At 42.4% G+C, this 72,089-nt stretch overlaps 3 protein-coding genes across 3 annotated transcripts; 1 reads left to right on the top strand and 2 right to left on the bottom strand.

The window, feature by feature from the left end:
- Positions 1–17,488: 17,488 nt before the first annotated feature.
- On the top strand, positions 17,489–23,297 carry LOC311133735 (netrin-4-like; the record flags this gene model as incomplete). Its single annotated transcript, XM_084167284.1, has 10 exons — positions 17,489–17,540; positions 19,826–20,295; positions 20,396–20,731; positions 20,835–20,961; positions 21,260–21,448; positions 21,725–21,941; positions 22,063–22,190; positions 22,311–22,379; positions 22,815–22,985; positions 23,161–23,297. 10 exons carry the CDS (start codon positions 17,489–17,491, stop codon positions 23,295–23,297), a joined length of 1,896 nt encoding a protein of 631 aa, XP_084023410.1.
- Positions 23,298–37,171: 13,874 nt separating this feature from the next.
- On the bottom strand, positions 37,172–46,110 carry LOC311133748 (mitochondrial intermembrane space import and assembly protein 40-like). The gene is made up of 3 exons (XM_084167300.1): positions 45,953–46,110; positions 41,169–41,267; positions 37,172–39,506 (listed from the first exon to the last, which is right to left on the bottom strand). Exons 1-3 carry the CDS (start codon positions 46,014–46,016, stop codon positions 39,130–39,132), a joined length of 540 nt encoding a protein of 179 aa, XP_084023426.1. The 5' UTR covers positions 46,017–46,110; the 3' UTR covers positions 37,172–39,129.
- A 363-nt stretch (positions 46,111–46,473) lies between these two features.
- Positions 46,474–58,431, bottom strand: LOC311133738 (protein transport protein Sec61 subunit alpha). The gene is made up of 12 exons (XM_084167287.1): positions 58,297–58,431; positions 57,226–57,293; positions 57,071–57,136; positions 56,782–56,860; positions 54,609–54,740; positions 54,248–54,357; positions 53,938–54,091; positions 52,458–52,618; positions 52,021–52,218; positions 47,901–48,092; positions 47,728–47,804; positions 46,474–47,624 (listed from the first exon to the last, which is right to left on the bottom strand). Exons 1-12 carry the CDS (start codon positions 58,301–58,303, stop codon positions 47,438–47,440), a joined length of 1,431 nt encoding a protein of 476 aa, XP_084023413.1. The 5' UTR covers positions 58,304–58,431; the 3' UTR covers positions 46,474–47,437.
- Positions 58,432–72,089: the final 13,658 nt, after the last annotated feature.

The following is a 72,089-nucleotide window of genomic DNA, read 5'->3' as shown; positions in this document are numbered from 1 at the left end:
CACATCAGCCTGCGGTTGTGTAACAGAGCACAAATGAGTTGTTTCATGTTTCTGATCTCTCACATGTCACATATAGATGACACACTGCAGACTAAGACAGTCAGGATGAAATGGGGTATAGGGAGGATGTGTAAGAGGGTAGAGGGGTGGGAGAGATGATCTGTTCAGCATCCGTGTGAAAATTAAAAGTGAGGCCATGTGAGGTCCTCTGACTTGCTGTGGCCATGGAGCCACATCACCTCTAATGAACATATGGGGCCAGTGGGGCTGGTTATATCATCCTCTTGCTTACATTTCCGATAACAAAGACTCAAACATATAGTGCCTAATATAGTGTGTAAGAGGTCATACAATACGTTTTGTAGTGATTCCTATGTTGTTGATGTAAATAATATTTGTTGGTCTGTGGTGTGTAATGAGGAGCAACCAGACGATGCATTTGACACATTTATACAATTGCTTATTCCAGTTACTAATAAGCATGCACCCATTAAGAAAATGACTGTAAAAATGGTTCAATCCCCGTGGGTTGATGAGGAATTGAAAAATGGTATGGTTAAGAGGGATGAGGCAAAAGGAATGGCAAATAAGTCTGGCTGCACAACCAATTGGCAAACGTACTGCAAATTGAGAAATTATGTGACTAAACTGAATAAAAAGAAGAAGAAACTATACTATGTGATATTACGCCTTTTATACAGTATTAGTTAACGTTTGGAATATTGAGAGCTGTATAAGGATTTGGAGGATGAGGACATTCCATGTAATTATTTCTGTCACTGGTGGGTGCCAGAAGGTATGCGGGCCAAGGAGGTCTAGGGGGCCCACTTGTGTTCATCTTAGAATGAGTACGAGATGGAATATCCTTATTAGGGTGCAAGCTGACTGGGTTGCAAGATTATACTATTGTTGTTGGGAGTGACACTCAATAATGGTTGGCAACTGTTGGATGGAATTAGCTTGCAAAGCCATATATAAACTGAGAGATTTTGTATGCCTATCATTCAGATAACGAGGGGCAACCTCATTATGCTGAATCTGGTACTGTAATATTAAATACTTTGAAACAACTCTCCATCTAAGTGTTTAACTATTCTCTTGTATACTGAATTACTTGATGCCAGAGAAACTCGTTATAACAGATTGGCGTCTAAACAAACAGGATGCAGTTTACAGCCAAACTAACAGGTAAGCAGACTTTCATTTTTTGATTAGGTTAAATCCTGCTTATCTGTGGTAAAGCTGAGCTGTAACAAACATTTAAAATGCAATATTTTTTTAGGGGAATAGATTAGTGGTTTTCAAGTATGTAAACATATGTAAGGAGAAATATCAAATTAGATAATGACATGGTGCTATGATTCAAAACAGGTTGTGTTCAGAGTAATGAGTAAAAAAGCAACAGAGGATAAATGAGTGGGCGCAGGACTTCCCTTAATGTGTAATGGCATTATAAAGAGAGTGGGTGTTAGTCCCTTAAAAGAGAATGGGCGCAGGAATTCCCTTAATGTTTAAAGTACATTATAAAGAGTGAGTGGGTTTTATTCCATTAATGTTTAAAGTACATTATAAAAAGATTGGGCACAGGTATCCCTTAGTGTATTGAGACATTATAAAGAGATAGGTTACAGGCCTTTGGTGTGGTAAATCATCATAAAAAGAAGTACACAATTAGTCCTTTGTGAATTACTCAAAAGGAGCATGTTGAATCATGGCACCAATGACAAAACAGGCAAACTAAATTTTGATAAGATCAAGTTGGGGATTTGATTCAAGTATTTGATTACTAATATGGCATGAACTAATAAAAGCAATGGATAGCCAACTTAGTAGACCGGTATCTGGCAAGACAGTCACCATTAAGAATAAATCAGAGCTTCATTTACCTCGAAGAGAGAGAAAGGAAATGACGAAATTATTACAGACAAATCAGCATTTTAAACAAGTCTCTACTAAAAGTATTGAAAATCAGAGAATGCGCGAATGGATGTTAAGTAAATTAGGATTTGTCTATGAGGAACCACATCTCAGTGATGTATCAGCATGGACAGATAATGAGTATCCTCAAGAAGGCATTTTTAAAAGGGATCAATTACAGATAGCGTGAAAATATATCATTGACAATATCGCCGTAAGCAACACTAAATGGGATTTAGATTATATGAAAGAGGTGTATAAAGCATGCGACTTAATGAGTGCATGATGGCCTAGAAATATAATTAATAAGGAGAAAAAGATAGCTAACGAAGTTAAGTAATTGAATGGAACAACATAGGTTATCTTATGAACAAAGAGCAGAAAGTAATTTTAATCTGAAAGGGTGCATAATAAGTTACATAAATGTGTATGATAATTAGATATAAGTTTGGATAAGAAGTTTCGATATATAACAGAATAAGGTCATAGAATATCAAGGAGTGGTATGGAGAGCGTGATGTTATTTTAGAGAGTAGTGTAAAAGTCTATATTTAGGGGAGGCTTGACTTTGACGTGGTTTCCTGAATTTAGAGAACCGATGAGGATCCCATGACAGGAAGGTCAGTGTCCGGGAAACTACAGTCTGTTTTTTTTGGTTCCGCTGGGAGTATGTTTGAAGAAGTTGATTTGTGTCGATTGAGAATCGTTAAAAAACACGAAGGGATTGTTTGATGTGAGTACCTAGGAGTTTCTAACGTTCTATATGGATTATGTGAAGATATGAAAATAGGATGAATTTTATGTGTGTGTAATTGATTACTGGAGAGGTGATGAAGTAATAATTAGAATAATATTTATATATTAACTCACTCACCCAAACGTAGACGTACGTAAGGGATGGGAAACAATACATTAACATTTTCTAAGTTGGTGCCGTTGATGGATCATTTGATAGAGATAAGGTTTAAGAAATAAACTGCCCATAAGGAGTGGAATTTATAAACATAATTTATAATATAGTACAAAGCCAATTTAGGGTTTACATTAAACTAATTATCATTGCGGAGCTAAGGTGAGGAAGTGAAATAATTTAATTATGGATCAGATGTTAAGATGACCAACCATTGTAATTGGGCTATTTGCGGGATTTCTTTGTCATTTAAATAGCATTGGGTCAATGGCATAGAGTAAAATCTGGGTTTCTGAGTGTAAATCAACTGTTGGTATGTGTTGCTTAGAGAGATACTGCAGACAGTGTTTGGTTTGGTGATGTAGAATGGACGATTTAGCAGCGTGCTTGGTTCATATTGACAGACTCACTTATGCCATCGGAATAGCGAGACAATTTCGAGGTAGTAATTTTTTTAGTTACTAGTTTAAACTACTGTGTATGGGGGCGTAATGTCAATCAATAGATTGAATATTAATAATATGGATATAAATTGAATGTATGATCATTTAAAAAAAACTGTAGATGTTTGTTTTACTACCTGTAGCCAAATCAGAAAGGACAGTTACCTAGATATGCTGACTTCTAATAATGGCGGATTGGTGGTTTCATAAGAGCTGTGGCTATGATCAAAGTTGATAACATTAACTGAGGAATATAGAAACTTTTAGCTGAGATCACTACAGAAATTTTACTGACCCAATATCGTAACAGAGACACTGAACCAAACAGGAAGCTACAACAGCAATCTAGGATTGTGAAAGTTGTCAAGTTAGTTTTTAATTTCAAACAAACGATTAATGAGTTAAGGGAAGACAGTGGAATTATCGTCACCATGCTTGTTGATGATTATGAGTAAATGTTAACAATTTGTAAACTTTATTTAGATGTTCCCGTGTATGTGGTCTTGTGAAGAGGTGTTAGTTACATTCGGCAGTTTGATAAGTATGAAGATATCGGGATTAGGTTGTAAGAGGGAGCTACCAAATTAAATAAGGCCTGGCCATTTTTGTTTGTTGTTTTCCAATATGGTTTTTCAAATAACCACACACAACCCACCTATTATAATGGTTATATATGGTTTTTATTTTTATTTTAGGGGGGTTTAACGGGTTAGAGATTATAAATCTTAAAGGGGCACACACAGAATTTTCTGAAGTTTTTGTTTTATGAGTGAGTTTTGGGTAAATACGTGATTTCTTTTGAGAAGAAATGTAATGAGGACTTACTGTAAATATATGAAATGTTTTGACTGTTGTTAATTATTAGTCTACTATAGAATGAAACACTTCTTTGAAGGGTTTGAATGACCTCTGACCTCTGTCCTGACTTTCTAGTGTGATTTGATCACCCACACTGGAAAGTGACATAGGATGATGAATTTAAGGTAATTTATTATACCGAGTTAAGGGTCATTTGTAATACTGATAATTATGAAGAAGTTTATAATTTGGCAATAGACCTATATATGATTCGGACCATAACAAGGACAGAGTGAGAGAGCTAGTCCTGAATGAGGGACACCTGTCACTAGTCAATTTTACTATTCCTTGAATTACCTTATGGGATACAATTAAGTTAAGATATTATCAAAGGTTGTCATTCTAATTTAATTTATTATTTTGATTTAACAGGCAATGTTGTTGTTTTATTGTTTTGAATGCATGAATCACATTGTGAGTCATGTGTCCAAAGGGGGGTAGTACTGGTCGCATGGGGCTTTTTGGTAAATATGCAAATTGTATTAAGAATATGAGCAGAAGTAATTCATGTGTTATGGGTTAGATTAAATGTTTTATGTGCAAGTGTATTTGTGGTAGGAGACAGGGTGTAGAGGAGGCCTGTCTCTGAAACTAGTGACCTATAAGCTGCAAGAATGAGCACTTCCTAATCTCAAGGCTTCTCCTGACTGATAAGAAGACAGGGTATAGTAGCATACGGTTTCTCACCTAACAATGTTCTTAAGACTTTCTTCCCACGGGTGAAGGGTTCTCTGCCAAACCTAGCAGGGGAATATGAGCATTGTCTGCGCCCTGGAGACTGGCGGTAAAGGATTACAAAAGTAAGAGATGGACAAACCCTAGGTGGGGAGGTCAGTACTAGGTGTTGCTGGCTATATCGATGGAGGGGAAAGTAGCAGAGAGAGATACCTGCATCCATGTGTCCCACTGTAGGAGTGTTCAAACCCAGAGGAGGAAGATGGCACCGCCAAGGCGGAGCATTGTTTTATTTTGTGTCTGTCTGTGTCTGTGTGTCTTTGCAGCAGTGACTCTCAACTTCCCTATTGGTACGCTGCCAGAAGGACACACTCCACAGAACGATGTTGATAAATGGAGAAGGACTCTGCATGATCCGAGACTCTAGTGACGGAGGAAGGTTCAGAGCTAAAGGGACCATACATCGTCAACCAGGCTACACCAACGGCTGTATGGATAAAGGGGAGATCGACCTGGTATCATCTAAACCACTGTAACAGAGCTGAGGACGCTGGAGCTGACCAGAATCAGGTGATGGGAGACGATGGCAGGGGAATGCTACTAATGAGCTACGTGCTCTGGCTGATTCCCTTGGCGGAGGGACAGACCTCCAAGAACATCCAGGAACTTCAGGATCTTCCAGAAGATCAAGTATCACCTGACTTTCACACCATTCATTTCTCTGTCTGTGGAGGCTTTCCCTAACAGAAATTGAGGTCTAACTTCTCAATCCTGTGAATCTGCGGTGTAGTTGATAGGGTGATAAGGGGATTATATTAGAAATTGGTATTAAGAATAATTGGTAAAACATAATAATTTCTCATATAGTCAATGCTTATATGGATTTCTTGGATTAGAAATGAACTCAATTTAACTGTTATGTTCTGTCTTCTCTTGAGGTAAATACAGATGGTGTCTTCATGCATAGCAGGGATAATTCGGCCTACAAAGTTGTAAACCAAAAAAAAAAACTCTAAACCGGCTGAAGATGAACATCAGAGGCGTTGAAGACGTTCCTGTACAGCACCACTTCTACCTGCAACAGGTGTACAACAGCCAATCGAAGCTATCAACTGCTTTTCTCTCATGCTTTTCTCACGGGAGTGTGACAGGAGTCCATGAGGAGTGAGGATGGAGAGAGATCTGTTAAAATACAACATTTCTCATGTTGTTGGTATACTGGTTGGCAAATGGACAAGACATAATGGGGTTGTAGAGATGGTGGTGACTAGGATGAGACATTGAAGTTGGGACATTGTCATGGCCAATTCATTTTGAACTATGAAGCTGTCTGAAGAACATAATGAAGAGACACCAGAAGATTTACGTGCCGGGGAAGGAAGGGGTTGGTCAGCTGTGTCCATAATTCATTTGGATTTATCTAAATTTATAGTAATTGGGATTAAGAATGCATTGAGATAATGATCTGTAGTTATTCTCATAATGAGGAAGGTGATACTAGAATTCTGGATTGTTATACTGTATGTAATATAAGTATACATTCTGAGAGTGGTGATATGTGCTAAGTTGAGGGTTAACTTTGATTGATAAGGCCCATGTGAATCACTAAGCATTGTCATTCTAAATTTGTATATGTTGATGATTTTTCAGTAGACTATAGTTACATTTATTCAGACTCAGTGAACTATAACATCAACATAGTTAATCAGTGAACACTAAGATAGGGTTACATCTATGTTGATATGCAATAACTTAATTGGTTCCTATTATGGGGTTTGGTGTGTGTGACATAGGAATGTTTATGCTATTTTCATCTGATCTGACATTTGGTTGAATTCCTCAATCCTAACTAATCCAAGGCTGTACTGATTTATCAGTGAATGAAACCAGAGTGTTATCCTTTGTATCTCTCCTCAGGCATATTATGGGAACAGAGTCAGGGTTGAACAGAGTTGAACATGGTACCTATTAACAGTCATGGGTTTTCAAGCAATTGGGTCTGAAATGTCACTCATTGAACAATATGCAATTGATAATCACATAGCATTGGATGCTATTACAGTAGATAAAGGGGGAATGTATGCGATTATAGGGGGAGATGCATGTTGTACATAATTGCCATCAGAATGGGAAGGGTTTGGGAATTTAACTAAAGCTATGGGAAATATTAGAGAACTACAGGATGGGATTAGTGATTACAGCTAGAGATGTAACTTAGAAACTGTCATGAATCAAGGTATTTTCTGGGATGATGTCATGAGGTTAGGAATGAATTTGTATGTTTTGTTTATTTGGTTTAAGTAATGTTATATATGTGGAATTTTACTTACAACAGAAAAATAATGAAAATGGGGGATTGATATTACATATTTTATACAGTATTAGTTAATGTTTGGAATATTGAGAGCTGTATAAGGATTTGGAGGATGAGGACATTCCATGTAATTATTTCTGTCACTGGTGGGTGCCAGAAGGTATGCGGGCCAAGGAGGTCTAGGGGGCCCACTTGTGTTCATCTTAGAATGAGTACGAGATGGAATATCCTTATTAGGGTGCAAGCTGACTGGGTTGCAAGATTATACTATTGTTGTTGGGAGTGACACTCAATAATGTTTGGCAACTGTTGGATGGAATTAGCTTGCAAAGCCATATATAAACTGAGAGATTTTGTATGCTTATCATTCAGATAACGAGGGGCAACCTACGTGCTGTTCGTTATGCTGAATCCGGTACTGTAATATTAAACACTTTGAACCAACTCGCCATCTAAGTGTTTAACTATTCTCTTGGATACTGAATTACTTGATGCCAGAGAAACTCATTATAACACTATGAAACAAATATTAATTATATAAAGAGTGATAGTAAAAAGCTTTGGAGCACCTTAAATTAAATGTTGGGCAAAAAGACAAACTCAGCTCCATCATTCATTGAATCAGATGGCCCATTCATCACAAAACCCACTGATATTGCCAATTAGTTTAATGTTTTTTTCATTGGCAAGATTAGCAAACTTAGGCATGACATGCCAGCAACAAACGCTGACACTACACATCCAAGTATAACTGATCAAATTATGAAAGACAAGCATTGTAGTTTTGAATTCGGTAAAGTGAGTGCGGAAGAGGTGAAAAAGTATTGTTGTCTATCAACAATGACAAGCCACCGGGGTCTGACAACTTGAATGGAAAATTACTGAGGATAATAGTGAACGATATTGCCACTCCTATTTGCCATATCTTCAATCTAAGCCTACTAGAAAGTGTGTGCCCTCAGGCCTGGATGGAAGCAAAAGTAATTCCGCTACCCAAGAATAGTAAAGCCCCCTTTACTGGCTCAAATAGCCGACCAATCAGCCTGTTACCAACCCTTAGTAAACTTTTGGAAAAAATTGTGTTTGACCAGGTACAATGCTATTTTACTGTAAACAAATTGACAACAGACTTTCAGCACGCTTATAGGGAAGGACATTCAACAAGCACTTACACAAATGACTGATGATTGGCTGAGAGAAATTGATGATACAAATATTGTTGGAGCTGTTTTGTTAGACTTCAGTGCAGCTTTTGACATTATCGATCATAGTCTGCTGATGGAAAAACGTATGTGTTATGGCTTTACACCCCCTGCTATATTGTGGATAAAGAGTTACCTGTCTAACAGAACACAGATGGTGTTCTTTAGTGGAAGCCTCTCCAACATAATCCAGGTAGAATCTGGAATTCCCCAGGGCAGCTGTCCAGGCCCCTTACTTTTTTCAATCTTTACTAATGACATGCCACTGGCTTTGAGTAAAGCCAGTGTGTCTATGTATGCGGATGACTCAACACTATACACGTCAGCTACTACAGCGAGTGAAGTCACTGCAACACTTAACAAAGAGCTGCAGTCTGTTTCAGAATGGGTGGCAAGGAATAAGTTAGTCTTAAATATTTCAAAAACTAAAAGCATTGTATTTGGGACAAATAATTCACTAAACCCTAAACCTCAACTAAATCTTTGAATAAATTATGTGGAAATTGAGCAAGTTGAGGTGACTAAACTGCTTGGAGTAACCCTGGATTGTAAACTGTCGTGGTCAAAACATCTTGATAGAACAGTAGCTAAGATGAGGAGAAGTCTGTCCATTCTAAAGTGCTGCTCAGCCTTTTTAACAACAAGGCAGGTCCTACAGGCCCTAGTTTTGTCACACATGTGAATGATCTCAATGAGGGAATAACCCACATCTGATGACATTAACAGAGCCCTCAGCTGTTTGATGCTGACAACCTTTCATTAGCAGGTGCTGATCATGTTGAGGAGATCAATGAGAAGGATTATCCAGAGGGGTCCAAAGAAAACCATATTAGCCCCAGAGTCTCTGATGGGGTGGTGGTCCTCAAACATGGCTGCCTGCCAGGGTTGGCGGTGGCTCTGTGGTCAAAGCTGAAGCTAGAATCCACCACTGTGTCGGCTTTGTCTGACAGATGTGTGGTTAACAGCACTCGGTGTGTGGAGCTGATTAAAATCTAACAAGCTTGTCATGGCTTTGATCCACCCAGCGGCCCTTCTCCCAGTCCCTCTCTCCCTGCAGTCCAGCGCCGTAGCAGCCATCCCCATATTAACCAGCTGGCATACCATCAACCACGATGCCCCCTTCTCTTGCATCTCTCACCCAGGCTCTCTCCTTGGCTTCCACCCGCTCTGCTTTATTCCCCTTCTATCCTGCTTTTACAGCACTAGGCTGTAGTGGGGGTCATTCCTGCATGAATGTGACTCCCATTTTACAGTAATGAGAGCAGCATGTGCTGCTGCTAACTTAGCTCCTCCTGATGACCAGATGTTGGCTGGTGTGATCAAACACTGCCGACTCCCCCCTCAGCAGTGTCACATTGTTGGGGAACCATAAGAACTGAGTGGTTTCAGTCACACACATACCCACACCTTCTTTTCCTTATAAAACCTACATGCCAAGTACAACTGTGGACACACCCTAGTGTGTGTAAATGCACATTATACTAGCATGCATGTGTGTGTAGCAGGACATTTAAAAAACGAGGCATTTGTTTTTGCGTTTCCCAATTCTAAGTTTAGTTCCTCTTGTAATCTTATAACATAGTATGCATGTTGTTTTAATGCATGCTGTTTTAAATTCAGACCTAAACGATGCTGTTTGTATTTCCAATCAAGGGAACATTGTGGATAGTTTGTAGGCACCATTTGCATATAAAACCCTTCCACACTTACAGACTGAAGCTGAGGTGTGCTTTAGTACTAATCATAGAGGGACTGACGGGAATAAGTGTGCGCATACCACACCTGGACACACTTTAGAAAATGGTCACACCTTGAATTTTACGACCACTTAACTATTGCAACACATCATTTTCAAAGTATTTCTCGTCTTTATGAGGCGTGCACTCACAACAACACCAATGCACTAGATGAATGTCATATATGCTACTTAATAGATCAAATTGATACACCGTTAGGGCAGCAAATGTCACATTAACACTGCATTGTTTTATGGCTGTGGGTTTTAAGAAAGGATGTCCTATGGAGTGTTGGTACTGACGATGGGCAGGTTGGTGAGGGGGGATTAAATGTGACCTCCGTGCCTCCTGGGGGCATGAAGTGGCTGCCTTGGGTTGGGGCAAGTCGCAGGTGGACGATTGGCATGCTCGTAACTAGAGCATTTAATGGGTGGCAACAGGGCTTCTCCCAAACCTTGCATCTCCCAAACCTTGTACCTAGTTCTAGAACAGTTGCGTTTGGTTTCTCCTCTTCATTTGCCCCATTTCTCATTGTGACTTTTAGGAGGAACCAAAGTCATGTTAAAGCGCAAAGATCAGAAGCATTCAGCGGAGGGGGCTGAGTCACTGGCTTGCTCACGCTCCCACTCTGCAATGCCGCCCCTAGGGCGCATCACGTCTTGCCAGGCTTTCTTCGCTATACTCAACTTGAGTGGGTTGAGCCACTGACGTGATCTTCCTGTCTGGTTTTGCACCCCTTTGGGCTCGTGCGGTGGGGAAGATCTTCGTGGGCTACACTCGGCCTTGTCTCAGGGTAGTAAGTTAGTGGTATATTGATTTCCCTTTGTTGGTGTGGGGGTTATGCTTTGGCGAAGTGGGTGGGGTTATATCCTGCCCGGTTGGCCCCATCCAACTTGTCCTCTGACCCCCCCACCCCCATCTCAGTCCGCAGTATCTATGCTGCAATACCCTATGTGCCGAGGGGCTATGTTCAGTCTGTCCTATCAGGTTACTGTGTGATCTCAAATTCTCCTGTCCTATCTGGCGTCCTGTGCGATCTTAGGTATGCTACCTATAATTCTCCTTAGTCGCTCTCTCTCTCTTCCTCACTATGTCTCCCCTCCCAGAGGACCTGAACCCTAGGACCATGCCACACGACTACCTGGCCTGATGACTCCTGGCTGTCCCTGTCTCCAGTCTGCCCATCCAGTTCTGCTGTTCTGCCTGCAGCTATGGAACTACCTTGTCCCAGACCTGCTGTTTCGACCCTCTTTCTTTCTTTCTCTCTCTCTCTCTCTCTCTCTCTCTCTCTCTCTCTCTCTCTCTCTCTCTCTCTCTCTCTCTCTCTCTCTCTCTCTCTCTCTCTGTTTGGACGTACTGCCAAATTCTCTAAAATTACGTTGGAAGCGGCTTATGATAGAGAAATGAACATTCAATTCTCTAGCAAAAGCTCTGGTGGACATTCCTGCAGTCAGCATGCCAATTGCACACTCCCTAAAAACTTGAGATATCGGTGGCATTGTGTTCTGCACATTTTAGCGTGGCCTTTTATTGTCCCTAGCACAAGGTGCATCTGTGTAATGATCCAGCTATTTAATCAGCTTCTTGATATGCCACACCTGTCAGGGGGATGGATTATCTTGGGAAATGAGAAATGCTCACTAATAGGAATGTAAACAAATGTGTGCACAACATTTGAGAGAAATAAGCTTTTTGTGCATATGGAACATTTCTGGGATCTTTTATTTCAGCTCATGAAACATGGGACCAACACTTTATATGTTGCATTTATATTTTTGTTCAGTATAGAAGCACTGTGGTATATCAACACTTTGAAAGCCATGTGTTTAATATTGAGCATCACTATCTTGTATTAGAAAGGATTCTGAGGCTAATACAAAGTCAGAGAGGCATGTGGTAAAGTGGATAGAGGATATATTCAACCATGCATAAAGTCCAGAGAAGTTATTTTAGTAGGCTATCCAGTTCATCAGTCATATGTACAGGATACATATGGTACACATATGTCTCCTGAGTGGCGCAGTGGTCTAAGGCACTGCTTCGCAGTGCTAACTGTACCACTAGAGATCCTGGTTCGAATCCAGGCTCTGTCGCAGCCGGCCGCAACCGGGAGACTCATGGGCGGTGCACAATTGGCCCAGCGTCGTCGTCCAGGGTAGATCAAATCAAATCAAATCAATTTTTATTGGTCACATGCGCCGAATTCAACAGGTGCAGACATTACAGTGAAATGCTTACTTACAGCCCTTAACCAACAGTGCCTTTATTTTAAACAAAAAAAGTAAAAATAAAACAACAACAAAAAAAGTGTTGAGAAAAAAAAGAGCAGAAGTAAAATAAAGTGACAGTAGGGAGGCTATATATACAGGGGGGTACCGTTGCAGAGTCAATGTGCGGGGGCACCGGCTAGTTGAGGTAGTTGAGGTAATATGTACATGTGGGTAGAGTTAAAGTGACTATGCATACATACTTAACAGAGTAGCAGCAGCATAAAAAGGATGGGGTGGGGGGGGGCAGTGCAAATAGTCCGGGTAGCCATGATTAGCTGTTCAGGAGTCTTATGGCTTGGGGGTAGAAGCTGTTGAGAAGTCTTTTGGACCTAGACTTGGCACTCCGGTACCGCTTGCCGTGTGGCTGGAGTCTTTGACAATTTTGAGGGCCTTCCTCTGACACCGCCTGGTATAGAGGTCCTGGATGGCAGGAAGCTTTGCCCCAGTGATGTACTGGGCCGTACGCACTACCCTCTGTAGTGCCTTGCGGTCGGAGTAGATGTCTTATGTTTTGAGGGAGCGTGTAATTGGCATGCTGATAGCAGGAATATCCACCAGAGCTGTTGCCAGAGAATTGAATTTTACTTTTTCTACCATAAGCCGCCTCAACGTCGTTTTAGAGAATTTGGCAGTATGCCGGCAGGGATGTAGCTCAGTTGATAGAGCATGGCGTTTGCAACGCCAGGGTTGTGGGTTCGATTCCCACGGGGGGCCAGTATAAAAAAAATATATATGTATTCACTAACTGTAAGTCGCTCTGGATAAGAGCGTCTGCTAAATGACTAAAATGTAAAATGTAATGTAAATGTACACATCGTCTAACAAAATGCTTAAGAAATAATAAAAGATTGAATATGAACATAAAGTAAATGGCTCAGTGGAATAGAATAAATATAATATAATACAGAATGGGACAATTTATAGTCCAATATTTACAAGTGTTTTGGAGAAGGGGGATTGGGGGGTGGGGGTGTTTAAATTGTGCAATATTTATCAATAATAATAAGAGTCTGGTAGCAGCAGTTGTGATGTGTGTGTAGCATGAATGTATATACTGTATGTGTGTGTGTGGATGATTGGATGTCTGTGTGGGTGTGTATGTGAGTGAGTGCATGTGTGCGGAGAGTCAGAGCAGGTGGTCAGTCCAGTTCAAGTGTTCAGCAGTCTAATGGCTTGTTCATAGAAACTGTCCCTGAGCCTATTGGTATCAGACCTCATGCTCCGATACCATCTGTCCAACGGTAAGGGAGTGAACTGCTCGTGGCTGGGGTGTGTGGGGTCCTTGATGATGCTGCGGGCCTTCCTCAGGCACTGTTTCGAGTAGATTTCCTGGCTGGGTGGGTGCATGATCCTAGTGATGTACTGGGCTTTCTTCACCACCCGCTGGAGGGCGGAGCAATCCCCGTACCAGGCTGTGATCGTCCGGTCTGGACGCTCTCGATGGTGCAGTGGTAGTATTTGGAGAGGACCCCAGGGTGGCATGCCGAATTTCTTCAGCCACCTTAGGAAGTAGAGATGCTGTTGCGCTCTCTTGACAAGAGTGGTGGTGTTGTTGGTCCATGTCAATTCCTCTGTGATGTGGACGCAGAGGAACTTAAACCTGCTGACTCTCTCTACTGCAGTTCCATTGATATGGATCAGGGCATGTTCCCTCCTCTGCTTCCTGAAGTCAACAATCAACTCCTTTGTTTTGCTGAAGTTGAGGGAGAGGTTGTTGTCCTGGCACCACAATGCCAGTTCACTTATCTCCTCCCTATAGGCTGACTCGTCTTTGTTGGTTACCAGGCCTACAACTTTGGTGTTGTCAGCAAACTTGATGATGGAGTTGGTGTTGTGCAAAGCCACAGTCGTGGGTGAATAGGGAGTACAGCAGAGGACTGAGGACACAGCCCTGGGAGGCCCCTGTGTTAAGAGTCAGTGTGGAGGTGGTGTTGTTGCCAATCCTCAGAGCCTGTGGTCTGCCCATCAGGAAGTCGATCCAGTTGCTGAGCTTAGTGTCAAGCTTGGAGGGAACAATAGTGTTGAATGCTGAGCTGTAGTCAATGAACAGCATTCTCATATAGGTGTTCCTTTTGTCCAGATGTGTTATGGCTGTGTGAGTAGCGATGGAAATTGCATCTTCCGTGGATTTGTTGGAGCGGTAGGAAAATTGGAGTGGGTCCAATGTGCCTGGCATGCTGGCCTTAATGTGGGCCATGACCAGCCTCTTGAAGCCCTTCATGATGACCGGTGTGAGTGCGACGGGGCAATAGTCATTTGGGCATGTCACCTTGTTTTCTTGGGCACTGGGATGATGGTGGGCTCCTTGAAGCAAGTGGGGACAAACCCTGGGACAGGGACAGGTTGAAGATGTCCGAAAAGACGCCTGCTAGCTGGTCAGCATACGCTCTGAGGACGCGGACAGGGATGCCATCTGGGCCGGCAGCTTTGTGAGTATTCACTCTTTTAAGAGTTTTCCTCACTTCAGCCTCAGAGAGCGAAAGCACCTGGTCGTCCGGAGTAGCAAGAGACTTCCTGGATGACTCGGTATTGTCTGCCTCGAAGCAAGCATAGAATATGTTAAGCTCGTCTGGGAGGGAGGCTTTGGTGGCCATCACAGAGCTGGATTTGCCTTTGTAGTCTGTGATAGTCTGTAGTCCTTTCCACATGCGTCGCGAGTCTGAGTTGTCGAATCCTAATGTTTTGCGGAGTTTGTACCTGCTTGCCTTGTACGCGTTGCGTGCCACCGAGTCATCTGGGTTCGTTCTGCTCACATTGAATGGTGCAGTATATCATAGTGTGACAATGAGCTATCAAGCCATAAGAATTGAGTGCCCTTGGGTTATTTTCGTCAGTGGTTCAGGTTCCTTCAAACTGGGCATCAAAGAGAACTGTAATAAGGAATTACTGTGGCTGAAAAAAACAGGAGGAAAAAGTAGATAAACGAATTTCCTACCCTGCCATTAAGGAGGCCCTGGTTTGTGTGCTGTAATGGAGCTAGCTGGTATGTGCTATGCGGCTGGTTCACATTAACCATGTTCATGAGCCCTTGCAAATAAGACTACCTCACACACTCTACTCACGCTCATTTACGGAATCCTCGTGGATGAGTCTGGGATTCAGTCTGTGTGCTGCCAGGCTGAAAAAAAGCCTATCCCATGCAGGGTAATTTTGGTCATTTTAAAATGTTATTGCACAGCCTGGTCTCATAGACTAGACGTAACATTTTAAATCTAAATTTGAGATACTAATTAGTATGATATGGTATGTTTGGTATAGTTACATGAGACAGAAGGTTACTTAAAGCAAAAACAAAAGTAGGGTGGATGGTCAAGGTGGATGGGTGGGCGTATAACACAAATGTCTAGCAACCCAAAGGTTGTGTATTCGAATCTCATCAGACAATTTTAGCAACTTTACAACTACTTACTACTTTTTAGCTACTTTGCAACTACTTAGGATGTTAGCTAACCTTTCCCCTAACTAACCCTAACCCTAACCCCTAGCCTAGCTAACGCTAGCCACCTAGCTAACATTAGCCACAACAAATGGGAATTCATAATATATCATAAGCTTTGCAAATTCGTAACATATTGTAGGAATTGCAATTCATAACATATCATACGAAATGGATGATGGACATCCACAAATTAATACATACTATACAGAACGTAACATATCATACTAAGTGGAGGGAAACAGATTTACATTTACTGTGTTACATCTACCCCTGAATCCAGGTTGCCATGTTCTCTTGGATGAAGAGAACAGGGTCTCTACATGTGTGTAAAAGGGGTTGGGTAAATTACTATTATTCTGCCAGCAGCACAAATGATGATGTCACGTTTGTATGGTAATGACGAAACCTTCAAAATAAATGCCACACTGGAGTGTGTCCTTGCTTATTTGGATTATTGTCTGTTTATCTACATCATCCTCAGGATCATTAGACTCAAGTGTTTCCTTGCTTATCAATGGTTCTACATTTGTGTTTTGGAGTCATCTTCACAATAATTTAGTGTGTACATATTCCTTATCGGTTAAACTACTACCTGACATGTATTGCATTGGGGGCTATGGAGTAGGTGGATATGTACTACACAGACCCCTCCAAAACGAAACATATTTGGTTAGTAGAGAACCTATTGAGTATGACCCACCCCACTTTAGCCGAGACAGGTAAAAACGTTCCCTCTGCAAGCCAATATGTATCCCATGTACAGTGAATTGCATTGCAGTGAATGGAGTGGGTGGAGTAAGGGCTCACCAGCACTTTGTATTAAAACCATTACCCAGCACAAGAGACCAATTTATGTTTTGCAGACTCTATTGAGTTATTCCAATAACATATATTTGTATTTGACCTACACAATAGCTTTCAACATATCAGTGTTTGTGTAAACTTTCAAAAGAAATGGTATGAATAATACAATATTAAAAATGTCAAATTTTTTATTTTTAAAAGTTGTTAGCAATGCTGTGAAAAATATTCCCAAACTTTAGCATGTCTTTGCAGGGGGAATCTTATTCTGAAATAAACAAAAACAATCCGCGATCGTGCTGCCAGCATAATATCCTGCTGCTAGGAGAACGGTCATGGGTAAATGCCTACCAATCTCAGGGCGGGTGTGAGCCCATTTAAACTCTCACTCAAGACAACACTTGACCGTAGGCGGCTTCGGCATAGGCTACACACATAGGGTCCTGCATGGAGTGTAGAGCTGTAGCAATAACATGAGCTGGTATCGTTGTTGACATGAGGGCATCCACGCTGGAATGGAAATTATTGTAATAGCTCATGACTGGGCATGCCTGTCTATGTCCCTAGATGAGATCTGTGCGACAAGGACCAACCGCGCACAGAACACTTTGTCATTGATTAATGCTAATTGTTAATGCTAAACGTCTGAATGCGAATACAATCATTTCCCCCATCATTATTAATGACAAGATGTCAGACAAAACATTTGGCTGACTCAAACTGCGGCTCGATAGGATTTCATCTCATTGGAATGCGCTCATTGTTATAAACAAAAACGTGATGCTGAGGCGCATCTGCACTACTGGCGAGAATAATTAGACTATTTGACTGTGGGCAGTTTTGTTGTCATTGGATTGGTAATAATTCATCCAGCGGGATTCTGAACGCCTGTGAAACCACTTACAGGTCGTCTTCGATTTGAGATGCTGGTGATTAACTGCGCTTTAATTTTAGCGCTCATGCAAAGTGGGACAGGTGAGTGGCCATCATCTTGAAATTAATTTGATATGACAATATGCGACAATAGGCTATCGACCTACTTGCCAGAATATAGGCTATATCTGGAATTCAAGATCACCATGCATAGGCTATTTTATGACTCTTATGAATAATAGCCTAATAGGCCTATGTTATTTCCCCATTTTTCGATTTGACTTTTTCCCATAATATAGGCCTAATACTTACGTTGGCTACGCCTATATTCGGCGGTATTATGGCGACGACGCAGTGGATAGGAATGTATCATAATAAATTCCATTGTGGGATGAATTGGGCACACAGTGCGTGCCACCAGCTGACGGTTCCGTTATCTGCCTTGTTCTCTTTACAGTTATGAATGGCAAAGGTTAAAACTAGTTATCGATAACTGATAGCGCAGTAGCTTATCACCCAGGCCCGATCCTGACCGATATGCTACTCTAGGCGAGATTTTTTTGGGGTCTGATTTCTGATTGTCTTAACTCACAACCACTAATAAGCTGAGCTTCTCAGTCATTTTTTCTTCACCTCACACTGTAACCTAAGTCAACAAAGTCATTTTTTTAAATATCCATTGCGAATAATAGTTCCTCAAATTTGACAAATCTTTCCAACACTCTCCCCCTGAATAATCAACAAGCCTCGGTGTGAAAGAGCAAAAAAGTACCTGTACAGTTTTCCCTCAAGCAAAAAACAGCTGTGTCTGTCTAGAGCTCACGTGCACAGTAAACTCTGAGGCCCCGGGAGTAGGCTAGTTGATACAATGTTGCAAGTTTGTTATAGCTATAGCTTCCGGCCTGACCCAGTTGATTGATTTGGTACAATGTTGCAATTCAATAGATAGTTCAAGACAAATAAAAAGGAAGGCAGAGAGGCGAAGTAGAGAGATAAATGCGATTGCAAGAACCTGCATTTTCATCATGATATTTTCTAATGTTTTTATTTGTCGGCTTTATGTATTTTTACTTAGTTGACAATGGAAGTTATAGGCCTGCTGCATTGGCCTATAGGCCTAAACTATCTCTGAGTTCCATGCGCTCATTTCTTTAGCCACCAATGGCTCACAGTTTATCAGTGTCCATATGGCAGAGAGCACTATATCAATGTGTCTATATGGCAGAGAGCACTATATCAATGTGTCTATATGGCAGAGGCTGGTGCTCTTGCATTAGTTTATTTTTAACTTGATATATTTGTATCATTTTAATTCAGATTTGTATTAATAACCACGTGACAATGATTTTGATTAACGAAAACGTTATTATTTAAATTAATAATTTCCACGAAAACTGGCATGCAGATCGGTAGAAATGGTAGGATCAATTGTAAGCTTCCCCAAACTTGAAACTCATTATGTCAGATACCCAAGTTTTCAGGCATGGCATTATCTTGTAAAATGCAGTTCATATTTTCTTCTTAGCAATCATCAGCTCAGAAATTGATGAATATGCCTAAAAACTTGAAATTGCTCATTAGCATGACAATTTAGCCCACTGAGTGAAACTCCCTGACAGTAGTCTTGAGTAGCCTAATTCCATTCAATAGGCTATTGTCCATTTTACTTTGACCTGTCCTGTTTTTAGGATATGGTGTGTTTGTTAACATGTTAATTAATATTCACATCCAAGCGCATTTTTATTTAATAGTGCGCCATTTAGGCTATTTGTTGGGAAACATGCATTATGTAAAAAGTATGTTTCATGACATTGTCATAAATTTGGTCGCCCACAGAGGCTATATACTGTTTATACTGTATAGGCTACATGACTTATGTTCGATGACTTTGACAGAGCATTGGTGGAGCGCTACAGTGCTGCGTCTCTCCAACAGCACCGCGTCTCTCCAACAGCACCATGGAGAGGCACGCTGGGCAAGGACAAGCTATATATTGTGTGCCCGAGTTTGGCAAAGTGGGCACTGCTTATCATGGGGCAGCATCAGCGCTCTCCTCAATAGCCTATATGCCACTGGGTGAGAGAAGTTTTCATTGTTTTGGGGCAGAATTATGTGAGGTGCTATGTGTTGTTGGAGGTGTAGGTCGGAAAATGCTGCCCTCATCAATCTGCCACCGCCTAAATCTGATTTACCTGATTTACTCTAATATTATTGGGTTACCGTGGATGATGCAACCTGAGATGCATCTGCTGCACATTGCTTCCTTTCCTGCTGGACACAGTGCATTGACACCCTCCCCATGGGAAAATAGCCTTCAATATGCAGTTACGAGATCTCTTATTTTATATTTATTCTGCATTAACTCTCTCCATCCACCCCATCTTCAGCCTCCAGGTGTGTAGACCATGCCTGCAGTCCTCCCATTAGCAACCTGGCCAGTGGCAGGACCCTCACAACCCTCTCAGGCTGCTGTGGGAATGGGTCCCACCACTCCACATGCCCCACTCCCCTCCACCCCTGTCCAGTTGACCTCCACCCGCCTGCCCACATGGTGGATGATCCCTTCCTGCACCCAGCCACCTGGTGGGCTTCAGGCGTGGGCACTGACCAGGAGGAGGAGGTCCGTCTGGACCTGGAGACCCGTTTCTGTCTGACCCACGTGGTGCTGCAGTTCCACTCACCCAGGCCCGCTGCCATGGCCATGGAGCGCTCGCAGGACTTTGGTCAGACGTGGGAGACGCTCAAGCTGTTTGCACAGAACTGTAGTCTGGCGTTTGGTCTTCCTGATGACACCGGTCAGCCTGGCTCGCTGTGTACGTCCCGGTACTCCAGCGCTAAGCCGTGCAGCAGGGGAGAGGTAAGGGGACAGAATGTCTCATTTACTCTGTGGGGTAAGACACCATTTTAAAAGCACAGTAGACAAACAGTATACAGTAGACCCTTATGTTTCTCAAAAGGTAATATTCCGGATTCTGGGCCCTGGTGGATTAGTTGACCCCTACAGTCCGGAGGGCCTTTCCCAGCTGACCCTCACCAACCTCCGCCTCAGACTTCTCAAGGCCCAGACCTGCCCATTATCTGTGGCACCTTCCACCTCTTCTTCCTCCATTGGACTCTCCAACCCTCCTGCGGACCTGAATCTTCCCCCCCTCACTTCCCCCCAGCCCAGCACAGAGCCTCCTGCCTCAGCTCCCTTTTCCATTTACACTCTCCTGGCTCGAGGGACGTGTCTCTGTCATGGCCATTCAGAACACTGTTTACACAGTGGCGGACAGGACACACTGAAGGACATGGTGAGTGTGGCCTGCTCAGCCTGTGTGTGTGTGTGCGTGCTTTAAAAATGCTTAATTATCTAAGCTTGTCCTTTATTGTGTTAAATAGCCGTGTTTATTGCAGGTGCCTGGCAGGTGTGTATGCACTCACCACACAGTAGGAGAACACTGTGAGAGGTGTGCCCTGCTATACAATGACCGTCCCTGGAGGGCAGCCAATGGCAGCAGTGGGGAGCCACACCCGTGCCACAGTGAGTGCCCTACTAAGAGGGGTCACTGGCCAGACAGTGTTGGGTTGCCAACTTAAATCAAGCTCATGTTGAGAGATTATAGTAATACTTCAACACTGTTTACATTTCAGTTATTACGTTTCATTCAAACATTAATAAAATCTCCTGGAAAAGTTTTGCTTGCAGGGAGGTCAAGACTCCAAGCCAAACCAGGAGTGTTGGCAAACCTACCATTGGGTGTCATCTCATAATCTATCCTTCCAGCTTACTAACCCCTCCATCCTTTCTCCCATCCCATCGTTGTCTCCCTGTGCTCCAGAGTGTGAGTGTCACGGCCATGCGCAGAGTTGTCACTTCTCCCAGAGGGAGTGGCTGTCCTCAGGGGCCACCAGTGGGGGCGTCTGTGACGAATGCCAACACAATACAGCAGGGCGCAGGTGCCAACGCTGTCGCCATGGTTACCACCGCCACCCGGCCATGCCCCTTGGCTCCTCCCACATCTGCACACGTAAGTCAGGACAACCTATGGACAAGTGAAAGTAATATAGAATAATGTCTGAATGCTACATTTCCTCTGTTGTACATTCATTGTTGTCCCACATGTCAGTGAATTCCAGTTATACATAATGTATAACAGTGCTTGAAACTGCAGGCATGGGTGTATATTAAAACATCTGTCTCCCTCTAATGGTGTGGATTTGTAACAGCAGTATGTGGGGGTAGAGACGAAGGAGAAATTAATGTGTATGGTCTTGATAAGTCTTTTTCTCACTCTTTTTCACAGGTTGTTGGTGTGACCCACTGGGCTCATTACCAGCCAGCTCTGGGGAGGAGGGCCCATGGTGCCACCCGAGGAGTGGACAGTGCCACTGCAGACCTGGTGTTGGGGGAACAGGCTGTAGCCACTGTCTCCCTGGGTACTGGGGCTTTGGGGAAGAGGGGTGCAAACCCTGTGCTTGTCCCCAAAACTGTGACCCCCACACTGGAATCTGCCTTGACAGGTAAGCCCTAAGACCATTTTTCTCTACTAAATCCAACATTTCTTATGTGGCTTACTTTCCTATTTCCAGTTTCACTCTACAATAACATCTTCCCTCCATATTCTCGTTGTCACTTCAGCAGCTATGCAAATAACCAGGTTTTCAATGTCCCTATGGGGGGCAAGATTCCTGACATGGACCATGCCTTGACCAATGAGGGTGAGGCAGTGTGGTCAAAGGAACTGGCAGTCTCTGCTATGCACTACACAGGTGAATGATGATGCACACTAGCATTAGAGTTATGCACCACACTACTTAAAGCTTGCCGCCATGGGTTTGAGTAAACATATTAATGTACTGCTGACACTTTCTGTCTATGGCTCCTTCCAGGGAAATGCAACTGTAAGGAGAGGAAGTTGAGGAGTGTCTCAGATCTCTGTAAGACCAAACATGCCTATGGTAAAATATTTCCCAAGGTTCTCACATACTGTACATCCTACATTATTTTAATTTCCCCCTCACTCTGTAATGGGCTCTTGGACATTGGTCAAGCCAAGTGATATAAGCAGTGCATACAGTACTGCAGTGTATGGCGTTTAAATTCCGGTGGGAATTTATGCTGCATTAAGTGTACATTCCATAATTCTTTGATTTATCTGGGTGTCACTGCTTTCAGTGATTATATTTACATCATTTAGCAGACGCTCTTATACAGAGCGACTTACAAATTGGTGCATTCAACTTATGATAGCCAGTGGGACAACCACCTTTTTTTTTATTTTTTTATTTGTTTTATGGGGGGTGGGGGAAGAAGGATTACTTTATACTATTTCAGCTATTCCTTAAAGAGGTAGGGTCCCCAGTGATGTATGTCTCCATGTGTGTCTGTGGCAGTGATCAAAGCCAGTGTGTTGTCTGCTCATGACAAGGGGAGCCACGCAGAGGTACAGGTCAAAGTTCGCAAGGTCCTGCGGTCAGGACAGGTGCCCCTCTCCCAGGGCACACACAGTCTCTACCCCATATCCTGGACTAGCCGGGGGTGCACCTGCCCCATCCTTAATCCAGGTAGCCCAACATATACATCACCAAACAGAACAGAGTATTGTGCTACTATATTCAGTAATGTTCTAAATATCGTCCTTATTTTTCCACAAGGTTGGTAGCTACTCTGTTCACTCTGATATAAGTTATTCTAAACAGGATTGAGGCTGAACTCTCTCTCCTCTCCCTCTTCTTCCAGGTGTGGAGTACATGCTGGCAGGTCCAGAGGAGGCAGGGACGGGGCGGCTGTTGGTCACCATGCAGAGTGTGGTGGTTCCCTGGACCCCCCAACTGGGGGCCCACATATCAGAGGGCCTAAGGCAGGGCTGCCCCTGAACACCATCTCCAAGCCCATAACAGAGCACTCTGAATGGAAACGGACCAGGGGAATCACTGGTTCAGTAGATAATTCAGGAAAGGGACTGAATCTCAATGGATAAGGCTTGACCAAGTGTCTTGACCAATAACTGCTATGGAAGATCTTGCCCATATAAGACTACAACCCTGCCATATCATGCAAAGAGGATGGACTGGATTCTGGAATCTTTTGAGCCATTCTTAGGAAGATGATTTAACTTGAGTCATACCACACACACGGACATAAAAAAAAACATCCCTCTGGAATCTGTTAGACACAAACCCTAGTATACAAGCTTTACAGACGTTCAAAGCCATGCCTTTTATGCCTACTAGGTTCTGTCTCAGTACATTACAGTGCTGCTTTTGACTGCTTATAGTGTACGGCCTTTTTCAGTATCCAGTTCCAATCATTTATTTTTCATGTGAAGTGTGCTAATGAAAATGCAATAAATACACATACTTACTTAAATATTGAGGCACATGAGGCATCCACAAGTGAGTGCACTGCTTCCAGTCGGCAGCCTTCTTGGTGAGGGTTCCCCAGGTCAGGCCACACTCCATCTTCTTTTCTATTGTTCTCCATGTCTCTTTTGGGCGTCCTGGCTTTCTCTTCAGCGTAGTGCAATCGCAGAATGCACGTCTGGTGGTAGTCTAAGTCTACACGCGTTCCAGCCATTGCCATCTTTTCTGCAACAAATAGGGCCTTCAGATTACATAAAAATATACATCTGAGAAATTTAAGTGTTAGGAAAATGTTGCTAATGTCTTAATCTGAAAGGATACAAGGCTCAATGTGTGTGGTGCAGTTTTACCAAAGAATGAACAAGATCCCTGAGGAAGAATCACTTTCAAAGCATCATGGTCCAGTCGTACAGTGAGGGAAAAAAGTATTTGATCCCCTGCTGATTTTGTACGTTTGCCCACTGACAAAGAAATGATCAGTCTATAATTTTAATGGTAGGTTTATTTGAACAGTGAGAGACAGAATAACAACAACAAAAAAACAGAAAAACGCATGTACAAAATGTTATAAATTGATTTGTATTTTAATGAGGGAAATAAGTATTTGACCCCCTCTCAATCAGAAAGATCTCTTAAAGGGAGTGCTCCTAATCTCAGCTTGTTACCTGTATAAAAGACAGCTGTCCACAGAAGCAATCAATCAATCAGATTCCAAACTCTCCACCATGGCCAAGACCAAAGAGCTCTCCAAGAATGTCAGGGACAAGATATTAGACCTACTGTCATGAGAATTTTTATCTCTAATACTAAGCTTTGAATAATTCCCAGAGGTTGTAAGACTCTAGTTAAGTCAGAATTACATTCTCCAGTCTGCAAGAAATCAGCAATTTTTATTCAGAGAGCGCTCTGGCGCTAAAAACACTTTTTATATGCCTTCACACAAAGGAACTTTGCTCCGCCCACCTTTAGGCGGCCTGTGACTTTCCACAGTATAGAATGGTTAAGTTTGACAGTTTCTAGGTTTCCTTTCTCCTGGAATGTGTGTCTCAGCAGTTTCTAACCCCCTTCTCTGTTAGTGGGTTCATTGTCTTATAACTCTTAACACAGTTTACACATTTATACAGTATTGGGGTGGAATCTTTTTAGTCATTATATCTATCAATCCACCCTTTGACAAAATTTTTACACCCTCAGGATAAATGTATTTACAAGCATAATTAACCTCAGAGATTAGTTATATTAACTACTTTCCAATCATAGGTGTTCTTTTTTAGATTTTTCTAAAAAAAATTAACACGTCAGAACCAATGAAAGTTGTAACTAATTGCAGGTTATCAGAGTCAAAGTCCTTGTTATCCACCAAGCCTGGAGGATCGCATTTCACATTCCACTGGTCAGAGTCCGGAGTCGGTTTATATCTCATCATCTGTTGAGACACTGCATTCTCCAACGCCTGACTCACCAACCCTCGGACACAGGGAATAAGACAACAAACACACAATACAAGCATACCCATACAGGCAATAACTGCCCCCAAAATTGTGGCTTCTATGGTTTTCCATTTCCCAAACATTTCATCAAACCATCCGGTCACAGAGGTATTGATTCCAGAATTCTCAGCCCACTCCTTGCTTAAAGCTGTTAACCCCATCAGAGCTCTTGCCACAGCACCGTCTGGTGCTGTGTTGTTGGGGATAAATGTGCAACAATGGCCAACATTCTACAGACACCCTTTTCTACCAGCAACATATCTAGAGCCAACCTATTTTGCCAAGTCATGAGCGAGGTGGCGGATAATTGATCTGAGATTCCCCTCACTGCATCTCTAGTCTGGTTCACAAACCGTTGTTGGCTGTAATATATATATAATTAATCCAATCCACATTTTTATTGATTGTTACCCACCAAAAGAACGTTGTAGTAAATCCTTCCCCTACTTGATTCATAGCTTTATATTCACCCGGTAACCCCCTTGGTATCCCAATTGTATCCATCCAAATAGTGCTATTCTCCTTCTGGTCAAAACTCCTCCTACGTCTGTTTAACCCTTTCCTTGGTTTCCGGTCACTAATTCTAACTGGCTGAACCAGTAGAACCGGGGCGCAGGTACCTACCCACCCTTTTGGCCTTGTCTGCCTTATACGGCCTTTACTGGTACACGCCCACCACCCATCGGTTACAGGGGCTGTAAGGTTCAGAATTCTCTCCTGTGCTTCCGAACCTAAGTCAGTCACATTACTACTATTTCCAATTGACAATTTGTGATGTCTTTGTTTCTCTTTAACCCCCATCTGGATGTCCAGTCCCGGCCGGTCTCATATCCCCGTCCCCAAGTGTGTTTAAACACTTGAGTCCAAGAACAATCCGCTGTGGGGCCCGAACACAAATATGATGGGGTATTATTCCATTCTGTTGCTTGTTGACATGTACCCCACCCGTTGGCTACGTCCCTAACCCTTATTTTGAATCCTACAGTCTGCCCTCTGACTCCTATTTTGTAGGTTACTCGTCCCTGACGGTCAGTATGTCGGGTCGCTTCTCTTTTACTTCTTAACAATGGTAAGGGCATAGCGTAATTGGTGCGGGTGGTGGTGGATCTTGACATATCAGGACCATTGCCGAGACTATAATGCAGCTCAGGGTTACCCATATTCCCAAAAACCACCAACCCTCTCCTGCCCTTAGTCTTTCTGCTTGGTACCACCCCATACTCACACCCTAAGAACACACTACAGTGATGATAGGTCGGGGTAGGAGATCTTCGTTATCAGAGGTGTTCCCCGGACCCTATTGGTCCAGTTCTTTTCGCTAATTCTGCGTGTGTTCAGTGGTGCTTGTATGTGTTCTTACCTTTTTGCAGTGGGTAACGTGGACCCACTGCATTCTAATGGCAAAGGCGGTGACTAATATAACCTGATAGGGCCCTTCCCAACAGGCCTGCTTCCAGTCTTTCTTCTTTAGGGATCCACACCAGTCACCTGGTTGGAAAGAGTGGGTCACCTTCTCCTTTAGTTCACCTGTGGGGCACAAAACCTTTGACATATGGGTGTGGTTAATAAACAACCTTCTCATGTGTTCGGCTAGAGTGCTCTCAGTCTCTCTCTACCTGCTCTGGTCCTCCTAACTTGGGCATTCTATATGGTCTACCAAATACTTTCTCAAATGGCAATAACCCTTCTTTATCTGGAGTTATCATGATCATCATTAATACTATCGGTAGACATTGTACCCAATTTCTTCCTGCACTCCTGTGTGTTTTCCTTAACCCCTCTCTAATCATACCGTTCATATTAGTATTTTCTTTCTAGACTGTATCCAAATATTTTAAAAAAAAGTATTTAGTCCTCTCCTCCATCTAGTTATCTTTAATCCTACCATCTACCATCACCCCCCTGTTGACACATGTCTCTGCCCATGTGTCAATATTTCCACATCTCTAAACAATCACTTAGGTAATATTGGTAAATTATCCTTAGTAATACAATCAATCAATCCCTTATCTTGTAAAAACACTCATGTTTAGTTTAAACTCTGTTCAACCCCGGCTCTCCCGGGCTTGACCTGAAGACTGATGGTTGGACATGACAGATCCATACTTAAATCTTTCAAACATACACACACAGTGAAATGACCCAATTCAGTTATTTGCCTAGCAAAAAATAATTCTAACTCTATGTTCGTGATTAACCCAGTTTTATCTCATAGTCCACTAAAACAATCTCCCTCATCAAAAGCTAAGACTGTTTGGGAAGTGAGCTACTTTTTTTTTACCTCTATGAATTGTTCCTCCACCTCAGAGTTCCAAATTACTTTATCATGGGCTGCCATTGCCTTCCCATAGATAAGATCACTTTATTTACCTGTATGCAGTGCATAATGGGGTACCCACGCTCTACAGTAGTTTATCATTCCCAAAAAGTTCATCATTTGTTTCTTGTTTAACAGTTTTGGTGCTCCAAGTATAGCAGTTTTCCTGGATGAGTTTAACGTTCGCCCCTCCTGAGTTATTGTATGTCCTAAGTAAATCACCTCGCTCTGCCAGAGCTGAAGTTTCCTTTTGCTAACTTTGTCCCTGTTCTGCCATAAAGGTTAACAATTGGAGTGTATCTTTCTTACATCCCTCTTGAGTGGGATTAGCCAATAGAATATCATCTACATAAATTAAAATTTGACTTCCTTCCTGAGGTTCAAACTTTCCCAAATTCCTAGTTATAGCCTGGGAAAAGATTGTAGGACTTTCCGAGTAGCCTTGTGGCATCATAGCGTAAGTCCATTTCCTTCCCTGGAATGTAAAGCCAAACCACCCCTGACTATTTGGATGAACTGGGATACTAAAGAAAGCATTAGCTAAATCAATCACCGTGAAATAGGAGTTCTCTGGTTTCAATTGGCTCAGCAAAGTATGTGGATCTGGTACACATGGAGCTCTGGGAATTATATTTTTATTAACCCCCTGCAAGTCCATGACCATCCTCCAGTTGGCGCTGGGTGTCGCTTTTTTAACAGGAAATACTGGAGAGTTGCATTGTGCCTCATCTCCAGGAATTAGCACCCCTCCCTTAAGTAAATGCTCAAATGTGGGTGTTATCCCTTTTATTGCTTCTGGCTTATAGGATATTGCTTTTGGTATGGCCTGTGATCGGATCGAGGAACCACTTGCACTGGAGCTACTCCCTTAATTAGCCCCACATCGGCAGGTCCTTGTGACCATAAATTGAACGGGATTGCTGCTAACTCATCTTCCTGTTCCTGAGTTAAGAAAATATCTTCCTGTCATTTGTCAAAACTTGTCTCTAGGTGGACCCCGGGTTGGGTTTTTGCTCTCCAATTCAACTTTCTTCTGTATCTCCCAGTGGAGTGGCTATACTGATCCCCATTTGGTGCACTCTGCCAGTCAGTGATGTTCTTACCCTGCGTTACCCATTTTCCTAGTGATAACCATTCCTCTGAAGGTTCTTTGACTAGGGAAACATGGGGGCTCCACCTTTCTCTGTACAGTCTCTGGCTCTGTGGTCCCAACCCCACCTCTACAGCTGCACGTGTGTTATCATAGTGAACCCATTTTAACCCAATTGTTCTTTCTGTGGTTTTGAACAATTCTTCCTCATAAACTGGGTCAGGGCCTGGGTGCTCATTATATCACAATGTACAGTGTAAGTCATCTACCGTCATCTTGGTTGGTCCAGTCACTAAATCATTCGCAAGGTCTACCAGTGATTTAGGTATGTCTGTAAGTCCCCCTCTCAGTAAATCCTGGCTATACCAATAGCATGGCTCTCCCTCCCCGCTCACTACCATGTTATCCCTTACTACATATGCCTTCATACCCCTCTCAGTCGGTGTTACAGCTACGTTCAACTGAGTCATAGCATCTCTTCCTAGTAGATTAACTGGCTTAATTTCAGTACAGGTATGCATACTTCTCCTCCTGAATTTTCATGTTGTAAAGTCACAGGAGCTGATAACCGCTCTATAAATTGATGGCCTGAGGCAAAGCGTACTAGGAATTTTCCCCCCCTTTAAATTTCATATTTCATTCATTAGCCAATATAATCCCTTACTCCGCATAAGTAAGCCTTGCTATTTTATCCCATGCATCTATTAAAAAGATTTGTTTGAGACTTTGTCTCCTACTCTCACCTTAACATAATACTATAGGAGACTTCCATCGATCCTGGAAAAAAACTCCCACTCAGAAGACACTAGATAATACCATGTTTCATTAAGTTCACTACACCTTCTACTATAAACCTATAACCCCTTTCTAGTACTTTAATCATCACAACCGGTTGCATTGATGTTTTAAAATATAAACCTATTGTTTAATAACTTCATAACATACAAAAAATGTCTACTTCTTCATAAGCCTAATAGTAACAACTATCTCCCATTGTTCAACATATCATAAACAGATTATCGTTTTTAGAATTAATGAACTGTCTGCATAACTCACCATTGTTTAAACAAACGATATGTAATAATAATAATGACCAATTATCAAATAACGTTCCATATTCAACTATCTAGACATGTTCTTCATATCATCCCAATGCTTCCTACATACAGTGGGGAGAACAAGTATTTGATACACTGCCGATTTTGCAGGTTTTCCTACTTACAAAGCATGTAGAGGTCTGTAATTTTTATCATAGGTACACTTCAACTGTGAGAGACGGAATCTAAAATAAAAATCCAGAAAATCACATTGTATGATTTTTAAGTAATTAATTTGCATTTTATTGCATGACATAAGTATTTGATACATCAGAAAAGCAGAACTTAATATTTGGTACAGAAACCTTTGTTTGCAATTACAGAGATCATACGTTTCCTGTAGGTCTTGACCAGGTTTGCACACACTGCAGCAGGGATTTTGGCCCACTACTCCATACAGACCTTCTCCAGATCCTTCATGTTTCGGGGCTGTCGCTGGGCAATACGGACTTTCAGCTCCCTCCAAAGATGTCCTATTGGGTTCAGGTCTGGAGACTGGCTAGGCCACTCCAGGACCTTGAGATGCTTCTTACGGAGCCACTCCTTAGTTGCCCTGGCTGTGTGTTTCGGGTCGTTGTCATGCTTGAAGACCCAGCCACGACCCATCTTCAATGCTCTTACTGAGGGAAGGAGGTTGTTGGCCAAGATCTCGCAATATATGGCCCCATCCATCCTCCTCTCAATACGGTGCAGTCATCCTGTCCCCTTTGCAGAAAAGCATCCCCAAAGAATGATGTTTCCACCTCCATGCTTCACGGTTGGCATGGTGTTCTTGGGGTTGTACTCATCCTTCTTCTTCCTCCAAACACGGCGAGTGGAGTTTAGACCAAAAAGCTCTATTTTTGTCTCATCAGACCACATGACCTTCTCCAATTCCTCCTCTGGATCATCCAGATGGTCATTGGCAAACTTCAGATGGGCCTGGACATGCGCTGGTTTGAGCAGGGGGACCTTGCGTGCGCTGCAGGATTTTAATCCATGACGGCGTAGTGTGTTACTAATGGTTTTCTTTGAGACTGTGGTCCCAGCTCTCTTCAGGTCATTGATCAGGTCCTGCCGTGTAGTTCTGGGCTGATCCCTCACCTTCCTCATGATCATTGATGCCCCACAAGGTGAGATCTTGCATGGAGCCCCAGACCGAGGGTGATTGACCGTCATCTTGAACTTCTTCCATTTTCTAATAATTGCGCCAACAGTTGTTGCCTTCTCACCAAGCTGCTTGCCTATTGTCCTGTAGCCCATCCCAGCCTTGTGCAGGTCTACAATTTTATCCCTGATGTCCTTACACAACTCTCTGGTCTTGGCCATTGTGGAGAGGTTGGAGTCTGTTTGATTGAGTGTGTGGACAGGTGTCTTTTATACAGGGAACGAGTTCAAACAGGTGCAGTTAATGCAGGTAATGAGTGGAGAACAGGAGGGCTTCTTAAAGAAAAACTAACAGGTCTGTGAGAGCCGGAATTCTTACTGGTTGGTAGGTGATCAAATACTTATGTCATGCAATAAAATGCAAATTAATTACTTAAAAATCATACAATGTGATTTTCTGGATTTTTGTTTTAGATTCCGTCTCTCACAGTTGAAGTGTACCTATGATAAAAATTACAGACCTCTACATGCTTTGTAAGTAGGAAAACCTGCAAAATCGGCAGTGTATCAAATACTTGTTCTCCCCACTGTATGTCAATATAGCCCACTTATCACTACTTCCTTTCACCCTCTTACATAATCATGTCATTAGTAAATTGTCTCCACAAAGCACTACTACCTAATAATATATTTTCATTCCCCTAAATATAAATAATTATTTTTTTCAACAATCCAATTCAACATGTCTCATCACCCACTTAACTTACTTACTTTGTAACACAGAAAAACCCTCTACAATATCTATTAGTCTCTTTCACTAACTTTCCATATAATGGTACTTTAACGGATGACAAATTATTTCTAAATTATAGTAAAAATAAACAAAACATCTATTCACATCGATGCAACTTTAATTACTATGTTCTACCATCTGCTATGTGTTGGTAAGAAAATCTCTCCCGTATAATGTTATAAATTCACCTAGTGATCTAGGTCAATAGCATCAATGTAAAAGTTTTGCTTTCTGTCCCTACCTGGGTTTGATCCAGGAACCCTCTACACACATCCACAACATTCACCATCGAAACACCGTTACCCGTTGCTCCACAAAATCTGCGATCCTTGCAAAGCAAGGTAAACAACTACTTCCATGTCACTTAGCAAGTTACGTCACCACTCTAAACGTCACTAGTTCGCAACACTAACTAGCTAGCCCTTTCATACCAAACATTCAACCCCCTATGACTTCCTCAGCAACCATTGATCCCCATTACCAGAACTGGGCGGTGGCCGTTTGTAGGTCTTTTCTCCCTTTCCACCCCGATTATCCCACTTCTCCCTTTCCTTTATGTCTGCAGTCGCGATGGTTATGGCCTGTTTTGTTACAGTATATACACGGGGCCCCACACTCTCTGGCAAAGTGCCCTCCCTTGTTACAGTTAAAGCACTTATTCCCTCCCCCATAGCCCTCACTCTTTCCTGCCCTATCTCCTCTCTCTCTCCTGGGTCTCTACCCCTACCAGCTATTTCGCCTAGTGTGGCTATTAAATACTCCGCTCCCTGTCCTAATTTTCTTCTACACACAACAACCTCATCATCTGGGTTTTCTTTCCAAGCCAGTTCTGCCAGGACTGGATATAACCTTTCTGGCCTCTTCTCTGGGGGAGGCACTGACCTCAACCTTCACTTCTCTTTCCCTCTGCATAACTCCCTTTTTCCTTCTCTGACCTTCCTCGCTCTTCCGAGCCTCAGAGAGCCACACCCTAGCCGTGTCTAGCCCTTCTACTCGCTGTTTCTTTAGATCAGTTCCACAGTTTACATGCATCTAACTTGTCTACATCGAGACGTCCAATAAACCCATACTTTTTCCTCCATCTGGGTCCATTGTATATATTCCTTTCATCCTTTAACACCATATACCTCTCATCCTCGGTTAACTCCGGGACCTCCTTTGAGGATTTGCTTCCCATGGTAGCTAAACTCCTCTGCTATTCTCTACTGAGTATTTTGTACAATTATTTTATGCCTATTAACAAATCACTAGGTCTCACACGTATTTTAATTAGATAAAATAATTATTCAAGATTCTAAGTATAAGTTATCACTTTTAATTACTTATTAGGTGTCAAATGATTTTACGACTTTAATGTCTTATACGTTTTATCGTATATTCCTTCCTTGAAATAATTAATTATCGCGATTTTTGATGGATCATTAGGTCTCACACGTATACAACCTTATGATTATTAGTTAACACTATCGGTAACCCGGAGTTTGTAAGGCTCCAATTTCATGAAATGGATAGAGTTATGGCAAATCTCCAGTTGTTTATGACTTTTGACTTGTTTAATGTATCTATCTCACACGATGATCATTATCTCCCTTCCTGTTTATATTGTAAAGACTGTATCTTGTACAATCTCAATATTAACTAGTTTATATTGGTATCGACCTGTATACCTTGTGTCAATTGCGGACCCACTTCCTTCCTTCCTTTTGATCTACACCCGGCACATGGTTTTCTCTAGCGAAAAACGGTTTACTGGATGACGATCCCTTTTTGGATTATCGACGGATTACTACCCTCACTACAGCAGATTTAAACTGTTCATTTTTTTCCTACTGCAGTTTCAAAATATCAATCCCCCAAAACCCATGAATAAAAATTACTGACCTTATCCTTGCAGCTGGGATATAAATCTCAATTTTGGTGATCTCATCACTGTTTCTGTCGTCTACCAGTTTTGCCACCGGCCTGTAAATAACCCCCAATCTCAGAGGCCAGGTCTTTGTCTATACGGATGTATCATCCGCCCGTGCACGGTTTTCGGTGTCCCCCGGAACGACAGAAAACGGATTTTGAGATCCGGCTCGAAGGACAAATTGTCATGAGAATTTCTATCTCTAATACTAAGCTTTGAATAATTCCCAGAAGTTGTAAGACTCTAGTTAATTAAGAATTAAAAAAATTCTCCAGTCTGCAAGAAATCAGCAATTTTTATTCAGAGAGCGCTCTGGCGCTAAAAACACACACAGGCTTTTTATATGCCTTCACACAAAGGAACTTTGCTCCGCCCACCTTTAGGCGGCCTGTGACTTTACACAGTATAGAATGGTTAAGTTTGACAGTTTCCAGGTTTTCTTTCTCCTGGAATGTTTGTCTCAGCAGTTTCTAACCCCCTTCTCTGTTAGTGGGTTTATTGTCTTATAACTAACACAGTTTACACATTTATACAGTATTGGGGTGGAGTCCTTTTAGTCATTATAATAAACATACAAATTCATCTATCACCTACACAAGGCTGGAATGGGCTACAAGACCATCGCCAAGCAGCTTGGTGAGAAGATTTGCAAATGGAAGAAACACAAAATAACTGTCAATCTCCCTCGGCCTGGGGCTCCATGCAAGATCTCACCTTGTGGAGTTGCAATGATCATGAGAACGGTGAGGAATCAGCCCAGAACTACACGGGAGGATCTTGTCAATTATCTCAAGGCAGCTGGGACCATAGTCACCAAGAAAACAATTGGTAACACACTACGCCGTGAAGGACTGAAATCCTGCAGCGCCTGCAAGGTCCCCCTGCTCAAGAAAGCACATATACATGCCCGTCTGAAGTTTGCCAATGAACATCTGAATGATTCAAAGGAGAACTGGGTGAAAGTGTTGTGGTCAGATGAGACCAAAATGGAGCTCTTTGGCATCAACTCAACTCGCCATGTTTGGAGGAGGAATGCTGCCTGTGACCCCAAAAACACCATCCCCACCGTGAAACATGGAGGTGGAAACATTATGCTTTGGGCGTGTTTTTCTTCTAAGGGGACAGGACAACTTCACCGCATCAAAGGGACGATGGACAGGGCCATGCACCATCAAATCTTGGGTGAGAACCTCCTTCCCTCAGCCAGGGCATTGAAAATGGGTCGTGGATGGGTATTCCAGCATGACAATGACCCAAAACACACGGCCAAGGCAACAAAGGAGTGTAGTAACCAAAAAAGTGTTAAACAAATCAAAATATATTTTATATTTGAGATTCTTAGTAGCCACCCTTTGCCTTGGTGAAAGCTTTGCACACTCTTGGCCTCATGAGGTAGTCTCCTGGAATGCATTTCAATTAACAGGTGTGCCTTCTTAAAAGTCAATTTGTGTAATTTCTTTCATTCTTAATGCGTTTCAGCCAATCAGTTGTATTGTGACAAGATAGGGGTGGTATACAGAAGATAGCCCTATTTGGTAAAAGACCAAGTCCATATTATGGCAAGAACAGCTCAAATAAGCAAAGAGAAACGACAGTCCATCATTACTTTAAGACATGAAGGTCAGTCAATCCGGAAAATTTCAAGAACTTTAATGTTTCTTCAAGTGCAGTCGCAAAAAACATCAAGCGCTATGATGAAACTGGCTCTCATGAGGAACGCCACAGGAAAGGAAGACCCAGAGTTACCTCTGCTGCAGAGGATAAGTTCATTAGAGTTACCAGCCACAGAAATTGCAGCCCAAATAAATGCTTCACAGAGTTCAAGTAACAGACACATCTAAAAATCAACTGTTCAGAGGAGACTGCGTGAATCAGGCCTTCATGGTCGAATTGCTGCAAAGAATTTAACACTTTTTTGGTTACAACATGATTCCATGTGTTATTTCATAGTGTTGATGTCTTCACTATTATTCTACCATGTAGAAAATAGTAAAAACAAAGAAAATCCCTTGAATGAGTAGGTGTGTCCAAACTTTTGACTGGTACTGTATGTAGGCTAATGAGCTTGTCTTATGCTTTAAGCACACAGTGATTCAATAATTAAGACACACAAATGACTCAAGAGGGAGCCAGAGATCAAGATAGCCTAACTAGATGAAAAAAACCTGTTCCCAACCCTCCTCCTCCCCTTGCTGCTGGCCTTCGCTCCTGAAGTTGCCGGTAATGGGATACACCACGGGTCGGCAACCTTTTCAATTTGGAGTACCAATGTAATCTTACCTTTTCTACTGATCTGCGTGCTAGTTATGATTTTCAAAATGCACCTTTTCGTGGAACAGTTTCATTTAATTTATAATAAAGTCTAAGTATCTCAAAATCATTATCATGTGGTTAATCAAAATTATAAAAGTAACTTTATTGCCATTGCCAACTATGTAGGCAAAAAATTGCATACATAAAGCCAACAAATAAAAACATTGCAGCCTGGAGGTAGAAAATATCTTGATAGAAATAAATATCCTATAAATCACATTGGCTACACATGGCCTGTCTGCAAGGAACTTGAAACATTGTATCAACTTTCAACTTTGTCTGGCCTGAAGCTCACGCTAGCAAACTAAAGTGTTTCCCGCGCCAGTGAGCTCAGGACAGACACAGCTGTAGACTATTTGTGCAAGGGATAAGAAGTAATCAGGTAGGCCTATTTTACCACGCTTCCACCGGATCAGAGGATGACATTTTTCCCCTTTTCACACCAGTGGTTATCGATTTTTCAAATTGACAATAGTTCCTCAACGTAGCCTTTTCTCAATGGATGTAAAAACAGACTTTGTTTACTTGCTGTTTGAGGTGAAGAAAAAATTACTTTGAGATGCTCCACAGTGGTGGTGAGTTAAGACAATCAGAAATACTATCAGATCCCCAAATGGGCACATTTATAGGTCTACATTTGCACGCAGGCCAGGTATCCTAGGCCTACTTCTATACATAATCAGGCGTGCATCCTTAAATCAACATTGACAGGAGCGCTACAAACAAAAAGACAACTCTGTAAATGGAATTAAATAAACCAAAACTTGTTCCTCACAAGTGTAGCTTAGGTTGTGCGGTCCGCAAACAACGTGTCCACTCCGACAATGAGAACTGTAAAAGACCTCAAAAATAATAATAATAATAAAATTGAATGCATTAACAGAAATTACCTTAACCAAACAAACATTGTAGATTAGAATGGTAAATGTACTACTGGTGATACTGGTGTGCCATCCCCGCGGCCTCCACAATGGATTAGTCCACTGAGACCGGCATGAATCAGATAGGTTTCTTGTGTGCCATTAAAACATTTATATTTGCGACTGCTCGAACAACAGCCTATCGACCAAACAATCGACCAGCTGACTAAATGGGGTCCGCCCTAAAACACACATCTCAAGTTAGGATTCAGCCCCAAGGTTCCAAAGCTCCCCCTCTGATTAGTAGTGTCACTGTCAAAGACCAATACATTTCCAACAGCTCTTTCTTCCATGGAGACTATTATGCAACCCATAACCAAACCCCAGTTGGCTCGCAGTGTTGAATTCTCTCCTTCAAGGAAATTATTGCATAGACAATGGACTTCCACTTTATTCGGGTATATGGGTTATGAAGGGTGGTCATTGGATGGAAAAATCTACTAAGTAATAGTGAGGTAATTTAGGCTGTGCTAAAAATCTAAACACAGATTGGTGGAAAAACATCCTGCCAACAGCAACATTCAGGACTTGACAAAACTTAAATGGAAAAACATGTCACATGATCTTTGGGCAGCAATTTAGTACAGGAGAGTAATCAAGCTTTAATCCTAGCTCTATTGCTTACCATGATCTGTCAAACACAAACATGAAGTAGGGTTGGGCGGTATCCAGATTTTAATATCATACCGTCCTTCTCTCATACCGGGATTTACGGTATTACAGGCTTAGTACACAAGGGGGCGCCAAAGAAAAGCAAAAAAAAAAAAACTTTGGGCGAATTTCAATGGGGCAGCTGGCTAAATCTGCTAACAGGCCCAAACGAAAATAAAGTAATTGCAAAGACAGGCAATCCAGCTCATAAAGTTGTACATATATATAGGTAGGAGCAACCAAAAGTTATTTTTGGTGAGTTTGGACATTTACAAGTGAATGTGAACGTGAGACATTGTGCAAATGAACAAAGTTAAGATGCATGCTTGTCTGAAGGAACAACAGTACTGGCTCTGAAGCAGCATATGTAGACTACACATTGTGTCTGTGTGGAGTCTGGAGTCGCTAGGGCAACAGGCCTGCCTGCTCTGAGAAGAGGAGAGAACACGGCAGAAAGCTAACACAATATGATGCCCCATCACTTTATTAACTCAGCCACTTACTTAGATTAACTAGTAAGTAAACTTTAGGGGTCGCTTTAATGCAGAATATTTTTTTTTTAACGGAATATCTTGCTGCGTTATGTAAACGCAGATGTAAAATGCCTGATGTGTAGCTACTTTTCTCGGTGTAGCTGGCCTACTTTTCTCTAGTAAAATATTAACTTTAAGCAAAACATTTGAAAGGATGTAGCCAGCTACATTTCCTATGATAAACAGACATATGATGGCCATGCATCATTTTTGCAAAAAATACCTTGCTTTTTTCATTGTAAGCTCAGTTACTTGTTGCTGCCAGCCAAATAGCGTTGCACTTCTTTTGTCATCTGATTAAAATGAAGCCTAATGTGTTGCACTAATGTATTTTCTCTGAAGGAAAACTATAGATGCACATCCCTGATCACTCTATTGAAGCAAAAAAACACGACTTTCAATATAAAATGCGACACGTCAATACACAGCTGGAACTATGGTAAGCTTCATAGTGTAAAATAATGTGACCGGTGAAATGAAGAATGCAATCGGCTTCATCTCCTAAAGTATTGCACAAGTTGACTGCGGGTTTTTAATTTAAAAAGTAGCTACAAATATTAAAATGTGTTGAAAAACGTCAAATAAAAAGTTTCAATGCTATTGACAGTATTGAAAAAACAGACTATTTCCAAATACCCCGGTATATGGTATACCGCCCAAGCCTAACATTAAGTCAAGTGATCACAAACTAGTCTGACCAGTAACATTGATAGTAGGTTACACACCTCCAGTGTAGAATTAACGCAGAATGGCACAACTTACCCGATTTGAAGCTTGACAATAAGCAGCTAAATTGTTTTGGATGAGAGTCCTTTAACTAAAGTATTCTGCAGCGAACAAGCCCTCCTCTACAAACTCACCACTGTAGGAACCTCAGGAGATCAACAACCACTGCATAATAAAGCATAAGAAAAAGATTTGTATTTATTTTGTATTGTCCTCCTCCTCTCACAGCATATGCCCTGTAGGAGACTTAACTCCTCTGCAGTTCTAGGCCTCCTTTAAAAGTAATTCTCCCTCGTGATGAATGTTGAACCAAGAGAACAGGTCTGAGGCATCAGTCAACAGAGCTGATCTCCCCAGAGAGTGGTCTGTGCTCGGCAGTGGTTTCAGGGAGAGACCGGGGGATGGTGGAGGGTGGGTGATTTTAGCTGGCAGCCTGGCTGTCTGTGGGTGGTGTATTGTCGGATGACGGGGCAGACTCCAGTGTTGGGGAGGACGGGGTAGAGTCACTAGAGGGCACTGGTGCTGGGGATGAGTCCTCCGCGGGCGCAGGGGCAGCAGCGTCAGCCCCTCCTGGGGAGGCTCCCTCGTTCTCGTCCTCCTGGGGGTAGAGCTCGGGGTACTTCTGCATACACTCCTGCATACCGCGGAAGTTGTCGATACACTCTGAACCCTTCACCTCCTCATTGCTGTAGTGGAAGCAGGAGAAGGCCTCCTTGAACTGTGTCCCACAGGGCCCGCTAGCCATCCCTCCCAGGCATGGACAATTCCAGTTGATCTCTCCACTAGGCAGGATCAGGCCTAGAGGAATAGAAATATAAGAGGAAAGGGAAGGGGGATACCTAGTCAGTTGCACAACTGAATGCATTCAACCAAAATGTGTCTTCCGCATTTAACCCAACCCCTCTGAATCAGAGAGGTGCAGGGAGCTGCCTTAACGTCATCGGCGCCCGGAGAGCAATTGCTGTTGGGGGTTAACTGCCTTGCTCAAGGGTAGAACGGCAGTTTTTTCCCACCTTGCTAGCATGTACAGCGTATTCGGAAAGCATTCAGACCCCTTGACTTTTTCCACATTGTTACGTTACAGCCTTATTCTAAAATGGATTACATCGTCCCCCCCCCCCAATCATCAACCTACACACAATACCCCATAATAAGAAAGCAAAAACAGGTTTTTATAAATTTTGACAAATGTATAAAATGATAAATAAATATCACATTTACATAAGTATTCAGACCCTTTACTCAGTACTTTGTTGAAGCACCTTTGGCAGCAATTACAGCCTCGAGTCTTCTTGGGTTTGACGCTACAAGCTTGGCACACCTGTGTTTGGGGAGTTTCTCTCATTCTTCTCTGCAGATCCTCTCAAGCGCTGTCAGGTTGGATGGGGAGCGTCGCGGAACAGCTATTTTCAGGTCTCTACAGATATGTTCGATTGGGTTCAAGTCCGGGCTCTGGCTGGGCCACTCAAGGACATTCAGAGACTTGTCCCGAAGCCACTCCTGTGTTGTCTTGGCTGTGTGCTTACGGTCGTTGTCCTGTTGGAAGGTGAACTGTCGCCCCAGTCTGAGGTCCTGGAGCAGGTTTTCATCAAGGATCTCTCTGTACTTTGCTCCGTTCATCTTTCCCTTGATCCTGACTAGTCTCCCAGTTCCTTCTGCTGAAAAACCACCATGCTTCACTTTAGGGATGGTTTTGGCCTGGTTTTCTCCAGACATGACGCTTGGCATTCAGGCCAAAGAGTTCAATCTCGGTTTCATCAGCCCAGAGAATCTTGTTTCTCATGGTCAGAGTCCTTTAGGTGCCTTTTGGCAAACTTCAGGCCCTTTTCCCCCCGATTGCTCAGTTTGGCCAGGTGGCCAACTCTAGGAAGAGTCTTGATGGTTCCAAACTTCTTCCATTTAAAAATGATGGAGGCCACTGTGTTCTTGGGGACCTTCAATGCGGCAGACATTTTTTGCTACCCTTCCCCAGATTTGTGCCTAGAAACAATCCTGTCTCGGAACTCTACGGACAATTGCTTCGACCTCATGGCTTTTGCTCTGACATGCACTGTCAACTGTGGGACCTCACATAGACAGGTGTGTGCCTTTCCAAATCATGTCCAATCAATTACCACAGGTGGACTCCAATGAAGTTGTAGAAACATCTCAAGGATGATCAATGGACACAGGATGCCCCTGAGCTCAATTTCGAGTCTCATGGCAAAGGGTCTGAATACTTATGTAAATAAGGTATTTCTATTTTATGAGGATTTTTCCAAATTTAATCCATTCTAGAATAAGGCTGCAACGTAACAAAATGTGGAAAAAGTGAAGGGGTCTGAATACTTTCCGAATGCACTGTATTGACATGGTTGTAACTTCATCATTCACCTCTTTGGTATCTTTGTAATGACTACACTACTGATGAGTGTTCCATAATTCTTCTCCATCCCTGACATGAATTCACAGCCCACTCACCATGGTCTTCGTAGGGGTCATTGGGGTCGTCTGCAATGAGCTCAGCGTTGCTGGGTGCTTCATGGTCTTCCTTGGTAACGAAGATGATGCGATCTTTACCTGGCAAGGAGAAAACACAGGTTAGAGGATGGCATGAAAATATGGCATCTCTAAGGAAACAATGGCTAAGGAGCTATGACCATGAGATACTAAATGCACTTCCCCTCCCCTGTCTCCAGGCATGTTTTATTAAAGCAAATTGGGAGACCAATTATACAAATTCATGGTTAATATTGTCTGACTGACCCAATAAACACAAGTGCATTTATCTATTGGATCAATGCAAGTGGTTGGCTATTAATATGTTGGCCATAAATGCTGCTAAGTTAACAATTCGACAACAGCTGTTTTTCACCAGAGTTCTGTAAACAGAGTGCTGAATCAATGTCCACTAACTATGTTTAACCAGCAGGGTCCAGATTTAAAACAAACTGAACTGTCACCCAACATGACCCTTTGATTGCTAGAAGATACCGAACCTACCGTTACGCTTGTTTACACTGAGGTCGGAACGCAAATCATGGTTACATTAAGACACCGTAGAGCCGGCGCGAGATATGGGTCGGAAAACGTACCTCAATGCAGGGATGGAATATGCCACTGTACTTCAAATTGTACCATTATCCACACTGCTCCATCGAGAAGATTGAAATACTGCTAGTTTCTCTGTAAACGGCCCTTTTCATCCTCATGCTAGCTAGCAGTAGCCACAGCTGCCATTATGGAATGGCATGTTGTGTTGAACATAAGTCATTGGACGAAAGGAGTCTTCTGTACGGAGGAGTTTTGTTAAGAACCCCGTTGCTCAATAAGAACATTAAAACGCGTTGCTTGCGGTACAGTTTTGGAAGCATAAGGACATTATCTTTCATATCAGCAAGAAATTATTTTTAAAAAATTAAAGGTTAAATTGATACACACCTTGATAGGCTTAGTGTTCCCACATGGCCATATCACCACGTTACAGAGTTTGTTTACGGAAGAGGCGACCACCTGTGCTAATTAGCTATCTAGTATGCTCTGAACATCAGTCTGTAAGCATAACTCGGGAAGTGTAGCTTCGTCGGATGGAGGTACCTATAGCGGTATGGATATGCGCAAAACTGCTATAAAGGCCTTTTCACACTGCATTGTTCTTAGCCCCGGGCTATCTTAGCCACAGGCTAGACTGGCCCTGGGCTAGCTTAGCCTGTGTTCACACAATTATTTGTTAACCCTGTGCTAAGCTTTAGCCCTGGGCTAAGGAATGACACTTGTATTCCACAGCCCTGGGATAACGGACAAATATGTGACCAATGTTATAAGCAATAAGAAATGTATTAACACATTATTTCATCTTGCGTCTAGCCTAGCATTTGATTTCCAATAGTGATGGTTTGTATAAACTTTGCCATCTGTCTGAAACAATGTTTCACTTTGAAATTCGATCTCGCCACTGTACAGAGAATGCTGTGCATGAACGAGACATCAACTTTTCTGATCTAGGCGGAATCATGCAACAATATTATCATCATGGATATATCCATTTAAAAGTAAAAGCTATGAAAAAAGACAAATGGAACATTTGCTGCCTTTCCAGTTGTAGTGTTTGTAGCTTTAGTTGGCTAAGTGAGAAGACATTAGCCAGCCTGCTGCACAATAACCATGTTTGTTAGGCACAGCAACCAATGTTTTTGCATGGATTAAAGTATTTTGGTTTTTGTCCTCAGATCAAATTTTATTGGCCACATGCGCCGAATACAACAGGTGCAGACATTACAGTGAAATGCTTACTTACAGCCCTTAACCAACAGTGCATTTATTTTTTATAAAAAAGTAAAATAAAACAACAACAAAAAAGTGTTGAGAAAAATAAGAGCAGAGGTAAAATAAAATAACAGTAGGGAGGCTATACAGTGGGGGGAAAAAAGTATTTAGTCAGCCATCACGGATCAGTCGTCCTGGTCCCTTTGCAGAAAAACAGCCCCAAAGCATGATGTTTCCACCCCCATGCTTCACAGTAGGTATGGTGTTCTTTGGATGCAACTCAGCATTCTTTGTCCTCCAAACACGACGAGTTGAGTTTTTACCAAAAAGTTATATTTTGGTTTCATCTGACCATATGAGTTTGGAGTGTGACTGTTTGAGGTTGTGGACAGGTGTCTTTTATACTGATAACAAGTTCAAACAGGTGCCATTAATACAGGTAACGAGTGGAGGACAGAGGAGCCTCTTAAAGAAGAAGTTACAGGTCTGTGAGAGCCAGAAATCTTGCTTGTTTGTAGGTGACCAAATACTTATTTTCCACCATAATTTGCAAATAAATTCATAAGAAATCCTACAATGTGATTTTCTGGATTTTTTCCCCTCATTTTGTCTGTCATAGTTGACGTGTACCTATGATGAAAATTACAGGCCTCTCTCATCTTTTTAAGTGGGAGAACTTGCACAATTGGTGGCTGACTAAATACTTTTTTCCCCCCACTGTATATACAGGGGGGTACCGGTGCAGAGTCAATGTGCGGGGGCACCGGCTAGTTGAGGTAGTTGAAGTAATATGTACATGTGGGTAGAGTTAAAGTGACTATGCATAAATAATTAACAGAGTAGCAGCAGCGTAAAAATATGGGGTGGGGGGGCAGTGCAAATAGTCTGGGTAGCCTTGATTAGCTGTTCAGGAGTCTTATGGCTTGGGGGTAGAAGCTGTTGAGAAGTCTTTTGGACCTAGACTTGGCACTCCGGTACCGCTTGCCGTGCGGTAGCAGAGAGAACAGTCTATGACTAGGGTGGCTGGAGTCTTTGACAATTTTGAGGGCCTTCCTCTGACACCGCCTGGTATAGAGGTCCTGGATGGCAGGAAGCTTGGCCCCAGTGATGTACTGGGCCGTACGCACTACCCTCTGTAGTGCCTTGCGGTCGGAGGCCAAGCAGTTGCCATACCAGGCGGTGATGCAACCAGTCAGGATGGTCTCGATGGTGCAGCTGTATAATTTTTTGAGGATCTGAGGACCCATGCCGAATCTTTTCAGTCTCCTGAGGGGGAATAGGCTTTGTCGTGCCCTCTTCACGACTGTCTTGGTGTGTTTGGACCATGATAGTTCGTTGGTGATGTGGACACCAAGGAACTTGAAGCTCTCAACCTGTTCCACTACAGATGAGAATGGGGGCGTGCTCAGTCCTCTTTTTTTTCCTGTAGTCCACAATCATCTCCTTTGTCTTGGTCACGTTGAGGGAGAGGTTGTTATCCTGGCACCACACGGCCAGGTCTCTGACCTCCTCCCTATAGGCTGTCTCATCGTTGTCGGTGATCAGGCCTACCACTGTTGTGTCGTCGGCAAACTTAATGATGGTGTTGGAGTCGTGCCTGGCCATGCAGTCATGGGTGAACAGGGAGTACAGGAGGGGACTGAGCACGCACCCCTGAGGGACCCCCGTGTTGAGGATCAGTGTGGCAGATGTGTTGTTACTCTTCCTAGAGCTGGCGCAGTGGTCTAAGGCACTGCATCGCAGTGCTAGCTGTGCCACTAGAGATCCTGGTTCGAATCCAGGCTCTGTCGTAGCCGGCCGAGACCCATGGGGCAGCGCACAATTGGCCCAGTGTCGTCCAGGATAGGGGAGGGAATGGCCGGCAGGAATGTAGCTCAGTTGGTAGAGCATGGCGTTTGCAACGCCAGGGTTGTGGGTTCAATTCCCAGGGGGGGCCAGTATGAAAAATTAAATAAAAATAATGTATGCACTCACTAACTGTAAGTCGCTCTGGATAAGAGCGTCTGCTAAATGACTAAAATGTAAAAATGTATGTACGTACGGTCACTGTGGGGATGACATCATCGATGCACTTATTGATGAAGCCAATGACTGATGTGGTGTACTCCTCAATGCTATCTGAAGAGATAGGATTAAATAGTATTTATTTACTTATCAAAATAACAGTGCAGCTTTTGTGATTGGACTGAGCATTGTAGTAGTTGTTCTTGACCCTGATTCACACTGGCTAACCCCGAAAAGTGCTCCGGAGCAGGGCCGGCTAGTCCTGGGCTAAGGTTGGTGCTAGCCCACTTTATAAAAAGTGTGAACACTTGCTTAGCCCCAGGCTAAAATCTCCCTTAGCCCAGGGCTATGGAGGCTCTTAGCCCTGGCCTAGGGTGCAGTGTGAACACACCATACGTGTATCTTTTTTTATTTGAAGGATTGGTTCTTGCTGATGAAAGGTAAGGGCCATATGTTTCGAAAGCCATATTGCAAGCAACGATTGACGTTTCTAAATGTTAAAACAGTGTTGAGGTTGTAGTTCACACACACACACAGAGTAGTTGTGGGCAAAGCAAATGGCTGAATGCCAACTAGTCTGAGAACTAAATGGAACCATGATTGTGTTCTGACCTCAGTGTAAACAAGCGTAACGGTAAGGTCGGTATCTTCTGGCAAGCACTTTGACAGCTCTGCCTGAAATAAAGTAATCTACTAGCCTTGCTAGTTAATTAGCTATCTGGCTAACATGGAAGTTAATGTGCTCGTCTCGTACTAATAGTCTTCTTTTACAAATCAGATTAATCCTGAGATAATCTGATTGCCCTATTTATAGACCTCTTCAAACCCTATAACTGGCTGCTGTAACTAAACACCATGAAATTACTGCACCAATAAAGCTGGAACAAGTAACGCTGACATGCTAGCATGCTAACTAGCTACCTAACGTTTCCATGCTAGCCCCTTCAATGACATTACACAAGCGAAATGAATGAAAAGCTAAGGTGTGCTATTACCCTCTTGCTTGCAGTACGACATGACAGACGGTGGTGATATCCGTCGGTCCTCTACTTGTACCATAAGCAATGACGGTTTTTGTACAACAATTAGCTACAGTGCACGTAGACATTAAATAACCGCCCGTTTTTCGTTGCCTTTGACCCCTCTGTGCTTTGACTTCTGGACGCAGTCTAATGACGTTTTCTGGGCAGCCACTGGTGATTTGTGCAGCTGATCCAGGATCAGATTACACAACCCCCATAATGAGGATAAAACATCAATCTGAGCCTGGACCAGTAGTGAGGGGCAACTCCTACCAACTCCTGTGGAGTACCAGATGACTATTTTGCAGTACTCTACCAAAAAAGAAGTGCAACTTGTACTGCACTCTTCTAGCAGTATGTACCACAATAATATTGGTATATACCTTTTGATGCATATTGTAGTGTAATTTATGCCATGTGAATGTTCAACACAGAATGTTGTTTTCTAGCATTTATTGAAAAACATTGGCCTGAACAAAGACATGGGCCCTATGTCCATGGTAGTGTTTTATTTGGGGTCACTGCTATGCTTTTTCAGTGGGGTGCATGACAGTAGATTATCTAACTACTGTAAAGTAAAAAAAAGAAGAAATCGAGTAAAATTGTTTTAACAAAAATTGGGTCCAATACAGAAAGTAAAAACCACTAAATTAAACCCCATTCCATCCCTACCAAACCTAGGCAGTTTCTACATTGATTCAGTCTGGGAATAAAAGACCACAACACAAACACTTCCCTTTATGACCCAGAGACAAAGGACAAACATATGCCCTTGATAAAACTAGCAGGAATACAAATATATTCCATGATTAAAAAAAATAAAATAAAGGTACATGAAAACTAACAAAGCTTGTTGGAGATTCCCAGAGCCATTGAAGGAATACATGTACAAGTATATTTATACTTTTTTTTACCCCAATATATGGCTCTTCAAACCCCATGCACAGCTTACAATGACCTGAAATTAACATGACATGGCTTTCTTTCCACTCTCCAAAAATGTCCAGGTGTAGTGCTTGTGTTGGTTTAAGAACAGACTCCTTTAAATGGTGTCTGTCTTCAATTTCCTTGAGCAAGCTTCTGCCAACCACAACTGATGTCAGTCAATGACATGACAGACCTTTGTGCCTTTAACCCTTCTATAGAAGATAAGACCATCTTTGAGTAGCCTGGCTGGTCAGATGAAGAGAGGAGGGTAATAGAATTTAAAAACAAAACAAATGGGACAGAACAGGCGCAATTCCATGCTGAACACTGGGTCAAGTGCCATCTTTCTTTCCCAGTGAGATCTAGTCTGCATATGAGCCCTCAACAGCTTCTGGGAACACAATGAAGCTGAGAAAGAGGACGCGTCGCAGAGGCAGAATGTACTGATTTGTGCGCATTAGATACAATGCAAAATAAAAAGTAAGTAATTTGTAGAGTGTGGACGCTGTGTGTCTGTGGAGGAGGGTGTTTCTAGAATAGCAGCGCTCCCATGCTGCCCATTTCACTCTGCTCCTTGACAAAGATCTCGAAGTACTGGTAGATGATGGTGACGGCCAATAGGATTCCAGTACCCGAACCGATGGCGCCCAGAAAGTCCGCCATGACGGACAGCCCACCTATGCATAGGCCACCGAAGGCTGCAGCCGTGGGGATGTACCTTCACAAAGAGCAGAAGATTTTAGAAATGTATAGAAAGATATACACAGCAATAATTATTGACACTTGGGGCAGAGTGCAACCAAAGGTGCGTATGTTTTTACCGGTTGAGCTCATGCACCATGGAGGTCTCTCTGTGTCCCCTCATCACCATCTGCTGTTCCTTCAGCTGCTTAGCCACCTGTCAGACATGCACAGTTAGCAACTACCATACTTCAGTGTACCTATGTGCATCTAACAGTTGAAACAAATACATCTGGTGCATCAAGGGACTCACATCTTTGGCAGAGGATCCTGAAACCTCAATCCATGTCTTGGAGAAGAAGGCACAGGAGCCCAGCATGAAGACAATGTAGATTGCAGCATGGATGGGGTCATCTAGAACAGAACCAAAGGACTCTGGGGGAGAGAGGTAGTAGCAGAGACCTCCAACCGGGTAGGCACGAGCTGGTCCTCCAGTGGAAGTATCCTATACACAAACACACAATCCATTAAGTATAGATTCTCTATATAAGCATAGCACAATCAGGGCTGTTAGGAGTAAAACAGGGCTCAAGACTGACCATTGAGTTACATTTTGCAACCATTTGACTTAGCTGTGCGAGTTACATGTGTTCTACATTGCAACCTCACTCAAACCATCTCTATTGGATAAAAAAACATCACAAAATTCTGGAGGCCAATTTTGACAGTGAAATATAACAATAGCCTAATTGCCAATCCCGATTTCATGACAATCACTGGATTAGGTTGCACATCAAAATCTTAAATTATGCATTCCTGCTTGTTAGTGCGGAGCGATTAGTGCTTTTTGAAGTCAGTTCGGTTTCGAGTATAAAAACAAACAAGTGTCCACTTTTTTTTTTTCTTCTATTAAATGCACTATGTGGATTGAGTACTGTAACACAGAAAAACAATTACTAAAAGTCCCATGATGGTAGTGACTGCCCATTACTGCTTATCACTTACTAACCATAATTTATTGACATTACTTTAATAAAAATATTTCAGTTGTTTATTACATTTGTTTTATTTGATGACTTTATTATTTCATTCCAAGTCATCTCATCTCTATAGCGCTGCCGTCTATGCTGTCTGACAATCACTATTTAAGTAGTTCTTTAAAGTAAATAAATAAGGCATACTTTTATGACTGCTGAATACCAACTATCAAAATCACTTAGCGTGGCATCTTGACCTGAAAATACATTGTCTAAGCAACTGCTCCATCACTCTCGATCATGCATTCTTCGGTCTCTTTCACGTAGCAGGTGTAAAAGAAACAGACCGGACAAGTAGGCGCAGAATGGATTATGTTCATTGTAGCTAATTACCACGTTTTTTTGCGCTAAACTATGTAGAATATTGGCCTGTTGGAAACCACGTCGCACAGTTCGGGCTTGATCTGATTTCTCTCTACAGAAACTACACATTGAGCTGACAAAAAAATTTAAAAAATAAAAATGGATTCAAATAATTGAACCCATGTCAGTCAATTACGAAAAATAACCATTGCCCAGCAATACTGCTTCGACAGATAAAACAACTTCTTGAATACCATCTCAGTAGTCTATTACACTTCTTAACCCTTTACACTCGTACCCGTATATGGGTTAAAAATGGCAGATTTTGGCACTGATAAACACCTAAATTGGAACGCAGTGGCTGTACGGTAACATGCTATACATGACGTCAGAGCTCTGGCTCTGCGCTTCACATCACTGAATGGGTTTTGACTGACAGCCGTTCTGAACTTCAGCACCTCTCACGACAAGAGGTTGGCAGTACTGCACCCGCCAATCATGACTCCTTTCTATGCGCAACAAAATTATGATACTTTCCCTGAATTGCATTGTGAAAGCCTAACACTGAAATATCATATGTTATAACTTAGCTCGTCATATTGTCAATAGAACAGGCTTTCAAATTATGCCCACCTGACCCAGATTGTGATTTATAATGTACTGTTTTTGGATTGCGTAAACAGTAATTGTGTGATGCTGGGGATGCAGGGTTGTGTTCCAAACAAAACAACTACAAATGTGCTTGCTGTAGTTCCTCAACAGCACAGCTAAGAGTCATGTCATAAAAGGGCATTGAAATTACTTAGGAACTGTGCACAATTTGGAGAGGTGTGGCCACTTTGACATTTTCTGGTTTTACGTTGTTCTACCCCACATTTTCCAGGAATATTCTTATCATGGTATTGAATGTATCCAGAGTATTTTCAGATTAAAATGCACATAAAATCAACAGTGTAATGTTTGGATTCAGTCTTGTGTCAGGTGAACGGTTGTATCCTCACCTTTAGTCTAATAATTTTCCAATAATCTCCAAACTGTTCCCTTTCAATTGCTACAGTGAGGGAAAAAAGTATTTGATCCCCTGCTGATTTTGTACATTTGCACACTGACAAAGAAATGATCAGTCTATAATTTTAATGGTAGGTTTATTTGATCAGAGAGAGACAGAATAACAACAAAAAAATCCAGAAAAACACATGTCAAAAATGTTATAAATTGATTTGCATTTTAATGAGGGAAAAAGTATTTGACCCCCTCTCAATCAGAAAGATTTCTGGCTCCCATGTGTCTTTTATACAGGTAACGAACTGAGATTAGGAGCACACTCTTAAAGGGAGTGCTCCTAATCTCAGTTTGTTACCTGTATAAATGACACCTGTCCACAGAAGCAATCAATCAGATTCCAAACTCTCCACCATGGCCAAGACCAAAGAGCTCTCCAAGGATGTCAGGGACAAGATTGTAGACCTACACAAGGCTGAAATGGGCTACAAGACCATCGCCAAGCAGCTTGGTGAGAAGGTGACAACAGTTGGTGTGATTATTCGCAAATGGAAGAAACACAAAATAACTGTCAATCTCCCTCGGCCTGGGGCTCCATGCAAGTTCTCACCTCGTGGAGTTGCAATGATCATGAGAACGGTGAGGAATCAGCACAGAACTACACGGGAGGATCTTGTCAATGATCTCAAGGCAGCTAGGACCATAGTCACCAAGAAAACAATTGGTAACACACTACGCCGTGAAGGACTGAAATCCTGCAGCGCCTGCAAGGTCCCCCTGCTCAAGAAAGCACATATACAGGCCCGTCTGAAGTTTGCCAATGAACATCTGAATGATTCAGAGGTGAACTGGGTGAAAGTGTTGTGGTCAGATGAGACCAAAATCGAGCTCTTTGGCATCAACTCAACTCGCCGTGTTTGGAGGAGGAGGAATGCTGCCTATGACCCCAAGAACACCATCCCCACCGTCAAACATGGAGGTGGAAACATTATGCTTTGGGCGTGTTTTTCTGCTAAGGGGACAGGACAACTTCACCGCATCAAAGGGATGATGGACGGGCCATGTACTGTCAAATCTTGGGTGAGAACCTCCTTCCCTCAGCCAGGGCATTGAAAATGGGTCGTGGATGGGTATTCCAGCATGACAATGACCCAAAACACACGGCCAAGGCAACAAAGGAGTGGCTCAAGAAGAACCACATTAAGGTCCTGGAGTGGCCTAGCCAGTCTCCAGACCTTAATCCCATAGAAAATCTGTGGCAAACGTCAGGCTTAATGACTTGGAGAAGATCTGCAAAGAGGAGTGGGACAAAATCCCTCCTGAGATGTGTGCAAACCTGGTGGCCAACTACAAGAAACGTCTGACCTCTGTGATTGCCAACAAGGGTTTTGCCACCAAGTACTAAGTCATGTTTTGCAGAGGGGTCAAATACATATTTCCCTCATTAAAATGCAAATCAATTTATAACATTTTTGACATGCGTTTTTCTGGATTTTTGTTTTGTTATTCTGTCTCTCACTGTTCAAATAAACCAACCATTAAAATTATAGACTGATCATGTCTTTGTCAGTGGGCAAACGTACAAAATCAGCAGGGGATCAAATACTTTTTTCCCCTCACTGTATCATGGTTATGCATTACCCTTTTTTTTTTTTTTTTGGCGTGTGACCAAAACTTGGGCTGGTGCTACCAACTGAAAAAGTTAGTGGCACCAGTGCCACCAGGGGGAAAATGTCTGGAGCCTTCTTAAAACCTTCCAAAGGCTAGCTCTCTTACACAGGATCACAGGATTGCTGAAAGAAATATGTCTAATCTGTCAACACTACCAGTGTGCTGTCATAGTAGTCCAAAACATGTGATCATAACCCCATTATGGCTTCAAACAGACTCTTCGTTGTTTACAGTCACACACACAGAAGTATTCAGTACCGTTTTAACCTCGTGAAGGTTTAATGTGATGAGAAAAAAATAACTAAGTAGATGTATATTTTTTAATAGTACTGGTGTAATGAACGCAGGTGAGGCAAGTCTCTACCTTTGTGTGATGAACACAGAAGCAACACTCAAAGGTCATTGTGGACAGGTACTTACAGACCAGGTGCCCAGCAGGTTAACCAGAAAGTTGCCACTGAATCGCGTGGAGAGCATCTGAGAGATGACGTACAGGTTGGACACGAGGGCAGACTGGAGGATGATGGGAATGTTGGAGGTGTAGAAGAGCTTGATGGGATAGGTGTTGTACTGGCCACGGTAACGGGCAGACTTGATGGGCAAGTCCACCCTGAAGCCCTGGAAGGAGGAGGCGAAAAGTGTTCAAGACCTTTCAAAAACAACCACAGAAATCCAATGGTATTCAAAGTTGGTTTTCAAATATTCTATGCATGCAGCTTTTTGGTCTGAACATTTATGTTCACATTGTCAACAGATCCTATGGTCATATCATAGGTCACTTAGGCAACCATTTGTAAAACCAATCAAACGACAGCCAAGACGATATAGGCTATAGAGGGGGTCGTCTGTCCACTGACCTGGAAGTATATGACTACAGCAAAGACGAAGACGGTGGCGATGAGGTTCAAGAGGTTAGGCAGGTTCTGGCGGTAGAAGGCCTCTCTCAGGGCGCGCACCTTGTCTGTGCGGGTGGCCAACAGGTGGAACAGTGCAATGACGGCACCTTCAAACTCCGTTCCTGAGACACAAGAGACAAGGTTACCCAACTAACCACAGCAGAGGGAACAATCCTGACTGACGAGCAAGAGCACATTATCAATACACATACACTATTTATTCAAAAGTATGTGGAAACCCCTTCAAATTAGTGGTTTCGGCTATTTCAGCCACACCCATTGCTGACAGGTGTATAAAAATCGAGCACACAGCCATGCAATCTCCATAGACAAACATTGGCAGTAGAATGGCCTTACTGAAGAGCTCAGTGACTCAACGTGGCACCGTCATAGGATGCCACCTTTTCAACATGTCAGTTTGTCAATTTTCTGCCCTGCTAGAGCTGCCGCAGTCAACTGCAAGTTCTGTTATTGTGAAGTGGAAACGTCTAGGAGCAACATCGGCTCAGCCGCGAAGAGGTAGGCCACACAAGCTCACAGAACGGGACTGGCGAGTGCTGAAGCGTGTAGCGCATAAAAATCATCTGTCCTCGATTGCAACACTCACCAAGTTCCAAACTGCCTCTGGAAGCAACGTCAGCACAAGAACTGTTCGTCAGGAGCTTCATGAAATGGGTTTCATAGCCGAGTAGCCGCACACAAGCGTAAGATCACCATGCGCAATGCCAAGCGTCGGCTGGAGTGGTGTAAAGCTCGCCGCCATTGGACTCTGGAGCAGTGGAAACGCGTTCTCTGGAATGATGAATCACGCTTCACCATCTGGCAGTCCGACGGATTAATCTGGGTTTGGCGGTTGCCAGGAAAGCGCTACCTGCCCCAACGCATAATGTCAACTGTAAAGTTTGGTGGAGGAGGAATAATGGTCTGGGGCTGTTTTTCATGGTTTGTGCTAGGCCCCTTAGTTCCAGTGAAGGGAAATCTTAACACTACAGCACACAATGCCATTCTAGATGATTCTGTGCTTCCAACTTTGTGGCAACAGTTTGCAGTTTCCTGTTTCAGCATGACAATGCCCCCGTGCACAAAGCGAGGTCCATACAGAAATGGTTTGTTGAGATCGGTGTGGAAGAACTTGACTTGCCTGCACAAAGCCCTGACCTCAACCCCATCGAACACCTTTGGGATGAATCGGAACACCGACTGCGAGCCAGGCGTAATCGCCCAACATCAGTGCCCGACCTCACTAATGCTCGTGGCTGAATGGAAGCAAGTCCCCAACATCTAGTGGAAAGCCTTCCCAGAAGAGTGGAGGCTGTTATAGCAGCAAAAGGGGACCAACTCCCTACTAATGCCCATGACTTTGGAATGAGATGTTCGACAAGCAGGTGTCCACATACTTTTGGTCATGTAGTTTATGTATACTAGCCTTACTGCTACCTACCTCTCCCAGTGTTGACAGTTGTGGGACTGAAGGCCTTCCAGACGATGGTCTCACAGATGTTGGTGGCAATGAACAGGGAGATACCAGAGCCTAGACCATAGCCCTTCTGCAGCAGCTCATCCAGCAGCAGCACAATCAGACCTGCCACAAACAACTGGTGAAGAAGGAGAGAGAGCTTAAAATAGGGACGGGAAAGGGTATATTGAGTCAGTTGCACAACTGAACGCATTCAACCGAAATGGGAGAGGTGCGGCATCATCAGCGCCCGGGGAGCAGTTGTTGTAGGGGGTTAACTGCCTTGCTAACTAACCTGAATGATGATGAGCAGGCAGATCCCAGCACCCATCTCTGAGGGGTCTCCGTACATGCCTGTCATCACGTACACAATGGCCTGCCCAATGGTGATGATCATGCCAAACACTGCAGAGACAAAGGAAGATTGTTCCATTCAATATCCTTGGACAGTTGTGAGTTGATAGCTGTCAAAAAATACACCCCACCCTTATGACAGGCTAGAGACCCTTATTCTAATACCCATCACATAACAAGCCCACAACTCAGAACAGTTGCCGGGTGGTTATATAATAATATATATCATTCAACTCATTATGATTAATCCCATTCCTTAGTAAAAACTGCTTCTGTGCGAGATGATTAGAGGGTGGACCTACATTTCTGCGCTCCATTGAAGAGTGCTCTGTCCTTGGGGGTGTCTCCAACCTCAATGATCTTGGCTCCAGCCAGCAGCTGCATGATGAGACCTGAGGTAACGATGGGTGAGATACCCAGCTCCATCAGAGTACCTGAAGAATGGTGGAGGATCACAGTACTCAGTTATCAGTCAAACATTATTATGAACCAACACTGTTGTAATGGAAAAGGGAATTCTACGAAGGCAAAGCTCTGAATACAGTGACATATCAGCTAAAGAATGTCAGCTTTTGCAAAGACTGCTTGTCAAAAGAGATAAGACCTGATAACATCACAGGGAATAATTATTTATCCATGTAAGAGGTGGGAACCAAACAGTAAAAGGTGTAATATAGATGGTTCTAACATGATCAGTAGCCAAGACTGAGAGCCGTTAATAAATGGAGGGAGACCGGTGTGTCAATGACGTGAGCCCATTGTTTAGCTTAGCAACAACCACAAAGGGTAAAGAAAGCTTTAGAACGCTGGAAAACCCATTCACTTACGTGTTGTGTTTGAAATTAACATGCTATATTTTTTGGTTTAGATCGTATTCATGCCATCTTAACTGGCAGTATAATAGATCCTTTAGTACAGCACTTCTAATATCCAACTCGACTTGAAGAATGTATTTTCTGTACTATAAATATTTAGTAGTGCTGAGCGATTTACCGACATTTCCTTTTTTTGGTTATTAAACAACTAATTACTTGAATTCCATTTAACCTACTATGTAAGGTTAGTTTCACACAGACCACACGAGGAATGTACACAACATGAGAGGGATGGAGATCCTGAAAGTATGCCTTATTTACTTTGAAGAACTAGTAAAAGGATTTCCTCTGACAGCTCTGCAGCATGCTTAAGCAGGCTAGCCTAACTAAATAGGATGACTAAAGACAGTACAGTATTTGGGGAGCACAGAGAATGTTGTCTGGCTGCTACTGCCTGAGCAGAGATGAGATGATGACTAAGGATTTAAAAATAATAAAGTAATCAAATAAAAACGAAGTAATATACACAACTGAACTATTTTATTATTTCATAGTAATTTCCTATTGATGTCTATCCAATTTTGACCTGACATAGACAATATAATATTTTAAATGTTTTGGCAATTGAATGTTCATTGTTTTTGCATTTGAAATTTTCATGAAAAAATAAAAAATAAACATTTGAATGTCATTGTTTCATAATGCATTTATCTTTTTTAAATTATCAAAATCTGTGATTTATTTTATCAAACCGAAATGACCTCAAAGCACTAATCACTCAGCACTATTAGCTAGCTGTCTATTACTAGCTGGTTGGATGGGCAGCCATGCAGGTTGGTACTGCATAGTTAGCTAGCATTACAGATCGACAAACGAGGCAAAAAGTATTATGCAGGCTAGATAAAGCTAGCTTGCAACCGTCGCTAGATTGGGTTATGAAATGAATGCCTAATTTGAAAATAGTTAGCCAACTAGCTAGCTTACCATATTTGGGTTGCTTGAAAGTTGTCATGTTCAAAATGCGCACACACTTTCTGCCATGAAGAGTGACACTGCTTCTGCCTATCCAACTATACATAACATGCAGTCATGACACTTGATGAACGTTCTTCTTTTTAGTATTCTCGTCTATTAGCTAGCTACTAGTAGTAACTGTTTCATGACTGGCTGGCTATCCAACCAGCGAATCTGCACGATATATTTCTAGTCCTAGCCTCCAGAAATACATTGCAGTGGAGAAGCAAAGCAAAAACTATGATAATGTTCCCACTCACACTACGGACCCAGCATAGTTGTCTGTTTTTACAATGGCACAGGACACCTGCGTGCATGCAGTTATTGCATTGAATTAGCATTTTACCACCTCGGCTTCGTAGCTTGAAATAATTACTTGCTGGCTTTATACAAAGATCAGGCATCAACTCGATTATAGATAGAACACTTGGGTATTTAAAAATGTTATATTTAAGCCATTTAACACAGCACTAAAATTAATGCATTTCAATGAGATTCCTTTTTTTGTACCCTTTGTGGGCGGGCCGAATCTGTTGCTAGGGACGCACTGTTCAAATGTTTAAACTCGTCTTCCTCCATATGGACTGATGATTACAGACACAGGCAAGCATTCAAACTAAGTAGAACCAGACTGTTGGGTTCTCACCTCTGTTGGAGGCCAGGATTACTCTCATCCAGTAGAAGGGATCTGCAGAGTCCGAGGACATGATGCCAAAGAGGGGAATCTAGAGGACAGGAGACAAAGAGAAAGAATGAACCCAATAAACAGTACCCACAAGAGTTATAACCACACTCATTGAGTCATCATTACCTGTGGCCTTAACCATATTATCAGCTAGTGATAATAAGACCAAAGACAGGCAGGGCTTCTCTGCAAGCACCATACAATATATAGAATTACACAGAGACAGATGTTCAGGTCAGCAGATACTAACCTGGCAGCACACCAGGAAGATGAAGAGAGTGATGGCAGTCCATAGTACTTTTTCTCTGAACTGAATCTGTAGAGGTAAAAGAGGGACGTTATAGAAACATCACTAGAACTAAGACGGTTGAAGAGCTAGTGAAAAGAAATTGCAGTATACTATACCTTTCTCTCTGGTTTCTGAATCTCGGGTAAGACCGCACAAAACGGCTTTATGACTTCCAAAAATTTGACTGGAAAAAAACATGAGGTTGGTTAGTTTCTTTGGGGAAAAAACTACATACAACAGGGATTTAACATACACAGTAAAATAGGTATTGTCCTATGTGAACCAGTGAAAGATACTCAAACTTTATCAGGATGAAACATCACTCCCATGCATGCAAAAATTTGGTTCCACTCACATTCACAGACAAGGTCAACAAGCTACTAACTAGCTAGTTAGCTAAGTAAGGTAAACGAGTTAACTAGCTATATTGTATGTAGGAACAAACTAGTGATTGTGAAAGCAGATTAACAGAGGCAATAGAAATACAGTAACTACTGTAGCTAGACAGCTAACCTTAGGACTTCAAAGAAGTTGACATTCATTGGGAATGCCAATGTTGCTTATTCAAAACAATGTTAGCAAGCTAGCAGCAAACTATAGTCCTAATGTCTGATAACAGTTAAGTTACTGTCACATTCATTGCAAAGACTTGAACCAGGCAGTATCAGTGCTAATAGGTACTGACACTGTTACAGCAGACTACGCTAGCTAGTTACATTTCTTAGAATGACACCAAGACTGTAGAGGGTAGCTAGTTAGCGAATGTTGAAGGTGCACACAGCAATCTAAATGCCCCAAACAAGTGCCAAGGGTCAACTAGTTGTGGGCACTTCATGAGTCTCTTGTTAGCTAACGTCAGCGGCGACTGTACGTTAGCTGCCTCCTGCCGTTAGCTTCCCATTCCGTTAACTAACGAGATATATATATATAATTTTACAGTTAATAGATAAGTAAATGGTGATTTGTGTAACCCTAATTTGCTAATGTTAGCTAAGGACGCACCATAACTACTAGTTAACTACCCAAGTTACGGTAACTTTAGCTTGTTGACGACGTAACGGTACACCTGACGTTAGCATTGGCTAGTTAGTAGCAAGATACAATACATGTCCGGTCATAGCTAAACATTTAAAATATAAATCTAACATGCAATTCACAGGTACATCGACGTTAGAAAAATAACTCACTGCCCATGGTGTCCTTTATCCGATTCCTGTTGTGTTAAACTGGTGCCAATTGAAGGATCAGCACAGTTTGCGTGGCACCATCGAACCGCTCTGCACCGAAAAGGAAGCGCCGTAAAGACACGTCATCAATAAAGCGCTACTACACGTCAGATCTTCGAGCGTTCTTCGGTGTGGTGCTTTCACGACAACTGGGAACTCGGACAAAAACGAGGTCAAATCATGACGTCAGTGATCGTCAGGGAGGAAAGACGGAGCTTTAGAAATATGCCCGATTTTCCGACTTTGAATTCCGAGTTGGATGACCATGCAAAACGATTTTTACCCAGTCGTAGCTCTTTTTTTTTTTTTTTTTTTCGCGTTAGCAGTTGTCTTGAAGGGACTGAAGTCGAAGATTTCCGAGTTCCGTGCTCCCAGTTCCCAGTTGTTCTGAACGCTGCATAATTATCCTAACCTGCTACATTAATTATTCTAACCTGCTGCGTAAATTCTCCTAACCTGCTACCAAAAGTCAAATCTGACAAAAATGTATCCATCTAGTCAAAACAGAGAAATCTCAAATATGCGTTTGATTATGATAAAATAAGAAATATTACACTTGCAGGAAATGCAAAACTTCAGAAGAACTGCTGCCGGGTCATTAAAATGTATTAAATTATGACATGAGACTGCTCATTCAGTAGTTACCTTCACTGGAATTAAAATGTATGATCATGAACAAATTCAAATAATGTTTATTTGACTTCAATGATTTGGGAATGCAGAAAATGTTGTAGTTAACACTTACTGCCCATCAGGGGTCAGCATTATACAATTTTTATCACTGCATGTCTTTTTTTACAGCCTTCAGTGGGCGCTAGATACTGTATAATGCAAGCGCAGAGAAGTGAGCGACTTGTAAAGCGACTAAGTAAATACATGTGCAAATTTCAATAGTTTTTTTTAAAAATAAAAAATATTGGACAAAGATGAAAAGTGTCTCTCTATTAGACCTATACAATGTTAAAACACTCTAGAGTCGAAAGAGGCACCCGTGCGTGACTTTTATGCTATTGATTTACCACTTGTAGTGGCTGCAGCTTAATCACGTCTTTCCGCCGATATAAAGTTTGCGCCTTTTCCATACCATGGAAAGCAGCTTTTTTCTACACATGACACACATAGACAATAAAATCGTGTGTAAAACCCGAACCGAGCTACAAACTCACCACCTATCGAAAGATGATACTCTCAGAGAAGAGGGTAGGTGCCACCCAATATGGCGACCGGAGTATCGGTAAGTGGGTGTGTCGAAAGGAAAATTATGGGCGTGTGGAAAGCGCTCTGCTTTTGGTTAGATGGTTTTGATTGAGCTGTGTTTTTTCTTCAGTTTCTTACCATGCAGCTACCGTACATTTGAGATACCATCCTTAGAGAGTTTGGACTTCTGTTTTTAAGTCAGACGATGAGTCCGAGTCGTATTTTCAGTTATAAAACTAAAGATTGTTTATTTTTTATTAAAAGTATTGATGATGGGTGGTGTATTGTTGCCAAATGCGTTGTATGCGTGAGTTTACTGTGACGGTCACCCTGATATTGGCTACTGTATGTAGCTACCTCCCACGCCGTTGCCGGACAGTAGTGCTTGTCAAGAGGGAGAGAATGGCACTGTGTCCCGGTGTTGTTGCCATTCATGCCCTCACCATTGAGTAGTAGACTGTATGTATAAAGGTGACATCTAGACGGTTATCAATATTAGTTATTTCTTGTGTAGGCTGCTATCCTACTTGAAATAAAATAATGTGTGAGAAAAAAATAACCATGTAGCCAGCGACACGACCATGACACCAGGTAGGAAGCACTTCAAGTCGTAAGGCACGACAACGGAGCACTTCTTCTGTGAGTTTTATGGCGGACTACATCCAAAAGTTGTATTGCCGCCACCAACTGGATGGTTTGAAACCACAAAATATATTAAATACAAAATAAATCCATACTTAATAGTGATACTAACTTACTCCACCCAAATAGTACATTGCCAAAACAAACAAAACTCCAATTTCTTCCCTCTTTTAGTTCTCCATATCTCCCTTCTCAAATCAAATTTTATTTGTCATTTATGTGTTTAGCAGATGTTATTGCGGGTGTAGCGAAATGCTTGTGCTTCTAGCTGCAACAGTAAAGTAATATCTAAAGAGTAATATCTAACAATTTCACAACATATACCCAATACACACAAATCTAAGTAAGGAATGGAATAAAAAATATATACAGATATGGACGAGCAATGACAGAGCGACATGGACTAAGATACAGTAGAATATTATAGAATACTGTACATACATATCAGATGAGTAATGCAAGATATGTAAACATTATTAAAGTGACTAGTGTTCCATTTCTTAAAGTGGCTAGTGATTTCAATAGGCAGCAGCAGTCTCTAATATGCTAGTGATGGCTATTTAACAGTCTGATGGCCTTGAGATAGAAGCTGTTTTTCAGTCTCTCGGTCCCAGCTTTGATGCACCTGTACTGACCTCGCCTTCTGGATGATAGCGGGGGTGAACAGGCAGTGGCTCTGGTGTTTTTTCTTTTTTCTTTTTTTTTTCTTTATTTAACCTTTATTTAACCAGATAAGCCAGTTGAGAACAAGTTCTCATTTACAACTGCGACCTGGCCAAGATAAAGCAAAGCAGTGCGATAAAAACAACAACAACACAGAGTTACATATGGAATAAAAAAACTTACAGTCAAAAACACAGTAGTAAGTTATGTAGTAAGTTATGGAGGTAAGGCAATAAATAGGCCATAGTGCAAAATAATTAAAATTTAGTATTAACAGTGGAGTGATAGATGTGCAGAAGATGATGTGCAAATAGAGATACTGGGGTGCAAATGAGCAAAGTAAATAACAATATGGGGATGAGGTAGTTGGGTTGGCTAATTACAGATGGGCTGTGTACAGGTGCAGTGATTGGTAAGCTGCTCTGACAACTGATGCTTAAAGTTAGTGAGGGAAATAAGTGTCTCCAGCTTCAGAGATTTTTGCAGTTCGTTCCAGTCATTTGTAGCAGAGAACTGGAAGGAATGGCGGCCAAAGGAGGTGTTGGCTTTGGGGATGACCAGTGAGATATACCTGCTGGAACGCATACTACGGGTGGGTGTTGCTATGGTGACCAATGATCTAAGATAAGGCTGGGATTTGCCTAGAAGTGATTTATAGATGACATGGAGCCAGTGGGTTTGGCGACGAATATGTAGTGAGGGCCAGCCAACGAGAGCGTACAGGTCACAATTGTGGGTAGTATATGGGGCTTTGGTGACAAAACGGATGGCACTGTGATAGACTACATCCAATTTGCTGAGTAGAGTGTTGGAAGCTATTTTGTAAATGACATCGCCAAAGTCAAGGATCGGTAGGATAGTCAGTTTTACGAGGGCATGTTTAGCAGCATGAGTAAAGGAGCCTAGAGTCGGCCCGAGAATTGAACACTGTGGCACCCCAATAGAGACTGCCAGAGGTCCAGACAACAGGCCCTCCAATTTGACACATTGAACTCTATCTGAGAAGTAGTTCGTGAACCAGGCGAGGCAGTCATTTGAGAAACCAAGGCTATTTAGTCTGTCAATAAGAATGCAGTGATTGACAGAGTCAAAAGCCTTGGCCAGGTCGATGAAGACGGCTGCACAGTACTGTCTTTTATCGATCGCGTTATTATATCATTTAGGACCTTGAGTGTGGCTGAGGTGCAACCATGACCAGCTCAGAAACCAGATTGCATAATGGTCGGTGATCTGTTTGTTAACTTGGCTTTCAAATACTTTCGAAAGGCAGGGCAGGATGGATATAGGTCTGTAACAGTTTGGATCTAGAGTGTCACCCCCTCTGAAGAGGGGGATGACCGCGGCAGCTTTCCAATCTCTGGGTATCTCAGACGATACGAAAGAGAGGTTGAACAGGCTAGTAATAGGGGTTGCGACAATTTCTGCGGCTAATTTTAGAAAGATAGGGTCCAGATTGTCTAGCCCAGCTGATTTGTAGGGGTCCAGATTTAGCAGCTCTTTCAGGACATCAGCTATCTGAATTTGGGTGAAGGAGAAGTGGGGGGGGCATGGGCAAGTTGCAGCGGAGGGTGCAGAGCTGGTGGCTGGGGTAGGGGTAGCCAGGTGGAAAGCATGGCCAGCCGTAGCAAAATGCTTATTGAAATTCTCGATTATCGTAGATTTATCGGTGGTGACAGTGTTTCCTAGCCTCAGTAAAGTGGGTAGCTGGGAGGAGGTGCTCTTATTCTCCATGGACTTTACAGTGTCCCAAAACTTTTTGGAGTTAGTGCTACAGGATGCAAATTTCTGTTTGAAAAAGCTAGCCTTTGCTTTCCTAACTGATTGTGTATATTGGTTCCTGACTTCCCTGAAAAGTTGCATATCGCAGGGGATGTTTGATGCTAATGCAGTATGCCACAGGATGTTTTTGTGCTGGTCAAGGGCAGTCAAGTCTGGGGTTAATGTCCTTGAGGATCTTTTTGGCCTTCCTGTGACATCGGGTGCTGTAGGTGTCCTGGCGGGCGGGTAGTTTGCCCCCGGTAATGCGTTCGGCAGACCGCACCACCCTCTGGAGAGCCCTGCGGTTGCGGGTGGTGCAGTTGCCGTAGCAGGTGGTGATACAGCCTGACAGGATGCTCTCCATTGTGCATCTGTAAAAGTTTGTGAGGGTTTTAGGTGCCAAGCCACATTTCTTCAGCCTCCTGAGGTTGAAGAGGCTCTGTGGTGCCTTCTTCACCACACTGTCTGCGTGGGTGGACCATTTCAGTTTGTCAGTGATGTGTACGCCAAGGAACTTGAAGCTTTCCACCTTCTCCACTAGGGTCCCGTCGATGTGGATAGGGGGGTGCACCCTCTGCTGTTTCCTGAAGTCCATGATCATCTCCTTTGTTTTGTTGACATGAGTGAGAGGTTATTTTCCTGGCACCACACACCCAGAGCCCTCACCTCCTCCCTGTAGGCTGTCTCATCGTTGTTGGTAATCAAGCCTACTACTGTTGTGTCGTCTGCCAACTTGATGATTGAGTTGGAGGCGTGCTTGGTCACGCAGTCATGGGTGAACAGGGAGTACAGGAGGGGGCTGAGCATGCACCCAGTGTTGCGGATCAGCGAAGTGGAGATGTTGTTTCTGTTGTAGAAAATTGTCCTTATCCTCAGTAAAACACAAAGTACTTCCAGAGTTTTTGTAGAATTAAGATATACTTTATTACACAAGCAATAGAGCAGAGATGGTCTGCAGAGCAACTAACATTCCAACTCTCAGCTCTCAGTTTATATACATTTTCATCCTTCCTCTTATTACACACCTTTTTAGCTTAATCCCTCCCTGTTTAGTTCCTCCACCATTTTTCCAAGTTTTCACATCTTGACCGCTCCGCCCACTTACTTATTTTATAATAGTGGTGCAATCTGACTTATTTTCCTTCTATTCAATCTGTTTCATGGCTCTGTTCTAACCCTTTAATTGATTCTTAAACATAGCAGTTCCATTTTCTGCGCCTCAATTAATCCTCAAACATTGTGGGTCCATTCCCTGAGCCATTTCCTGGCTCTGTTTCAGGCCTCTTCCTTTTGCACCCCACTTAGCTTGTCATGTTGTGATTCACTATGCATTGTTAGCTTGTCATGATGTGATTAACTATTTAACTATACATTGTTAGCTTGTCATAATGTGATTAACTATGTTTAACTGAAAAATCTCCAATATATCCCCCCTTTGGGACTTTATAGGTCCCACATCATTACCCACAAACAACACAGATGTATACAGTGACTAATATATGAATACAGGGGCACAGATATATAGTAACTTACCTATTAATAAACATGTTCATGATATAAGGCACAATCCTTGTATTATGATTATATTTTCAAACAGTAAGATTATATTATTCAAACTGTAAGATTATATTATTCAAAAAGTAACAATATAAGTGTTTCTACTCAACACAATAGCAATATAAGTGTTAGTATCCTAACACATTAAAATACATAAAAATAATGCAGCTTTGTTTTAACCATAATATCTATTTAAGGCAGTTATCTTGCGATGGTATAAGCAATACATGAAATAATTTCCTTTTAATATTATTCCTCATAATATCATCCCTTATGTTTTACAAGGTCTAGTAATGCGTGCTCTTCCTTGCAGTCACCTCCCTAACAACCGTCTTCTGAATCTAAGCAGAACCTGTTTAGGGGATTAAGAGCCTGGTCCGTGGACACTTGTAACCGGAAAACCCTATGTTACATACATATACTACATACAGTAGGTAAGACATGAGGGAGGCCTAATCTAGCTTTTTAGGATTCCTGGTTTTCACCCAGGCGTCCCAGATGGGACTCCCAGTTCTAACACCAAAATCCATTTAAATGTTACCTCACCCACTTTCCTTAATTAATGCTTCATCTATGTATACTTAGTTATCCCATTTCTGACATCAGTCAAGAGTCTTTATCATCAGGATATAAGGATATAGAGTGGGGGAAAAAACGATTTAGTCAGCCACCAATTGTGCAAGTTCTCCCACTTAAAAAGATGAGAGAGGCCTGTAATTTTCATCATAGGTACACGTCAACTATGACAGACAAATTGAGGGAAAAAAATCCAGAAAATCACATTGTAGGATTTTTTATGAATTTATTTGCAAATGATGGTGGAAAATAAGTATTTGGTCACCTACAAACAAGCAAGATGTCTGGCTCTCACAGACCTGTAACTTCTTCTTTAAGAGGCTCCTCTGTCCTCCACTCATTACCTGTATTAATGGCACCTGTTTGAACTTGTTATCAGTATAAAAGACACCTGTCCACAACCTCAAACAGTCACACTCCAAACTCCACTATGGCCAAGACCAAAGAGCTGTCAAAGGACACCAGAAACAAAATTGTAGACCTGCACCAGGCTGGGAAGACTGAATCTGCAATAGGTAAGCAGCTTGGTTTGAAGAAATCAACTGTGGGAGCAATTATTAGGAAATGGAAGACATACAAGACCACTGATAATCTCCCTCGATCTGGGGCTCCACGCAAGATCTCACCCCGTGGGATCAAAATTATCACAAGAACGGTGAGCAAAAATCCCAGAACCACACGGGGGGACCTAGTGAATGACCTGCAGAGAGCTGGGACCAAAGTAACAAAGGCTAACACACTACGCCGCCAGGGACTCAAATCCTGCAGTGCCAGACGTGTCCCCCTGCTTAAGCCAGTACATGTCCAGGCCCGTCTGAAGTTTGCTAGAGTGCATTTGGATGATCCAGAAGAGGATTGGGAGAATGTCATATGGTCAGATGAAACCAAAATATAACTTTTTGGTAAAAACTCAACTCGTTGTGTTTGGAGGACAAAGAATGCTGAGTTGCATCCAAAGAACACCATACCTACTGTGAAGCATGGGGATGGAAACATCATGCTTTGGGGCTGTTTTTCTGCAAAGGGACCAGGACGACTGATCCGTGTAAAGGAAAGATGAATGGGGCCATGTATCATGAGATTTTGAGTGAAAACCTCCTTCCATCAGCAAGGGCATTGAAGATGAAACGTGGCTGGGTCTTTCAGCATGACAATGATCCCAAACACACCACCCGGGCAACGAAGGAGTGGCTTCGTAAGAAACATTTCAAGGTCCTGGAGTGGCCTAGCCAGTCTCCAGATCTCAACCCCATAGAAAATCTTTGGAGGGAGTTGAAAGTCTGTGTTGCCCAGCGACAGCCCCAGAACATCACTGCTCTAGAGGAGATCTGCATGGAGGAATGGTCCAAAATACCAGCAACAGTGTGTGAAAACCTTGTGAAGACTTACAGAAAACGTTTGACCTGTGTCATTGCCAACAAAGGGTATATAACAAAGTATTGAGAAACTTTTGTTATTGACCAAATACTTATTTTCCACCATAATTTGCAAATAAATTCATAAAAAATCCTACAATGTGATTTTCTGGATATTTTTTCCTCATTTTGTCTGTCATAGTTGACGTGTACCTATGTTGAAAATTACAGGCCTCTCTCATCTTTTTAACAATTATTGGCTGACTAAATACTTTTTTTCCCCACTGTAGGTCTGGGAGATTAATATCTCCATGTCCCGTTTTCTCCAGCTGTTGCTGGTCCTTGTAGTCATGACAAGCCCACCCACCTCCAGGGACAACACCATACAGACATTCAGGATTCCCAGTCTGTCAGTCCAGTAGTCCTCCTTTAATGTTGCAGGGCTTCCCATTAGTGTTTATGTAGTGTCCTGGTTGTCCTTGAACGAGGAATACTTATCCTGGAGTTAATTCCATTGCTTTGGTGTTCACAGTTGTGATGGTCATCTGTTTTACTGTGGTTTTGATCCAAATGGCAATACGCAGCAAAAGACTACTCCCATTACTACCAGTGCTATGCCTATCATCATTGCCATTTTTGTGAACATTGCTCCCCATTTTCCAAATGTTAAGTCCAGCCAGTCCCAGGCACGTGCGTCCTGCCCAGCATTGTTCTTGACTTCTTGTCTCAATCCTTTAAGCTTGATCATTGCCTCAGTACATGTTCCTCAGGGGGCAGTATTGTTTGGAATAAAAGTGCAGCACTCACTTCCAAACATAACACATACTCCACCTTTTTCTGCTAGGAGCAAATCTAAAGCCTGCCTATTCTGCCAGGTCATCCTACTTGTTGCCTTTACTTGTTCTCCCAGAGCTGACAATGCTGAGTCAGTATAATTTGTGAACCTCTGCTGATTGTAATATATGTAATTGATCCATTCCACATTTTTATTGGGAGCTATCCAGACGAGTATTGATCCAAATCCTGATTTAACCTCACTTCTAGCTTTAAAGTCATTGGGAATTCCTCTGGGTTGGCCTATAGCATCTATCTTTACATTTGGATCGGCTTCATATGCCCTTTTTGATATTTTTAATTTGGTATCCTGCGTATCAACCTTTAAGGCCTCCCAGTCAGCTATTACAACTTGTTGTATTAGCTGTACTCTGGCACAGAGCCCTTTCCATCTTTTTGGTAATGTTACCTTGAGTTGCCCCTGACAGACCCAGAAGAAATCTGCAATGGCCAATGACTGATCCTCATAAGGAGCGATCAGCGGTAATGCCAGTGTCTGATTTTTGCATACTTCTGGGGTTACTATTACTCCAGTACATGATCCTGCTGCATGATAGATTTTTCTTTGGGGGGGTGTCTGCATTCCAAAGTCTATTTTTATCTAGGTGCCATGTAATTCCAAATTTTCCCTTGAATTTTCCAAATTATATACCCCGATTGTTTTGTTGTAGCACTCATACTTGTGCTCATAGTCTATTTAGTATTTCTCTGGAGCTTCCATTTTCCTGGTTTCTATTCTAACATCTAATTGCTTACACTTCTCCCCCCCATCCTGTTCGATTATAAAATTGTTTATATTTATTTATTATATTTCGGGTTTCCTAAATATGACAAACATTCTGCTGGGCAATACGGTCTTTCCCAGTCCTTTAGATGACAGAAGTTGTGGTTAAACGTAGCACAGTCCTGGTAGCTGTGGGGATTTGGTACTACTATAAATTATTTCAAGGGAGAAGAAGTGCATACTAGACAATTTTCTTTCTTCAATTTTAAATGTAGTATATTGTGGCCATTTATTCCAGTCATTGTTTAGCGCCTCCTTCCATTCCCTTCCTTTCGCTTCTGTTGGGGCTCTAACGGGTAAGGGGGCTGGTGTACGTTCCCAAGGAATAACTACTTCAGCAGCATTATTACCTGGGAATGTTGCGCTTGTAATTACTACATCATATTGTTTATCTCGGTCTTGGACTGTTGCTCTTATGTCTATGATCCACCAATATTTTATTAACTTGATATCACAGCTACCCCATGTGACTTCCCACACCAATAGTCATTTGACCCTTGTTCTTTAATAGCGACCCCTTTCTGTACTTCAGTTGTGGTTCTTGCTTGTGCAGGAATATACATTCTAATCCTGTCTGTTTCTCTTCTCTGTCTTGTTCTTGTGCTTTTTACTATTGCCAGTATGCCATTTTCCTTGTTCAACTGTTCTGGTTTCCAATTTCTGTTAAGGGGATCAGTCAAAGGCAGAGAAATCAATGGTGGGGAAGTCTGGTGAGTCTTGGAGGTCTGGAAGGTCTTGGAGGTTTGGAATGTCTTGGAGATCTGGGATGTCTTGGAGATCTGGGATGTCTTGGAGGTCTGTCCCTCTGCTGAGGGAATCAGCCAGAGCATGTAGCTCATCAGTAGCATTCCCATTGCCATCCTCCCCCATCTCCTGACTTTGGCCAGCTCCAGCAGAGAATGGTGATTCTGCTTGAGCTTCCATCCCTTCTCCTTCTTCTTCTGTTTCTGTTTCCTCTTCTTCCCTACTGGGTATTTCAGCATCCTCAGCTTCCTCATCTCTAGGTCGTCAGTTTCCATGCGGTACTCTGGTGCAGTGGTTTAGATGATACCAGGTTGAGCTCCCCTCTATCCATACGGGCGTTGGTGTAGCCTGGGTGACGATGTATGGTCCCTCACGTCTCGGTTCATTCCATTTCCTTCTGAAGACCTGGACGTAGACCTTTTCCCCTGAGACTACTGGTAGTGGTGGATTCACTTCTGGTTCTGGAACTCTGCTTTTCTCCTTTAGGTAGATAACTTCATGTATAGCAGTTAGTTGCCTGATATACAGTCGTGGTCAAAAGTTTTGAGAATGACACAAGTATTGGTCTTCACAAAGTTCGCTGCTTCAGTGTTATGAGATATTTTTGTCAGATGTTACTATGGTAGACTGAAGTATAATTACAAGCATTCCATAAGTGTCAAAGGCTTTTATTGACAATTACATTAAGTTTATGCAAAGAGTCAATATTTGCAATGTTGACCCTTCTTTTTCAAGACCTCTGCAATCCGCCCTGGCATGCTGTCAATTAACTTCTGGGCCACATTCTGACTGATGGCAGCCCATTCTTGTATAATCAATGCTTGGAGTTTGTCAGAATTTGTGGGGTTTTGTTTGTCCACCCGCCTCTTGAGGATCGACCACAAGTTCTCAATGGGATTAAGGTCTGGGGAGTTTCCTGGCCATGGACCCAAAATGTTAATGTTTTGTTCCCCGAGCCACTTAGTTATCACTTTTGCCTTATGGCAAAGTGCTCCATCATGCTAGAAAAGGCATTGGTCATCACCAAACTGTTCTTGGATGGTTGGGAGAAGTTGCTCTCGGAGGATGTGTTGGTACCATTCTTTATTCATGGCTGTGTTCTTAGGCAAAATTGTGAGTGAGCCCACTCCCTTGACTGAGAAGCAACCCCACACATGAATGTTCTCAGTCTGTCCCTGATGTTTTTTCTGGAGAGAAGTGGCTTCTTTGCTGCCCTTCTTCACCAGGCCATCCTCCAAAAGTCTTCGCCTCACTGTGCGTGCAGATGCACTCACACCTGCCTGCTGCCATTCCTGAGCAAGCTCTGCACTGGTGGTGCCCCGATCCTGCAGCTGAATCAACTTTAGGAGACGGTCCTGGCACTTGCTGGACTTTCTTGGGCACCCTGACACCTTCACAACAATTGAACCTTGAAGTTCTTGATGATCCGATAAATGGTTGATTTAGGTGCAATCTTACTAGCAGCAATATCCTTGCCTGTGAAGCCCTTTTTGTGCAACGCAATGATGACGGCACGTGTTTCCTTGCAGGTAACCATGGTTAACAGAGGAAGAACAATGATTTCAAGCACCACCCTCCTTTTAAAGCTTCCAGTCTGTTATTCTAACTCAATCAGCATGACAGAGTGATCTCCAGCCTTGTCCTCCTCAACACTCGCACCTGTGTTAATGAGAGAATCACTGACATGATGGCAGCTGGTCCTTTTGTGGCAGGGCTGAAATGCAGTGGAAATGTTTTTTGGGATTAAGTTCATTTTCATGGCAAAGAGGGACTTTGCAATTAATTGCAATTCATCTCATCACTCTTCATGACATTCTGGAGTATATGCAAATTGCCATCATCAAAGCTGAGGCAGCAGACTTTGTGAAAATTAGTATTTGTGTCATTCTCAAAACTTTTGACCACGACTGTACTCTTCTAAGTCCCTTTCCAACTGTTCTAGAGGTGGACCCTCATATGATCCTCTAAGAACTGGCACTGGCATGGGTCGACCCGTAAGCATTTCATGCAGTGTTAGATGCGTTATTCTGTTAGCTTGCATGCGATAACTCATTAGTGCCAGAGGTAATTCAATTTCGTGCTCTCACAGATCTTTGTGATTTTTGCTTTTAGGGATCCATTTACTCTTTCCACCATGCCTTGAGATTGCTGGTGGTAAACACATCCCAATCTTTGCTTTATGCGCAACTGCTGCATCACTAGTTTTACAGTTTTCTGTATAAATGCTGAACCATTGTCTGTACTGATTTCTGTTGGAATTCCAAATCGTGGCATCACTTCCCTTGTTAAGAATTTCACTACTGTTGCTGCCTCTAGAGTCTTACATGGAACTGCTTCCACCCATCTGCTAAGTCTGTCAATTACTACTAGCATATACCTTTTCCCATTAACTGGTCTTATTATATCTACATAATCTATTACCAAGTGTTTGAAAGGTCCCTCTGGTGCTGGAATATTTCCAATTGGTGCCGTTATTCCTTTTCTGATATTATTTTGTGCACATGTTTCACATTCTGCTAATCTTGAATCTACTGTTGCTTGCATATATGGAGACCAGAAACCTTGTTTTCAAATTTTTCTTATTACCTCTCCCCTTGCACAATGGTCAAAACCATGTGCACTAGTAACAAGTAAGTTCAGAAGTGTTGTAGGAGCCACTATTAGTCCATCATGTGTTCTCCATAATCTATTCATGTCCCTTGTTGCACCTCTTTTTTCCCACATAGTATGCTCATTTATTTTGGCTCTGTCTTGCATTCTTATTATATCATCTATATCTGGGGCCGCTTCTATCAAAATCAGTGGAGTCTGTACGGCTATTTTACATTTAGATGCTATTTTTGCCGCCTCATCTGCTGCATTGTTTCCTCTGGTAATGTATTCCTTTCCCTTCTTGTGTTTTGGCCTCATTAATGCAATCATTAGTTATTGTATTTGTTCAAAATGCAAAATTGGGCTTCCATCTGTTTTCCTAAACCCTCTCTGTTTCCATACTGCTCCAAACAGGTGACATACTCCATGTGCATATGCTGAATCAGTGTAAATATTTACTACTTTGTCCCTTCCTTTGTTACATGCTGCTGTCAATGCTCTTATCTCTGCTAGTTGGGCAGAACATGTTTGGTCACAACTTTCACTCTCTATGGTGTAGAATTGGTTGTCTAGTCCTTTCTTTACTACTGCTTAACCATCATGATTACCGTCATAATCTCTAAAGCAAGACCCATCTACAAACAATTCCTCCGTAGCTCCTAGGATTGGAATTGACAACAAATCAGGTCTCAATTTAGTGAACGTCAAGGACTTTGCTACACAGTCATGTGGGTCACCTTCAGTTTCTATTGGTATCCTCTCTGCTGGGTTAACTGTAGTACATCGTTTTATGGTTACGTCTGCATAGGTCAATAGTGTAAAATGCTCCAATACTCTGGCATTGGTCAGTACAAATTTTCCTTTCTCAATCAACTCAATTATTTTATGATGAGTATAGATCACCACTGGGTATACCATTGTAATTGTGGATGCTTTATCATATGCATACTGTACAGCTGCCAATCCCTGGTAGCATGGTGGATGCCCTTGTGCTACTGAATCTAATTTAGCACTGTAATATGCTATTGGCTGCTTTCTCCTTCCTACACAGG

The sequence above is a fragment of the Coregonus lavaretus genome, assembly GCF_964263955.1.
Source record: "Coregonus lavaretus genome assembly, chromosome: 8".
NCBI classification, from domain to species: domain Eukaryota; kingdom Metazoa; phylum Chordata; class Actinopteri; order Salmoniformes; family Salmonidae; genus Coregonus; species Coregonus lavaretus.
Note: the sequence above shows the minus strand (reverse complement) of the source record. Positions and strands in the feature narration are given on the sequence as shown.

Excerpts from the sequence above, each read along its gene's own strand:
- LOC311133748 (XM_084167300.1), bottom strand. The coding sequence starts at position 46,016 with ATGGTACAAGTAGAGGACCGACGGATATCACCACCGTCTGTCATGTCG. Across the intron at positions 41,268-45,952 it reads GTCGTACTGCAAGCAAGAGG|GTAAAGATCGCATCATCTTC; the intron begins GTAATAGCACAC and ends TCTCCTTGCCAG. Across the intron at positions 39,507-41,168 it reads TGACCCCTACGAAGACCATG|GCCTGATCCTGCCTAGTGGA; the intron begins GTGAGTGGGCTG and ends CTATTCCTCTAG.
- LOC311133738 (XM_084167287.1), bottom strand. Across the intron at positions 47,805-47,900 it reads CAGGATCCTCTGCCAAAGAT|GTGGCTAAGCAGCTGAAGGA; the intron begins GTGAGTCCCTTG and ends CATGTCTGACAG. Across the intron at positions 47,625-47,727 it reads ATGGTGCATGAGCTCAACCG|GTACATCCCCACGGCTGCAG; the intron begins GTAAAAACATAC and ends CTCTTTGTGAAG.